The sequence below is a fragment of the Medicago sativa genome, chromosome 1 (genome assembly GCF_051527215.1).
Source record: "Medicago sativa cultivar Bolivia chromosome 1, Bolivia_mono, whole genome shotgun sequence".
Lineage (NCBI taxonomy): Eukaryota > Viridiplantae > Streptophyta > Magnoliopsida > Fabales > Fabaceae > Medicago > Medicago sativa.
In genome coordinates, this window is record NC_140749.1 from 70,936,619 (window position 1) to 70,997,566 (window position 60,948).

Below are 60,948 nucleotides of genomic sequence, written 5' to 3' on the forward strand. Positions count from 1 at the left end.
CTAAGGCAGTAATTGTGAGTGTGAGCAATGTTATATGTAGGTTACATAGCACGAGGGCATAAGTTTTGATTTTCACTGTCAAGTATCAGTTGCTTATTTTATGCTATGAGCGTTTAATTAAACTGTTTACCCAGACAAAGCGCAAGACAGTGAGTGTGAGTGTGAGCAATGTTATATCTAGATTACAGAGAATGAGGGCATAAGTTTTGATTTCACTGTCAAGTATCAGTTGCTTATTTTATTCACTTTGTGGGGTTGTAGGGATGAATATTATGCTTGGGGACTGCATCAGATAGCGAAAGCCGTGAGCTTCTTAAATAATGACTGTAAACTTGTGAGTATTCATGAGCTAAGTCTGGGTTTTCTTCTTGTTAGTTGTTTTTTTTGTATCAGTTTTTCTTGACACACTTTGTTTGTTGCAGATTCATGGTAATGTTTGCTTGGCCAGTGTTGTTGTCACACAGACTTTAGACTGGAAACTCCACGCTTTTGATGTTTTATCAGAGTTTGATGGGAGTAATGAGCCATCCTCTACGCAAATGTTGGTAATTATTTTTAAATTGAAATACCTTGTTTTCTTGTTAGCTTCAGTATTTCACTTTTTTTTTTTTCCTTCCCCTTTATCTAGATTTTAAGATATTAGAAACTCATTGTAGTCAAATAACCACTCTCCACATAAGGTGAAAGTTTATTGTCATGATTTTAGAAAGCCATGGCCTTTTAAGTTTGTCTCTTTCGCAGACTTAAGTTTGATTAGTGTCAGTCATGTGCTGTTTCACTTCATTGGAGTTTATAGCATGTGAGCATCTATCTTTATAAGTAATGTTGAAATAATAATAATTTATAACATTCACGGCAAAATTAACTAATATTATTGATGCTCCCTTAAATGGAGGTTTATGCTGGCTTTGATCTGGATTTTTATTTTTCATTATAATTTTTTTAAGTGAAAGGATATCATGTAGTGAAACCTAATATATATTCCTTCCATTCTTTGATGTTTTCCATTCAGCGATATGCATGGCTTGTTGCAACACAGTACCAATCAATGGAGCTGGCAAAATCTGACTGGGCTGTTATTAAGAAGTCTCCTCCATGGGCCATTGATTCTTGGGGCATGGGTATGTTTTTTATTTTTCTTTCTATTATAAATTTATAATGCATTATGATGGAAATTTGCAATGAAGACTTGGCACAACTGCTGGAGTTGTCCCTTGTGAGTAGTAGGTCCTAGATTAGGGTTGTTGAATCAGTCTTTTTGCTAATGCAAATAGATCCATATTCAGTAGTGGGTTTTACTTTTACCCTTTTGGGGGTTCACCATTGTGGAAGCATTACAACACCAGGTTTCCCTTTTATGACGGCAATTTGGAATATTAGGAGGGATGAATGGAAGTAAACTTGCTGTATTGTTGCATTTTGGCTTGTTTGCTGAAGGTGACATTTTATGTCCTCTTTTTGACTAGCCCATTCAATATTGTTGTATTGCATGGCCATGACTATTATGGAACTTGTGAACGGGCTGCTTCCACGAAGAGGAACTTATGAATTTATACTTGGTTTCACGTAACATATTAAGTTTTCGGGACAATTGACTCTCAAGTCTCAACATGTTATCAAAGCTTATAAGGAAAAGTAGTCATGAATTTGATTCTCTCCCCTTTCCCCAAATTATGCTAGTTAAAAGGGCAACCCGGTGCACTAAAGCTCCCGCATACATAGGGTCTGGGAAGGGGTCCCACCATTTTGGTGTATTGTATGCAGCCTTACCCTGGTTTTTTTACACAAGAGGCTGTTTCCAGGACTTGAACCCGTGACTTTTCAGTCACATGACAACAACTTTACCAGTTGCGTCATGGTTCCCAAATTCTGCCAGTTAAAATTGAATTTCAGCAGAGGAAGGGTGCACCCGCACATGTTCTACTACACTTTAGACCATCTTTTTTTGTGGGACTTATTTCAGTGATATATAGACTTAAAAAAAGTAAAAATCAATAATGAACCATCATCTAATTGACCTACACCCTAACAACTAAAACTTTTGTGAGAGCAAGTCCTTATACTTGTTTTGGTGCAATTAGTGAACTCCCAAGCTCACTTAACCTTTGGGATTGGGTACGTATGTTTCTTCTTGCTCTTTCGTTAGCATTGATTTTATTTGTTTATTTATCATAAATTAAAATATTTAAATATAATTCATGTGTGGTACATATTGATGTTTTCATGTAAAGTTCTTGTACAAGTATATAACATATTTATCTTCCTGATTGAACATATGTACGATTTCATGTGAAACATTCATCATTGTTAGAGGATATGAAAATATCTTATAGTATTTTGATCTTATCTTAAAGTATCTTAGTTTATTTTCTTATCTTAGAGCATCTTTTAGGATTAGTTTCATATTTCCTAGTTATTATGATTTGTAGATTCACAGAATACTTTTATTCCTGTCTTTTCACTTTTTTCCAAGTAGACCCCTCTAAATCATTAAAATTCTAATTTCGTAGGCTGTCTAATCTATGAGCTATTCTCTGGTTTGAAGTTGAGCAAAACAGAGGAGTTAGGCAACACTGCATCCATTCCCAAGGTCAGACTTCTCAGTAACCAACCTTTGTTTTATTTATTTATTTATCGTCGTTTACTTTTATTCCATTCTAATGAAGTATTCATTCTTAATCTCTGTATGTCTTTTTTCTTTGTCTCACAGTCTCTGCTTCCAGATTACCAGTGGTTGCTGAAGTCCATGCCTTCTCATAGATTAAATACATCAAAGCTTATAGAGAACAGTGGTGAGGGCTTTTTGATATATTATAATCATCAATTGTTGAAACTTTCTTTAGCTTAGCATTGTTGTAGCTCTGCTCTTTTGTTTGAAAGATTCATGTGTTTTGTGGTTAGCTAATAAGCTATATAGGATCAACTATATTCATGTATAAGGCTACTTAAAATTTTGACTTGTTATATCTTGGTATTGGAGTTCTTGTTATTAGGCTTTAGGATTGCCATGGACAGTAGCTGAGAGTTTCATGATAATATTTGGTAATTAGGTGTGTTTTGACAGTATGGTATTGGATATTGATTTTATATTAAAGGGTTTCTGAGATGGCTTTTTAGCATAGTATGAAAAGCAATTTTGTGTTTTACTTATTTTATTCAAGACAAGTAAGGACTTAGTTGATCAGAATGTAGTTAATTCTGAAATGTGCTAGTATATGTCTATAACTCTAATTTCATGATGAGATTGCATTTGTACACTAGGGTAATTTGATAGCATTGATCACCAAGTGGAGAGAGAAAGTATTATATGTGTATCTAGGGTTATTGCTCATATATAAGAGTGATCTGGTAGTGTGAGCATATTCTAATGTAAATTGATTTTGGCTTTTCCACATTTTGGAGGGAAATCTTCTGCTTCATAACCAGTTGCAAACGAGCAAAAATAAAAACCACTTGAACAATCATAACCAATTGCAACCCAGTTGCTTTTCTTGTTTTGAAAGTACCCATTTTTGGGGTTAAGATATAATTTTCTGCAATTCTTCCTGTGTTTAGTTTGAGTTTGTTGGTAATTGATGTGCAGAGTATTTTCAAAATAAGTTGGTAGACACAATACATTTCATGGAAATTCTCAGTTTGAAAGATAGTGTCGAGAAGGACACCTTCTTCCGCAAGCTTCCAAATTCAGCAGAGCAGCTTCCTCGTCAGATTGTGTTAAAGAAGGTATGTCTCTGGAAGTTCTAATTCTTAATCTTTGATTTTATCAACATTTTATCCCAATTGATTTTGTCGGTATTTTTTGGTTTTCACAGTTACTTCCTTTATTAGCTTCTTCCCTTGAATTTGGTTCAGCTGCTGCCCCCGCTTTGACTGCATTGTTAAAAATTGGTTCCTGGCTTTCAGCTGAGGAGTTCCGTGTCAAGGTAAATAATTCCAATGCGTAAATGTCTCTCTAATATGGACTCATCTCATGTATTGGATTTCAATTTCAATATATAATATATAGGTTCTTCCAACAATAATTAAACTCTTTGCCTCCAATGATCGAGCTGTGCGTGTCAGCCTTCTCCAACATATTGATCAATATGGAGAGTCATTATCAGCTCAAGCTGTTGATGAACATGTATGTAGTCAAGATAAGATGTCTAAATTTCCTTACTTCCCTACTTTTTTTTTCTTGCTGTAAAATATACCGAGATTCATGTTCTACGTTGTATTTTGCAATACTGTTGACACTTACTATCAGGTTTACCCTCATGTTGCTACTGGTTTCTCTGATGCATCTGCTTTTCTGAGGGAACTTACTCTTAAGTCCATGTTAGTTCTGGCTCCGAAGGTATGTCTGTTTATATTCATGTGATACTGATTATCTTTGCATTGATTCTATTTGAAAAAGGAGAGATGTTATTAGTCTAATGAGAAATTTGGACACAAATTTGTTATCAGTTATATTGCTAGTTACTGATCTTTTAGTGTTTACATTATATTAAAAGTATCTAACAGAGACTAGTCAAAAGTCAAAACACAGTGGAAGCAACTGTAACTAACAAGTGTTAGTTACAGTTGCACAATAATTATCCTAGTCTTGCCGTAGGATAGTACTAGCACTGTGACTAACTCTCAAAGTTAGTTACAATCAGAATAGCTTATATATAGAAATCACAACTCATTGTAACAATTCAACAATTCAGAAATCATATAACTCAAGAAGCTTAGTGTTGTCTTCTCTCTGTTCTAGAATATGAACCCTATTCCAACTTCTAACGCATTAGTATATATGCCCTGGTGATTGTGAAGTTTATTAAGAAGTGATATCTGTTCTATTTAAGCTTTGATGGAAGATATAGTATAGACCTCATTTTTAATTATGTCAATTTAAGGCAGAACTAAATGAATTAAAATTAGTGATGTTTATGTTCAGATTTGATGCCAAGATGTGGTTAGATGCATGATCTTGGGATCTCAGTGGTGTCAATGGGAAGCGAGAGGTAAAGGACAGTGCTTTGATCATGGTTAATGTTTAGTAAGCTACTATCTTATCTAGTTAAGTAGAGGTCTGGGTTGTGTCAAAGCTTGGGAATTAGAATTATAGAGCTATCATTGCTCTTAAAACTATTTGTCTTTTCAATTTGTATGTCATTTTTGGTTTGAGTACCTTCAAATTTTGAAGTCACTTTAGACCTAAAGCTAATCCAAGTTCAGCGGATGGATCCAGTTAAAGGGGAAAAGTTCTCCAAACATCTATTTTCATTCACACGACTCGAACTTGATACCTTATTTAACCAAACTGACTGTCACTTAGACCTATAGCCTATTGGTGTTAGTTTTTCAAATTTTAAACAAAAGAAAAAACAGAAAAGCACCAACCAAGAGAAAAAAACCAATCGGACAAAACTGCCGAATCCCTCAAAATATTTGTTAGTGAACCCCATTAAAAAGGAAATGTTCTTGAAAGTTCAGGTTTTTTATCTTTACTGTTCATTTCCTTTTTAGCCCTCCTAAATTTTCTCTTCTATTGGATGAATCTTTAGCTGGAAATTAATTTCTTTATTTAAACTATTGTTTGTCTCATGATTGCAGCTGTCTCAAAGGACCTTGTCTGTGTCATTATTAAGGCATCTATCAACGTTACAGGTACTGCTTCAACTCTTTAACGATAAATGTGTTGGGAGTAAAGGCTAATTACTTATGCTGACTAAGTGAAGAATAACATATAAGACTTTCATTTAGCTCTCGTGAACACTTATGACTCTTAAAATTTGCCGATAATTTGACTGTCAATTTTGAATTTTTGATTGAAATGGAGTAGTCTTATTAATGTTTTTTTTTTGGGGGGCAGGTCATGCATAAAAACATGTCGTAGTTTGTTTCTTACTTTTTTCTTTTCTAGAACTTACAAGATTGACACTTTGTTTTGTAGCTTGATGAAGAGCCAGCTATTAGAACAAACACTACTATCTTGCTAGGAAATATTGCAAGCTACTTAAAAGAAGGGGTATGCTGAAATGATACCTGCGAGTTCAAATAGTTTGCTATATTTAATTTCATGATAGTATCATATATTCATCGGTGAATTAACTCTTCGGGACTATTTTTGCAGACAAGAAAAAAAGTTTTGATTAATGCATTTGCAGTTCGTGCTTTACATGATACCTTTCCACCTGCTAGAGTAGCAGGTATTAGTTTCATACATATCTATCTATACTATTTTTCTTCAGTTATGCAGTTTGATAAATTCTTCAAACAACATTTCCTCTCATCATTTTGTATCTTGATTGTCAGGCATTATGGCTTTATGTTCCACCAGTTCCAACTATGACATCACTGAAATTGCCACTAGGATTCTTCCTAATGTTGTTGTACTCACAATTGATCCTGACAGGTGATTTATTATTTATGAATTATGATATCGCCCTTTCCTATTTGTAGATCATTCTCTTCATTGTACCTTTGCATATTTCCCATTTTCAATGCTGTGATTATGTTATTCTTGTCATGATTCAAACAGTGATGTTCGATCTAAGGCATTTCAAGCTATTGATCAATTTTTACAGATGACAAAGCAACATTATGAAAAGGTACATATGAGGTTCTTTTTGCCTGTTACTAGATTCATACTATGGTTCTTGAAGTTGTGTGTATATATTTGAGAAGAAATCAGATGTAATTTCAGAAATTACTTTTTAAACCCAACTTCTGGTTTCATGTATTACATCTTTATATATTAAATTAGAATATATTTTCTTGAGCGTGACTTAATCCTTAGTCTACTCTCCATTAAAGAATAACACATGTCATTCTTAATTTCCCCTTTAAATTTCAAAATTCATTCTTTTGAATCAACGTCTTATATACAATTTTAAACATGTTCCTCTTTTAATCAATATTTTTTATATTTCACCTAAATTTGTTGTTCATATCTACCTAATAATTTTAAACATGTCATTTCTTAAAATATTTTCCTTTACTAGCTTTTTATATTGTCACATATTATCAAATTTTAAACCACTGGTGCATATATGGGAGGGAATACTTGCTAGTTCCTATTTATCCTTCACATGTGATCTCCAATCACACAATTTTACCATCTATACCATTTGTTATTTTTTTGTTGTTGAGAAAAAAGCCATTTTATCAGGAGATTTCTTGTGTGATGAAAGCACAATTATTCCACATGTTTTTGTGGGTTCTTCCCCATATCTGAATCACATTATATGAACATAACAAAATAGTGATGATCTTCAGCTCTAAGCTTATTGGTGACAATTTTTCTTTTCCCCTCTATTGGTAATTTTTGTTCCTCATGCTCATACTCTTATCTGTCTCTCTCTTATAGACAAATCTAGAGGCTACTGAGGGTGCAGGCATGGGAAGCTCATCAATTCCAGCAAATGCAAGTTTACTTGGGTAAGTTGGTTTTAGATTGTATAGAATTTTGGAGTTGATTGAAAATTACTATATATACAATATAAATTAGTCAAATGATACTTTTTGATGCATGCCCGCTCTAGGAAAGGTAATTAATCAGGTTTAATATTAAAGAAAGGCAGCAGCTGTAGTTGTGTTGTCTATATAGTCTTAAGGAGATCTGCATCACCTTAGGGTGCCTGATTTTCTAGCGGGGCTTCAGTCCTCTTTATCTGCATCTGTGCTGCTGTTTCTCCATATCTAATCCTTTGGTTCTGACTTAACTCTTGTTGCTGTGTAGATGGGCTATGAGTTCCTTTACCCTGAAGGGCAAACCTGCTGATCATGCTCCAGTTGCTTCTGTGAGTTCTAGTGCCCTTACACCAACATCTTCTATTGCCAGCTCAGGTATTCTTAATCATCACTCTCTTATATTAAATTTAATTTGCTAATTGCATAATCCTCTGAATATCTGATGAGACCTACACCTCTTTTTGGCCTTCTTTGTATCAAAATCTTGTTTCGTGTTTATTTTCATAACTAAATTCATAAGTCATAAAAAGTGTAGCATGACTTCAACCACCCGATCATCTATATAACTTCAGACACTACTAATATTTTCTTACCAAGTTCAGTAATGTGGACTTATTTCACTTGAATAATGCTACCTCCCCGGTGTACAATTAGTGAAGTAAACACAGAATCATTTAGAATGGTAACTCTTTTCCCAAAAATCAAACTTGCTATATCTGGGCATGGTTTTATGTTAATTTTTATATTATTAAATGAAGAAAAGGGGAAGAAAACTGAGAAACTGGGGGAAATGACAACTGAAGATCTCATCCCTGATCTCCTTATCCACCACCCTTGAGGCAAAGATGTTATCTCTACTCCTTCATCTGATCTGTTAATGATGGCATAATTTGTTCTGCAGATTCAGGCAGTTTCCTTGTATGGGTACATTTTTTACTAAACTGTTTATATTCTCTTTTTTGGGTTTTCTAGTTGTAGATACTCCTTCAACAGCACCTATCTGTGTAAATTCCACACCAGATTTCAGTGAGCACCATGCTTCTACATCGACCGGTGACTGGGGGGAACTAGAGAATGGAATTGACGAGGAGCCTGAAAACGACAAGGATGGGTGGGAAGATCTAGAACCACTTGAAGAGACAAAGCCAACTCCAGCTGTTACTAACATTCAAGCAGATCAAAGGCGGCCAGTTTCTCAACCTGTTTCACAGACAAACGGTATTAATTATTCAACTGTTATTTTGGTAGTAATATTTCCACATTTCCATGTCTGCTAGTTACTGTTAATAATTTTCAATGTCATACATTGGAAGTTGCATATGTTTATACCCATGAATAATGACAATATCTTAAGAAAGTGGATGGCGTGAGTGTAACAATTCCTACTTCCTAGTTCATGTTTTCACTTAATTATTGGATAGGCTTTGCCGTTGAGTGAATCAGCACCTTTACCTTTCCCTATGAAATCAACTTTGAATTTTTGCTTTATGCAAGGATGGTTACTAATTTGATAATCATTATTGAAAAATAGTAATGTTTTAGAGATGCTGCTTCCATTTTATATAGGCACCTGATCTGTACTTGAGAATTCAACATTTCCATCAAATGCAAAAGGAATTTTCATCCCCATATCTTAATTCATGTACCTGGTTAATCATCTTTATGTGCACATGTATCAATTGAAGGGTTTTGAATTTTTATTTGTAGTTGCAAGTTTGCGACCCAAAACTACACCAAAGTTGAGCAAGGATGAAGATGATGATTTGTGCGGTGCTAGCGCAGCTCCTGCTCCAAAAACATCAAAATCTTTAAATTTGAAATCAACTGCAGCTGATGATGCTGGTGCTGCCCGGGCTGCCAGTGCAGCTCCTGCACCCACTACAAGGGCCAAACCCTTATTAGCTGGCAGATGTCGGGGAGCCAAACCTGCGGCTCCAAAATTAGGTGCTCAGCGGATAATCCGGACACCATCCGGGGTGTAACCAAATTGCCACTTGCCAGGGCACAAAAGAAACGAGGAAATGTTGAGTTTGTAGGTTTTTTTTCTTCTTGTGGTTGGTGGTAACCATGTTTAAATACAGGAACCCATCTAGTATATCAAATTACTTTTGTGCTTTCTATTAGCGTTTTTGATTTGAAATTTCTTTTTAACGTCGTTTTTGTTTAGAAAAAAATCTCAAGTACATCAATGGTTTAATGTTGTTACTATTTGAGTGATCAACTTGGTCGACTTTTCCTTTTAAATACCGTTTCATGGGATACTTTAGAACGCTTTCAAAGGTTTAAATACTCCTAAACTACAACTAAAATAAGGATTAATGTGAAGGCTGAATTCTCAAACAAATGCTGTTATTTACGTTAAAAGTGCTCACTTTAAAGGAGCTGGATGGACCCTAAAAAATAAATACTTTTGTGTTAACAAAAGACATCAATGTTTTTTTTTTTTTTTTTTTAAAAAAGCAGATATATATATATATATATATATATATATATATATATATATATATATATATATATATATATTAGCCTATTTTTAATAAACTTAAATTATCCCCAAACAATTTTACGCCTAAATCCAATAATTTTGATTCGGTTGCTATAAATGTCTTTTCACCCTTAGCAATTCAATTATATTCAAATTGAAATCTGCACCATAATTTAAGAAACTAAAAAACTAATTATAAATTTTAGTCATTTTTCCAAACTAATTACAAATTTTGGTTACATTAAAACAAGCAACTTAAAATTAAAATCAATATAATATATATTGAAAATGCGGATAGACAGACATATAGTGTAAATCTTTTCCACGAGTATAAAGAAGGAATAATGATTTCAGTGTAGTAATTTTCTCCAAAGTATACCCTTCATTTAAACCATTATCCCCGTAAACAATACTAAGTTCGTGGAACAATGCATTAAAATAAGCAGGAACTGGGGCTGAACCCCGAATCTGTTGCCTATTCATCTTAAAAGTGAAATGCTAGCCGTTAATCTAAAATAAATTATTTTTTTGAAGGAATCTAAAATAAATTATTGTAATTATAGTTTTATCATTTTATTAGGTTATTTAAATCTTTAATTAAAAGAAATTAGTTACTCCCCTTTATATAAGAACTCTTCACTACTTTGTCAAAAAAAAAAAGAACTCTTCACTACAATATGAACAATACAAGTTAAATTTTTATTTGATTATTATGTGTTTCAAAAATTTATAACCAGAGAAGATAAAATAAAAATGCAATTAAGCGCAATAAAAAGCGGAAAGATTTTACGGTAGTTTTTTTAGGGGAGATTTTACGGTAGTTGTTATAATGAATATCAACAACAAAACTTATCTCCTTCAATAAAAAATTATCATTTTGAAAATAATACTATTCTATTAAATTTTATAGCTATATGTTTAAAGGATAGATAAAAATTTGGCAAGTGAGGAAAAAAAGACAATTATAATGGACAAGAAGGGCAATGTCATAAAATCCTGTCAAACAAAAACGACAATGACATAATATCTAAATAAAATAAGAGTTTAATGATGATAAGTTGACAGTTCAAAACAATGTTATCCACAATCAATTAAACCATTCAAAATTGATATATAAATTAAAAATATTAATTGATATGTTGATTCTAAATTTTTTGAATGGTTATATGCGCAAAGTCATAAAATAATATGTTTTGTTTATATAAGCAAATAAAAAAAAATTAGTCAAAATAGATAAATAATTTTTTTGCTAGTGGTGATAATGAATATCAAGAAAAAAAAATCATCATTTAAAAATAACTTTCTCTTAAATTTTACAGCTATATGTTTAAAGGATAGATAGTTTTGGAAAGTGAGATAAAAAAAGACAATTTTTTTAGAGGTAAAAAAGACAATTATATAATAGACAAAAAAGGACAATGCTGCGTAAGTAAATAAAATAACATGTTTTATTTTATATATAAGCAAATAAATAAATAAAATAAAAGATAAAGTTTTTTTTTGTTTTGACAAAAACATAAAAGATTTGCTCAAAAAAAACATAAAAGATAAAGTTGGTGGGTGACTCATCATCAATTCAGCGAATCTGAAGTTGTAAAGTTAAATTAAATGTTTCAAATTTTGCAATTGAAAACTTAGAACCCTAAATCCCTTTCTTCAAAAAAAAAAAAAACCCTAAATCCTTTCACTTTGTTCAATTCTTCTTCAACATGAGTATGACCCAATTTGCTATGGTATGTTTTCTCAATTCTCTTCCTTTCTATCAATTTGCTCTCACGAATTTCAATTTTGCTTCTCTGTTTCTGTATTATGCTCTTTTAATGCTACCCAATTGCATTATTCACTGTAAAGTTACAAACTTTAGAACCCTAATTTAAGTTTCAGCATCAAGTTGGTTCATTTATTTCATGTTAATTGAGGGTAAATGTTTGTGTGATGAAATTCTATGTTTTGTGTTAATTTGATATCATGTTGATTATGATTTGCTTTACTTTTAAGTTATTTGAACTGATATGGCTCTGTGGAGCATCTTCTTAGAATGGCCATATGATACTGAGAGTTTAACGGTGGTCGGTGTTATAGACTATTTTACACCGACATCCAATGAGAACTCGTGATATTGCTACATAAGTCCAATTTGTAGCCGCAATCTGAAAATAATCGCAAAATTCTGAATTTTCATTGGATGTCAGTGTAAAGATAGTTTACTGGTGATAGACTTAGTGCATGTCTCCGTGCAAGTATCTAGTTCTTACTAATGTGTATATATTTCAGGTTGAGGAGTTGGCTTTTCTTGTAAAGGATAATCTTCCTTGCAAGCATCTAGTTCTTACAATGGAAGAACTCTTAGTTAACTTTCTTGAGGCCGAGGATACAAGGTAACCTCTATGAGATGGGTTTTGAGTGGTGTTTATTGTTTAGCTGGCTTGATTATTAATTCAAGCCATCACTCTGTGTAATGGAAGTTAAAGGTTTAGTTAATGAAACCATGATTATCAGTATATTGTAATGCATGTGAGTCATATCTTGATTCGGTACTAAATTAAACCCAATTAATATCAATCTTTAGTATCTATCTGTTTGGATATGATTCCAATCTTAAATCTCTATGATGAATCTCGATTCATTCTAATGATTCCGTACCTGAACTTTTTGTAGCCATTTCCATTTGTCATTTGGTATATGACTTGAATCTTGAATTATTTTGAGGTTCAGGTATGATATATGATATATCACCATATAATTTTGTTGTATTACTTGTTTTTTCACTTAAAAATGACATTTTTAATGGAAATGTATCTTACGGTTCATAATAAGATTCGACTCACTTAAAAAACTGTTAATGTTGTTCTTGTCTCTAACATTGTTATGGACAAATTCGAGCTCTCAATGGATCCTTACAATATATATTTTTTGCTCCGTTGACTCTCTTTCTTTCAATCTTTGTATTTTTATCTTTATGGTTTCAAAGGATATGGGAGGAAAGGTTTTAAACAATGTTGTTATGTTCTTCTTTGTAATCAACCGCACTTATAAATTCTCGTGTGTTGCATGTGTACCTATGGTCCTTAAAAGAAAGTAGTTTAATGTACTGAAAATTATAAAATATAATACTGCAATCTAATATGGTTTTAAATTCAATGCAATGATTTTTGTAATGTAGTTGTATAAATCTTGCAAGTAAACAAAAAGGTTTATTTATATATTCATAAAAATATACTGAAAATTATAAAATGCAACTCTGAAATTTAATATGGTTTTAAATTCAATGCAATGATTTTTTAGATACAGTTGATAAATCTTGTAAGTAAAAAATACGGTTTATTTATACACACACAAAAAACTATGATCAAATGTTTAACATAACAGCTTGGCTATCGATTTTAAAACCTTAAAATACGTCACTTCACATTTTTACTTGTTGTATAAATTGTCTCAAGTGTAAAGGAGGAGCTTTTGAGAGTTACTCTAAGTTTGTTTCGACATTTGTAGCATATGATTTTGTAGCTGCAATTTGTGGCAATTTAGTATATGCATGCTGTGTTAAATAGTTGTTTAAGTTTCCTTGGTAGCATCTATGAATTTTGAACACACACACCAGACACGGATAAACCTAGGAGTGTCGATGCTTCATAGGTTACCATACACGATGTTTCTTAATATCTGTTTTTATTGAACTGCAGTTCAGATGGGATCTTGGAATTGGAGCCCATGAACTCTTATAACCGTCTTCTCTTACATCGCCTTGCAGAGATATTTGGGTATTTTTCTTTATAAATTATATTGTTTGCAAGCCCATTTCAGAGATTCTTTCTGGTTTCATTTTAAATCTGCATATACTTTTCCTTTATTTGATATTTGATATAACTGGTGGCAGGTTTGCACATGAATCTGTTGGTGAAGGAGAAGATCGCCATTTGATTCTGGAGAGATGTCCAGATACATCTATGTAAAAACTACTCTTTTAACTCTCCCGGTCCCTTTTTTTATTTTATTACGTTTTTCCAATAGTATTTTAGGGACTACTGTAAGGTTTCGTTTACAAACTAACATTTATATGTGGGTCGCAGACCTCCAATCCTTGTCAGTGATATCCTAGGGACGTATGATGAACCTCAATCTTTGTTTACATCACACCAAATATTAAGGAGAAAAGAAGCCTCTCCAGGTATGACACACTACTAATTCTTCTCTCTTTCGGTTACAGTAATGCATTACACGCAATACTGATCCTGTCTTTTGGATTCACTGTTAGTGAATTAGATTATGGTTTACTATTTTATTTGAAGAGTTGGAACGGTACTGTTGGAAAGTTTTGCATACTCTGAAGTTAGTTTACTATACAAATTAAATTTCTTGGCCAATCAAGTATAATTTTTGTATCTGAAAATTATTGTTATTGTCCTTGTAGAAGCACATTTTTTACTATTTTTTTTCTTATTTTATTTGCTATTGCATTATATTATAAAATGCATAAGCTATCTAGATAGCACAAAATTATTATTTTTTATTGTCCAGGAAACATGAATACAATACAAACATGAATTTGGTGGTGTAGATGTATGAACAAAGCTAATTCTTGAAAGAAGGAAAAAATATATAAACTATAGGTGGTATGCTAACAGATAACACATATCCATAGAAATGAAAAATTAAATATTAATGCGTATGGATAAAAAGTAAATAAAACCCTTGTATAAACCGCTTTTCGTTTTTAATGAAGTGGATACTCGCACTTTTTTGTGGGCCTTAATCGATGTTGCACTTTTCAGTTTCACAGACAAATACAACATCCATTCAGCAGACACTGGAGGAAAGAAAAGCGGCTTATTTGCTTGCTCGTGAGCGGATTTTTTCTATGAATTTGGAAGATGCAAAAGAGCCTAATGAACAAAAACCACGAAGCGTGCCTGTGGTAGCCCGCCGAATGATTGCGCATGCACTAGGTCAAAGAATCAACACAAAAAATCCGAATGAGTTGGTTAGTGATGGTACTAATAATAGAGGGTTCTTAGATGAATTAAATGCTCAAGATAAGAAGAGTGAAAAATCTGATCTGGCAAAAGATTTTGAAGAGTCTGTATCCCTAAGAAGGAACTCAAACAGCGGAACAAGAAACACTAGTAGTTCTAATGCGGCCCCACTGAATAAAAGGAATGATCAAACACCAGTTGACAAAGGTTCGCCACCATTGTCTCAAGATGGAAAACAAGGGCAAAGTGTGAGCAAAGAGTGCATGAAAAAGGAGCACTTGGGAGCTGCGAAGAGAATGTTTGCTCATGCCTTGGGAGTACACTCAGGGAAGGATGGTTCTGTTCCTAGAAGTAGAAATGGAGAAAAAAATAAGAATTAAAACAGAAGGTTGTAAGATCTTTTAAGCAAAATGGTAATCTATTGCTCCCAATGGACCTTTGGTAGGCACTTCGCGGGTTTCAATCACAATCAAGGAGATGAGTAATGAACATGCTTTTACTCAAAATTGTGATACATTGATTTGAGAAGATTCATGCAAATTGCTTAGTTCTTCCCTGGTTGTGCTGGAGTAACTTAACAAGCAGTCGAGTCAAAAGGTATCGTGAATGAACAATCTCGAGTCATGTTTGATCTGTTTGGTGTTTGAATGAAGCTGAGGGAACAAGTTGTGTTCATTTAAATGTTGATATAAGACATGCAGTACCAGTTACCTTCTCTGTTTTTTTCTTCTTCTTAATTATCGGTGGGGATCGAACTTAGAACCCCAAAGTTTACAAACACTCGCACACCACTTGTGTACCAACCACTTGGGCGGTGGTTGCTGTATCAGTTTTTTTATAGTGTATTTATTTTATTCTGTGAGTGAATATTGGATTTCATTAGGGGGAAGGTAGGGAAAAAAGTACTTGACTTCCCTATCCTATCAAGGATTGTGTTATGTATATATACATATAAGTGTGTTCCTAATTTTTTTCTGCATGTTTCCTTTTACCTTCTGCGATGACAAATGTCATAATCGTTACAATATTTTAGAAGTGAGGACATTATTTGCTTTTCTAAATCAAAAGATGAACAAAATCTTACAAAACAGTTTTGAAGGATGTCTATGAACTTTCGAATTAAATCAATGATCACAGAAAGATAATGTTGAAATTTGCCCCAAAATTAGATGTTGAAGTTCTGAAAATCTTAGCACGAGAGTGTGAGATTGTGGCACGATTTTAGCTCGTTTTTTGAGAGTTTGTCACTATCGTGGCATGATTAACAGATAGAATGCAGTACTCTAGTGGCGTACTAACCGCAATCGTGGCACGATGGGTGGGTGCCTAACGTGGCACAATTATCTTGGGATCTGAGATCTATATAAGGCTTCATTCTTCATGTTGAGAGAGTTTTAAAGAGAGAGAAACTTGAGAAACCAAATGAGTGAACTTTAGGGACTTCATTCTTCATGTTGAGAGAGTTTTAAAGAGAGAGAAACTTGAGAAACCAAATGAGTGAACTTTAGGGTTGGGTGTCTTTGGTGAGTTTTTTCTTGGGTTGAGAAACATTTGTTAACACATTAGGTAGTGAGATCTCATTAGAGGAAGGATAAAAAAGCTTCCTTTAGTATTTTCTCGTAGGATTCATTGTGAGTGTGTGTGACTTGAAAATTGGGTAGAAATTAGGGTTTGTTCTTTGTGAGCTTTTAAGTTATATCATAGTGGATCAGAGAGCTTGTCTCTCCTCAGATTAGGTCATTTTGGACCGAACTGAGTAAACAATATTGGTGTGTTGTTTCTTTCTCTTCTTTCTTCTCTTTGTTTCTTTAATTATGTTTGTGGTGTTGTTTCACACTTAGATCTAGGTCTGTTTGTTGTTGCTTGAGACTACTTTGCTCATTGATTAATACTTCCTTTGCTCCACACATCTAAGTTTTATTGGTGTGATTATTTTGTTCGAATTCGCAACAGATATAATTAAGAGGCAATAACTTTAAACAAGTAAATAGCCAAAAAAAACTCGAAATAGTAAATTCTTGCAAATACCCCCCTCAAATTGGAGAAAAGGTAGAAATCCCTTGAAATTGTTAAACATCTGACAGTTTGGTCCTTCAGTCAGTTTCCTCTGTTGTCAACATGATGTGGTCCTTAATTATCTATGTGACATTGCCACGTTGTCAGGAGGTAATTGTTTTTTTTTTTTAATAATTTTTAAAAAAAATTCAGGATTTTTTTTTGTCTTAGATGAAGTGGCAATCCACTAAAATTAAATTCACACATAACTGTAAGGTCCCGGGTTCGAACCCGGGTCATGACGTCCCGGGTTTGGACCATGATTTTTGTTTTTACTAGAGAAAAGGTAGAAACCTCCTAGAATTGTTAGATGTCTGACTATTTAGTCCTTTAGTCAATTTCCACTGTTAGTCAACAGGACATGACTGTTGATTGTCTATGTGGCACTGCCACGTGGTCTGACATGTAATATCATGTCACGAGGAGGTAATTGCTTTTTCTTTTTAATATTTTTTTAAAAAATTCTAGATTTTTTTAATGGTAGCATTCGCACAAACTCTTACACCTTGTAACTTTATGAGCAAATACTCCCCTCAAATTTTTCTTGGTTGTTTTTTTTTTTAAACAACAATTACCCCACATGTGACCACACAACAGTGTCACATAGACGGTCAATAATCACATCCATCATGTTGACTAACAAGGAAAACTCACGAAATTTTAACAATTTCAACGGTGTTTGTATTTCATTATCCTTTAAAAATTTAATACTTTGGCCTTTTGCAAAATGATCATCAATGATTGAATATTAAAAGTCTCAGCTTGATCGTAATGTTTAGTTTGATGCTTCATTATTTAAACTAGAAAGTTTGAAATAATTTTGATGGACTTTTTTTTTTTTTATCTCAAACAAATTTTTTGTTTCACAAATTAAAATAACAAGAATGAACATTGTCATGGGTTGCTCTGAATGAAAATGAAAAGACCAGACATCATTCTGCAGACTTGAAACAATAACTGATCAATTCTGATCATAGTTTTCTAGAATAAGTACCCCAGAAATTGTATTTTGATCAAATATCAATCCCCCTAAAAATAAATTGTCAGCAAATCTTGTTAAAAAAAAAATATTGTCAGCAAATCAGTCTAATATAGATAAATCATCCTGTTATTTTACTCAGGCCCTTGACAAACAAAGAAAACATTGCAACTTTACACAACCATTCTAGACTGAACTCATCTTGATGGGTCTTACTCCTAAACTCATAGTATCCAATAGATTCCATTAGGTATCCTCGAACTCCCGCTTCTTCTACAACTTCTCTTACAGCCGCCTCCTCAACAGTTTAATTATTCTCCCAACCTCCCTTTGGAAACAGAAGACCTGGTCCACGAGGTGGATTAATCATAAGTACTTCAACAATCTTCTCGGAACTAGAGTCATCGTCACAACTTTTATACCTAAAGGGAACACACCCAGCAACAAGACGATAACCATCTTCATAGCGTTGTTGATGCCGACCCGTACGAGCAACCAAATCAGACATAATAGAAACACTTTTATACCTAAAGGGAACACACCCAGCAACAAGACGATAACCATCTTCATAGCGTTGTTGATGCCGACCCGTACGAGCAACCAAATCAGACATAATAGAAACAATTTAAACAAAAACCCATTTTCCAAATCCGAATTCAATTAAAAAATTTCTCAATCTCAAACAATGTACCAATTTCCTTCGCCATTGAAATGAAACAATTTCGCGCACGCACGCAATTACGATCTCAACAACGAATACATTTTTGGTTTCTAGGTTTGCATCTTTTATCAGAAACAACTTTACATTTCTTTTCAAATAAAAAACTAACTAATGATTTACATTAATGATTTACATATGTCATTATAAAAAGGAGTTACGACGCTCACTTTAAAATAAATTATACTTTTGAATGGCTACTTGAAACCTTTCTTTAAAAGATTGACACTGAGACCGGAGCAATTATATTGACACATACATGAAGTGTGATGTGTAGTTATTCGCGAGACGCGTGGTGAGAGTCATGGTGACGGGCGCAAGAATGCGGCATGATGGTGTGAAGACAAAACCAGTAACCGAAACGGGGACAAGAGCAATAGTGGTACATGGAACAGTGATTGGAGCGGTAATATCGTAAACATCATGCAAATAATTTCACCACTCCGGTCACTGCAACCATTTTCGCTACCCGTCTTTGAGTTTATTATCTCTTACCATCCTGTTTTTTTGGGAAATTTCTAACAATGACTTGTTGTGAGCAGTAATGACCTTAACAAGGTCGAGATGGACGACCGTTCAGAGCCCATATACATATTTAAACGGACACTAATTGAGTAGTGGTAATTTTTTGTACTCCTGTATTGGCAAAAGTTGTCCTATTATGTTTGTGTCCTTGGGCATTGGTTAAGGGAACAAAAATAGATGGGAAGTGATGAAAAGTGATGAATTCAATTTTTTAAAGGGTAGTGTTAACTTGTGCCCTTAGGGCACATGTTAATAAATCCAAAAAAAGAAATATTACCTTAAACTTTGTGCATTCAATTCATTAAATCATTAAAGATTAAATTTAATGCACGAAATTCAATACATTGTTTCTACATTTGGCTTCTAAACTTGTGCCTTAAGGGCACAAATTAACATTTCCCTTTTTTAAAAGGCAATAAATTGTTATTTCCAATGCAAAGCTACTATTTTTGGTTAGCAAGGCCTTGTTAGAAAATACTCCCTCCGGTCCTAAATATAAGCAAATTTGACTTTTTAGATTCATTCAATTAATGATGTATGTGGTCCATAATATGAACCACATACATCATTAATGGACCACATACATCATTAATTGAATGAACCTAAAAAGTTAAATTTGCTTATATTTAGGACCGGAGGGAGTATAAGAATGCATAGTATATTTGCTGTATTAATGTTGTCATTGAAAAAGATAAGAATCTACTTATATTGTTGGTCTCGTTAAACAAGATAAGAATCTATATTATATTTGCTATATTATTAGTGTCATTGAAAAAGATAAGTATAGTTTGTTATAACATGAAAGTGCAAAATATCTATACTTCTGATCAACATCAAAATAATTTTATTAAAATCAAAATTTCATAAAATTTACTTTTCGTAATTTATACGCATTGGCGTAATAAAAAGAGTGGATAAACGAACATTGATTACCCACCTGAACACTATTATATATAAAAGGGATAAGAAATTTTGGATTAACTCCTCTTTAAAAAGGAATTTTATAACTTTTTCATTGTTCTTATTTTAACCATGGCAACTTAATTCTTTTTCTTTTTGAATTTTAAATATAAATTCAAATTTACACCATAATTATAGAGAATTTGAAAACTAACTACCTATTTTAGTTTTAGTAGAAAAGACTACCTATTTCAGTTGAACTTTTTGTTATAGTTTTTACCAAATTCAAATTTAAAAAGATTTAAGTTAATTTAGAAAGTGAAATCTAAATAATTTTAAACAATATACATAATTAATTAAATTATATTATATTAAACAATATACACTGAAATACAATATACAAAATTAATTAAATTATATTATATTATAAAAACATATACACTGAAATACAATCGAATACAAATGGAAAAACGGACACAATGGTCCCATCTGCACGCATATAATAGGATTAAAAATTATAATCACCTTGTATTTCTAACATTTATAAAATTTTTGTATGGTGACATATAATATTCATTCTCATATAACATATATGACTCAAATAGTCATATATAATACATGAAAAATGAGGAAAATAAGTACTCTTTTCAATATATACCGGTGGTATTGTGTGTGATTGCAACACATGACTATAATCATGTTCAATTTATGAGAATGAGAGAAAAACAATCATGTATGATTTATCTAATATTCAAAATTTATTTTTTAATTTTAAATTTACGATATGTTAATTCTTATAAGATGCTCAACAAATACACACAAATACTTATAGGATACTTCACATAAACGTATTTTGGAGAGAGAAAAAATGAAGGGTAAAAAAGTGAGAATGTGTTGTAAAAATTCGATGAAGACGTATATGATTCAATTTAAGATATGAATCACTATAATTATTTTTCGATTAACCAATTAATAATTATGTTTTTGGTGGATGAAAGTAACGAGAGAGAATATTCAATCAATCAACATTAAACAAGTTTTGTTTTGAGTTATTTTATCGATGCATTTGTTGATATCCTAACATAAGAATAAAAATAGAATATGATTTATACGAAAACTTTACATTTTTATTTTAATCACATGTATTATTTTTTTTGTAAATTGTGACTTTTATGATTATATAACATTGAAGAGTAATCAATGTTTTTTTTTTTTAAAGTATTTTACATGCATATAAATTTTAATATTAAATATTTTGTTAACATATCTTAGCCGTATTGTATCCTGAATTTTAAAAATTTCGCGTATCCGCGTACCCGTATCATATCGTACCCGCACCTGTACTACGTATCCGGACTTCATAGAGTAACACAAATTGTAAAAATGAATGTAAAAGTTAAATTTTTAAAGTATAACAAATACATACTTTTAAATAAAAAAAATGATTGAATTCCCAAAGGCTGAAACATAAAATTGCATAAATGAAAAACACTAAATAATATAAGTTGAAAATGATGTCACGAATATAAAATGCAGTGAAATGTAAAGTTGATTGAATGTAAAAGTGCAAGAAATGTGAAAGATGCGAGAAATTAAACATATATGAAAAATCACAATTGCGAAGATTTTAGTGACAAATATTAATCCCATATTTTTTAATATTTATTAGTTATGAAAGTGTCCCCGTGTCTTTTTATATTTATCAGTTACAAAAAATCTAACTGTATTTTTTTAATATTTACTTTTTATATTTACCAGTGACAAATACTTATTCCATATTTTTCTATTTTTATTTATCAATAACAAATATTTTTCCTCTGTTCTTTATTGTATTTATCAACGAAAACAATTATTTGGTTCTTTTTTATATTTATAGGTACCAAATATTTATCCCGTGTTTTTTATATTTATTAGTAATAAATACCGGTCCTTTGTTTTCTATTATAATTATTAACAATATATACTTTTCCCATATTCTTGTTTTAATATTTATCGGTCACAAATACTTGCTACCAAAGCATTTTCCTGTTCGTGAAACATTCGCGATATTTCTCTCATGATATATAGCATTCCCCATATATTTATCAATGATAATCATTGTCAAATACGATTTGGTACCTGATTTTTTCAAACAAATATAAGAGGAATATCTAAAAATAGATATTCCCTTTATATTTATCAATGATAATTATTTTCAAACACCCAAATACGATTTGACAAATACTAATGTCGTATTTTTTTATAGATTTATGAATGACAAATACTAATCACACTTGCACTGGCCGCCGTGACCGCATATGAGAGAGAGTTTAGAACCGAACGTTGCCTAAACCGGGTTCATTATATATCGATTCTTTTGGGCTTCTGGTTTTCCGTGCCTGTCCGGACCAGTGTCAAATCCGGTTGAACCGGCTGGTCCGGATCAGTTTTCACTTTTCTCTTCGAGTTGAATATATAATTCAGAAAAACAGAAGTAAAGGAAGTAGCAGAAAAATCAATAGCTATGAGAATCGTTCGCAAAGACTTTGTGCGCAATGGACCTGGAAGCGTTAAGGTTCAATTCCCAATTCCCACACAGTTATTCAATTCTTCAATTGCAAAATTTGCTGTTAATCTTCGTTTTTTGATATACAGATGGTGCCAGTGGATTCAGATGATCTATGGTATGTATATAATTTGATAGCTCCTGGTGATTCAGTCATGGCTGTTACTATTAGGAAGGTTCTTAGAGAAGCAGCTAATGGTGGAAGAGATGCTGAACGTGTTAAACTCAAATTGGAAATTAAAGTTGAAGATGTATGTACTTGTTTTATTCTGTGTTTTTATTAGGATTTAATTTATTTACACTGTTTCCGTAATGATTGTGAGTTGTGACTTGTGATTTATTGACTGTGTAAAAGTTTTTACACTTATAATGTATACAAATTAATCTCTTATGAAAGTGGCAACACTGACAGTGTAAAGTTATTTTAGACATGCATCCAATGATGTATTGCCTTGTCAATTGATGAACACTACAACTCATATGTTTTCATATTTATTAATTGATGTGGCAACACATCATTTGATGTATGTGTAAAACAATTGTAACCAATTAAATATTTAAGTATAAAGAATATAGGACTGTAAAATAATTGTAACTAATTAAATTCTTCAAGTATAGAGAATATAGGACATCCACTGTTAGTGTAAAATAGTTTTACACTGATATCCAATACGAATCAAGTATGTGGTGGTGGGTATAAAGTGGGGATTTGATGAGTTTTAATTGGACTTAGTTGTAAAACTATTTTACACCAATGGTGTATAACCATTAAACTCTTAATTATATGTGTGCAAAGTCTGTCATGTATAGAAATTAATCTCTGTTTGTTATGTCATAATAATGGGTTTTGAGTTTCTTTTTGAGTTTTGTCTTGTATCTTTTTTTGGTTCCAGGGTGTGGATTACGACAAAGAAGGTTCGGTTTTGCGTGTTCGAGGGAAGAACATTCTAGAGAATGAACATGTCAAGGTAGTAAGTTAACAGGAACGGTTAGTTTCAGTTTCAACTGCTGAATTTGAGTTCTAATATTTGACTACTTGCTGCAGATAGGAGCATTCCATACTTTAGAACTTGAGTTACAGCGGCCTTTTGTGCTCAGGAAGGTAATTGATATGATTCATGTTATTGTTTCTACTGTCTTGTATAATTATATATGTGCTTCACGTGCATTTCAAGTTATCAACTACATCTTTTACTTGGATATATCATTTTGGTTAGAACTACATCAAAGTTTGGGGAGATTTATGACAGTTTCTTTTCGAAAGAAGTCAATATTACTGAAGATTGTGTTTTGTCTTTCGTAGGATGTCTGGGATTCTTATGCTTTGGAGGTACTCCAGCAGGCCTCTGGTATGCTATCGGTTATCTGATAAATCTGCCTATTTTATTATAGACATTTATACTAATATGTGTTCATGGAAACCATGGGAAATGATGGAACTTCTATTTTATGTAATATCTTCAATCCTGCACCCATTTAAGTAGGAAAAATGGTGGAAAAGTGAAGTGCTTCATATAGAATCACATTCATATTTAGTGAGCAAAATTGAATCATAATCCTCATCTGGTCGGCTGGTGAACAAAGTTCCATGTTTATTTTGCAGATCCCGCTGCAAGTGCTGATCTAGCTGTGGTGTTGATGCAAGAAGGATTAGCCCATATCCTCCTTATTGGTAAAAGGTATTAGAAGCTTTCATTAAATATGTTTCATTTATATATTAAGAAGATATTTTTGACTATTGGTTAGCATTTGATAGTGTAGTAGGGTTGTCAGTGTCAGGTGTGTTTGATTTCTGTGGGGAGCCACAAACCCGTGATATTAGTTACTTGTTCTTCTTGTTGATGTTCGAGTTAAATTTTGACATGTAATTCTGTCGTTGCATTTTATTTATTCTTCATATTATGACTGATATAACAGTATGACTGTTACTCGTTCACGGATAGAAGCTTCAATTCCTCGAAAGCATGGGCCTGCTATTGCTGGTTATGAGAGAGTATGTTCTCTGTCTGCCTCTCTTTTACAACGATACATGCATCTGTAAATTAATTCTATAACATGACTGTTCCAATTCTAAAGTATTGTCCTCCTTTTTGTAGGCTTTGAATAAGTTCTTTGAGAATGTTTTACAGGTAAATTCTTCCCAGGGACTTGTATTTCTCATGCTTAGTATTTATTCTCATTTGTGATATATATTCCATCTATAAAATAGAAAATGGGTTTATGAGGATTTGTAGAATTTCTTTTTCAATATGAAGGGATTTATTCAATTTATAGAACTAGTGCTAATGATATGTTGTGAGTCCATATGTACTCCTCAAATCTGAATAACTTGGTTTGTGTTTCTCTAGATCTAAGTTGCCTTCTCATTCTTTATTCGCTAGTGCTAATGATACAATGTGACCTCATATACCCCTTAAATCACTATAAGCTGATTTGGGTGGCTCTAGAGTCTAGATCTAAGTTGGGTGCTCATTTTTTATTCACCACCTTGATATCACTCTCATACCCACGTAGTGTGAGATGTTTATGCTAATATTATACCCATGTACTGAGCATGTGTGTCTAGCTAAAGACATACAATATATCCAGTAACATGATAGGCCTGGATGACGATGTCGTGTCTCAAACATCTTTTTATTATATTGATGGCTTTGAGGAGGGATCCCCCAAAACAGGGTAATGGTAAAGTTGTTGTCACGTGACTGAAAGGTCACGGGTTCAAGTCTTGAAAACAGCCTCTTGTGTAAAACATCAGGGTTAGGTTGTGTACAATACACTGAAAATGATGGGACCCCTTCCTGGACCCTGCGTATGCGGGAGCTTTAGTGCACCGGGCTGCCCTTTGATGGCTTTACTTTTCTATGTTTCTTTGTTCCTCAATTAAGAGGATATCTTATACTCATCTTTTGCTGTATTGTTTTATTCAATCTCTTTAATAATATATTTATTAATTTGTCCAACAAAATTAAGAAAGGGGCATGTACAAGTTTAATGGATTCTGCTGACCTGTTTTAGGCATTCTTGAGGCATATAGATTTCAACGTGGTTCGTTGTGCTGTAATTGCAAGTCCTGGATTTACAAAAGTATGTAATTATTCCCTGTTCTTTCTATTTAGGTTTCTTCATTCTTAGTGAGTATTTACATTTACAAATTTGATACCACACACATTTCTTAATAATAATGATTTACATCAAAACTTAGACAAGATTTGGTATAGTGTGTTTGTTATACTTATTATTTATATTGTATGTCACTATTTCCGTTACAGGATCAGTTTCACCGTCACTTATTTTTGGAGGCAGAAAGAAGACAACTACGACCTATTATTGAAAACAAGTCACGCATCATTCTCACGCACACAAGCTCAGGATACAAGTACGGTTGCTTTCTTCATTACATCTTCTCTTCTCTCTATTCCTACTTTTCTATGAGTTTAAGAAAGCCTTGTAAGGTAACTAGCATTTGAGTAACATGAAAATTATAGTCAATTAGATGTAGGTTGACTTACACAATCTCCCTGATGTGATATGCTGTTGTATGTAACAAGTATTTTTTGAGGTTTGCGAAGTCAGCTGTGATTTTTTATTGTTGTAACCCATAATTATCCAGTATTTTAACACTTGATTCTATTCAAGTTGTCCCTTTTTTAGGCTTGCAATTAAATCATGTTTTGTTGTTGTATCTGCTCCGTATATAAGATTTTAAGTGAATGCCAAATCTCATGCCTTCCTTAAAATGCGGAAAAAATGCCAGCAGTCATAGATTCACTTGCTGTTGTTTTTTGGATGGACTTTGCTGGTGGTTTTAACTTATCTCATTCACATTAGAATTTCTTATCTGTAGGCATAGTTTAAAAGAGGTTCTAGATGCTCCAAATGTCATGAGCATGATAAAAGATACTAAGGCAGCACAAGAGGTACCATCAAAACCAAAGTACTAGACATTTTTTGCTGAGTTATTTCCTTATCCTGTTTAGCTGAGTCTGAAACAAGATTTATTTTTATTTTTCTTCAGGTTCGAATTCTGAAGGATTTTTATGACATGCTTTCAAATGTAAGGTTCTATACTTGAAATGCTCTTCTTTACTTTGCCTGTATTTATGGTTGAAATGTCATTTTCCCTTTTTAAAATTTCTGTTGCCACTAATTTGAGAATTGGTTCAGTTTTAAGATTTGATAAGAGACTCTAAGTTAACTGATTCAATAGGATCTTTGTGTAGCTTTTATTTTCTCGTAGTTGTATCATGTCCGAAAGAAGAGTATTGATCTTTTAGCCAGTTGCATAATGAATTTCTACTATGACTTTAGATGCTTACTTTATTGAAGCTATTTAAGAGTAGTACATCTTTCATGACATTCCATTTTCATATTTTATTCTAATTTGTTGTCCAGTGTTTAGAACCCAAGTTACCCAATGTTTTCTATCAAAGAAAAAAATACAATCATAAAACTGTATTTTCCCCTTCACCAGTGCAAGGGAACTACTTCAAGCTCGTGAATTGTTTATTTTGAATATGTAATATAATTAGTTAGCTATATGATACATGAATACGGATATAAGTATGAGTTAAAGGTATCAGATACAACATCATTGTTATACAACAATAGAAATTTTGTTTAAAATTGGGCTATTTTGATGCTAGGATATGATGACATAGCATATTATCAAAATGTTACTAAAAGGTACATAGAAAGCATCACAAGATCTCATAGGTCATAAATTGATAGAGGATAGAATTAGAGTTAGCTCAACTAACCTTCAGATAGTTGGCATTCAGCTAGCAAACCATGTAACTGTCCAAAACTGAATTCATAACAGTTTTGGCTGCTAATAGAAATCTAGGTAGCTTAGGATTGCTATATAAGCAAGCATTCCTCTAAGATTTTGTAACTAACTTCATTCAGTAAGAATCAGAATTGAACTCATCTTGCGTTCAAGAATCTCTCTCAAACTTTATCTATGAAAGATCAAAACTCTATAGTTTAAGAAATCTAATATAAGTAAAACACTATAGATGGTCTATCCCATTGATTGAAGGCAAATATGGAGACTAAGATTTTTATTTTCAGCTTAGGCATTGGAAATACATCACAAGCTAACATATATCAAGTATTCGAGTATCAAGTACTGTATCAGTATCTACACCGGAATTGGTAGTAAATACGTATATCAAATTAAAACTTCAGCACAAAAGACATTTTGAAGCCATATCCATTCTCCTAGATTTACCTTTATTGTATGCATGAAAACTTGATGTCTGATCCAGATGTTCTTACTAGTTATCTTATCCTGTGTTTCTCCCTTAAACTAAATGTCACGTCAAAGTCGTGAAAATGGCTGATTGAAATCCTGATTGAATATTTTTCGGGTGGGACAGGATTCATCACGTGCTTGTTATGGAACAAAACATGTCGAGGTTGCCCATGAACGCCTAGCTGTGCAAACGCTTCTCATTGCAGATTCTCTTTTCAGGTTTGTAAGATATTCTGAGTCGAATACAGCATGCTTGATTGTTCTATCTAATTTATGAGAAATGATGGCAGCACTCTTCAACACACTTAACAATCTACTCTTTATCAGTTAATGAAATTCATTAGAATCATCAAACAGAGAGTGGGGCCTCCATGATTTAGTGGATCCACATGAATTAGAGTATGTCGAAAATGAAAAGGGTGTCCAACACTATGTTGCTATAGCATTTCTCTAATTCGTATTCACTTTGACAATGATGTACCATGCTTTTTAAAAAATAAAAAAATCAGTCATGTATATTGCTGTGACATCCTTGGAAATGGTTTAGATAAAAAAAAGTTAGTGTATGCCTACTTCCAATATTAACTTCAGAATTTGTTTTATAAAAATATGTTTTAGTCGTGAGCCATTATAGCATGATAACTAGATTCTATCTTTGCGATTGTTTGCCATCCCACTTGTTAGCTTGGTATTTGGGGTGTAATGCAATCCGGAAAATGCTCCTTTTGATGTTGTGATTAATAACTGTGACTTAAATATATCTGCATGCTTTTGGTTATAGGAATGCAGATATACCAACCAGGAAAAAGTTTGTTAACTTGGTCAATTCAGTTAAGGATTCTGGAGGTTCTGTCCATCTATTTTCATCCATGCATGTCTCTGGAGAACGTAAGTTTTATTACTTTCTGATTTCTTTAGAGTGTGGGATTATTTATCTTAGAATCTAATGAACTAAACCGCGAATAATGGTAAAGAAAATACAAGTATTAGGATGGTTAAACTAAAGATTTTCCATTTCTTTTCTTCCTCCCACTTTTCGTTGGGGATGCTGCTATGTGAAAGTAAACGAAGCTTCTATTTAAACATTTACAATTGAGTTTTCTATTTGTTTTATATTTATTTTGCCAATTTTACATTGATGAACAGAACTAGAACAGATAAGTGGCATTGCTGCGATTCTTCGGTTTCCTCTCCCCGATCTTGAAGACATGGAGATGTAATGGACAATGTTGGTCAAGCAAGTCGGCGTTGGCACTCGTGTTATTTATTTTATACAATTCTTATTAAACACACAGCTGATGTTACAACCGTCCCTCAGGACTCCTAGGCAAGTTGGGTGCTGAGTTTGCCAGAAATGATGAACTAATGAACCAGGGGGCTTGTAGTATAAAGTATAAACCAAGCAATGATATGTAATAGTTACTACTTATATTTGATGCCGAGTATCTATATTATAAGGTGGATACTTGTGCTCCTGGGTATTTAAATGTAAAATCTATACTTCGAAATTCACATCACTACTTGGTTAGCACTCCATTCGTTTCTTTTTAGGATACAAATAATGGTATTGTGTATATTACTTTTAATCTTTTTTTTTATTTTTAGAATGTTTATTTTTTGTTATCTTTTTCACTTTCATTTAATTATACAATTTTGAAGTGATCCATCAATTGACCTATGAAGGTAGTCCATAAATAGAGTTCGTTGGCATGGTTTTGAACTTTTGTGGGTTATATAATAGAGTGGAGAGGGAGGGAGCGCCATTGATGTAAGTAGTTTTACTTGTGGAGTGCTAATTGAAGAGTAGTGCCAAGAACACCTCTATTTTTAACATTATAAAATATCACAATAGTGCATAAGAGACAGATTAATCAAAGAAAAATATCACAAGTTCACAACAGATTAAGCCTACAACTAAATTTATTATTTTTGTTGAGATGGAATTACCTAAAAAGTAAACAACTTAAATAAAAGATAAAGAAAGTATATCAATATATGATATGTATCTGATACATATATGTCTCTATTTTAGAATATCTGTGCTTCATAGGTGTTACTGCATTAAACTCCTCATTTGTTCATTACTCATTCATTTGATGTACACACTATTTTGTTTTCTTCCATAAGATGATATGAAAATTGAATGTTTGCATGTACATTAAGCGCGTTGCAACTTTTTATTTTATTTTTAACTTGTTTTAGATTAATTTGTTGATAGATTTTCTATCAAAATTAAAATCAACACTAAAGCTTGTTGTAACTTACTTCTTTGTTTAGAGTAAATGATATTTGAAAAGCTTATTACATCAAGTGCAAATGGATAATTGAATCTAATTGCAAATACATCTAGAAGTGCGATGACAACATGCTTATACATTTATTCTTACATTTTAAGATGAAAATAATTTCCTATTCCTTTATTTGTCGCTCCCTTTTAGGAACAATGAATGGATAAATGGTTTGCCAATCCAATTTATTACTACATTTTAAGATAAAAATAATTTCCTATTCATTTATGTGTCACTCTCCGTTAGGAGCAATGAATGAATGGTTTGCCAATACAATGTGTCAACAACTGGCTACTTTTGTTCTTCTTCTGATCTTGCACTGAAGATTAAATCATTTTAGGTGTGAGAACATACATCTTACAAGCATGTGAATCTAAATGTGCAGATATTTCTCTTGAAACTAGTGATTGTGTCGAGTGCTGCAAAAAAATCATTTAAATATCATCAAAATCTTAAGAATTTAAATTAAGTTGCACAATAAAGAGAGAAATGAGTTTGGCTAAATATCTCACCTCCCATAAATCTCTTGCATCTACTATAGTTTTTGGTTTCAGGCCTATGTCTGACCAGGATGCAGTCACTGTTGCATTTGATGAACTTCTATTCCATAAGACCGCTACTATTTTGTTATTACTTAGAGGACCTGCCCACACCTGCCATTACAAATTTTTATTAAGATGTGTGCAAGAATCGTGTCATAATTCATACATGCATGTGTATGTATAAAATATGCAAATGATATTGACAACAAGGTTGTATTAGTTTGCATTTTTTGTATGTTACATATCAAAGTTTTATATTGAAATATGAAGGAAAAAATAGTATCATTATAAGTTGTGAGAAACGCAAACACCATAAAATATAAAGGGAAAGAGCATAATATCACCTCTAAATCATTATTGCTTTTCACTTTTTTTCCTTGAACTCCAAGTTTATCTGCAATACCACAAGAAACACATGAGTTTCAGATAGTCCTTTATTGAAAAATCAATACATTTATCTTTTAAGAAAGTCAACTTGCCTTGATTTACTACAATAACTTCAGAGTTGCTTATCAATTCATATGTGGTATTATCCATTGCTTGAATATTACAACCAACTAATAAAGGGGCCTGTTTAAACCCAATACAATAGTTAAACAAAAAACTCATGTTATATTACATTGTGTCAACAATAGGTATATAAATTGTTTCATGCACCTTAGCTAGGGCCCAAATGCTGAAATGGGAACGATATTCCTCTGTGGTCATGCCCCCCATTTCCAACTTCGAGCATATCAGGATCTAATATTTCAAATAAGTAATGACACATAAGAAGACCTAGTATTGGAGTTTGATGTAATTGCAATGATCTTAAGTTTAATATGCATAACACTAATAGTAAGATTAACTAATTACCATTCCATCCTCCAGGTCCAGCGTAAGATGGCCATTTGTCGTTTTCATCTATTATAGAAGTCATGCTGGGAATGGAATAAAGTCATTTGATCACAATATAGAAAAAGAAGAAAAATAACTAAACATTACAATATATAAAAATGAATTAATTCTTGAGAACTTATACTTTCTTTAGCTAAGTTATTATGCTAAAAAAGACATTGCAAAATGTCTCAATGCAAGTTATTGTGGGCATTCATTAATTTCTCACCTCTTCCAGTTATCTTCAATATCTCCTGTTGTTCTCCAACTATTTCCCACACTCTTGGCCCATGTTGCCGGATCTTCCCATCCCCTATGTTTTAGAAAGAAATTTAAAAGGGAATAGCAATTTGAATATTATATTATTAATATGTGTGTGTGTGTGTGTGTGAGAGAGAGAGAGAGAGAGAGAGAGAGAGAGAGAGAGAGAGAGAGAGAGAGAGAGAGAGAGAGAGAGAGAGAGAGAATATGAGAAGCACGATCACCAATTCAACTCACCATTCACACATAGAGAAGAAGATTGGTCTTCCAGAGTTTAATAAGGCTTCACTCATTGGTGGGTACCTAATTTACAAAATTTATGAAACTAATAAGTATTGATTTTACAAAACATTAAGTATGTAGATACTTATTTGCATTTGAATACCATTGATTAAAGCACTTATAGTGCATATGTCATTACATGAATTAGAAAACACTAACAATGGCCTAGTTTGAAAAGTGAATCTCATCAATTAGGCTTAGAGGCTTTCATAACCAGTTTTGGTAATCCTCTTAGCACATTCAAACATGTCCCACTTTTTGTCAGAGCATCATCCTCCTGGGTCAAGGTTCCATCTTCAGACTCATCAAGGTCCATAGGGTGGTCAATACTGGAACCAGCACCTGTGATTGCCTTGGTCTTTAATTTCATCAGCCTAGTACTCTTCCTACCATCTCTAGCTTTTACAGATTTCTTCAAACCCAAGGTTTTCCTTTTCTGTTCATTCCCAGTCTTCACACTACTCACATGCTTCAAGTTTCTTCCTGCTGCTTCCAACATTTGATCAGTTATGGCTGCCAAGACATGGTCAGGAAGGCCATCAAATACATCTGGACCTAGGCCACTCTGTGTCTGTGATTCAGGAAGGGCATCATAAAACTCAGCAACAATTTGCTTATCTGCATCACCCTCAATTATTTTCTTTGCAATCTTCCTTGCTCTCCATGCTCTGTCCATGGTGATACCCACAGCAAAATTCATGGCCATTTCATCCAGTACCTCCTTTGCAGTCATGTTTTTGGACACTTGCATTTTAGGCACAATTTTCTTAGCAACCCATCTTGAGTTGGCACTCTTATTTTCTGTGGCCTTACCACAAGTGTGGTCCCCAACATAAGTCTTTAACTGATATGTCCTCCTGTCACCCACTTTTGAACACAAAGCAGTATACCCACAGTGGTCCCTACACACAGCCCTTACCCTATAACCTTCATTTTTTGGAAACTTAATTTGGTAACCATTTAACACGTTTACCTCAATAAGTGCTTCTTTAAACTCTGCTAGAGTATTAAATTCCATACCTATCTTGAACTTATAATCCTTATTTAATTGTTCCATCCTAAACTGCTTATATTTAACTGTTTCATCCTCTGAGTTATCAGGGTCTGAGCTACCCAAATCCTCACTAAGGTAATCTCCATCTACTTGTTCTTCTTCTTCTACAACTTTCTTTCCTTTCCCATCCATCAAAAGAGAAACTGGTGCAACCACAGTCATCCTACCACTACTATTCTTCATAGGTGATTTTTTTTTCTTGGGGGATTTTTTCTTAGGTGTTTTGGACCCACACTTCTTGATCCTTACTGATTTGTTGTTAACTGTGACTCTGTTGGAACCATTAACAGGTGCTTCAACTTCAACCTGTTCAAACCCATCTTCAAGTGCAGTGGTTCTTTCATCCTCACTATCATTAAACCTACAAGCTTTAACACAGACAAAACAAAAGTTTCAATTAAAAAACCCTAAAATTCAAACTTTCCAGCATCGAAAAGTACAGTAATGGAATCTACCATCAGACTTTTGGGACCACAACATACATTTCTTCCTTTCTTTATCATCTATAAATAGTAACAACAAGACACACATGCATAAAGAGAAAGACAGAATCAGTAAACTTACCACAAGTTTCGTCTTCAATATTCGTCTTCAACCTTCTTGGTTTAGTTCGCTTTCTCTTTCTTCGTTCGTTCCCAATTCGCAGAAACCCTAAATCGCAGAAACCCTCTGTTCGCAGATTCCCAGATTTGCAGATATATTAATTCAAATTCGCTTGAACCCAGCAATCTTGCTTCGATTCGCAGAAAACTTGCTTCGATTGTGAACCCAGATCGTGTTCGTCTGTCTCTTGTTCTTCTTCTGATTCTCTGAAATTAGGTTTTCAGTTTTGGGGAAAATGAAATGAAAGGGGGGTATGCCAATAAACCACTAATTGTTGTTTTTATCTAGGTGGAAATTAAAAAAACAAGAAAATATAAAAAATACCATGTCAGCTCGCCACGTCATCGTTTTAATCCAGTCAGATGCTGACATCTTGCTATGGGGGGGTATACCAAGGAATCTTGAAATTACAAGTGGGAATCTGCAAGTTTTTTTATGGCAGGGGGGTATACCAAAATCTCACCAAATGGCAGGGGGGTATAAGCCTATTAACCCTACAATTTAATATGTTGATACCCAGCATCTGAATAAATCCCCAACTTCAAGCCTTTCATGTGAACATAATGAGCTAGAGCCTTGATTCCTGATGGAAACGTTGAAGCCTTGGGAACCATATTTCCCTAACATCTTAAATTTGTTAGAGGTATAGAAACTTTATTTAATGTAGTAATCTCTAAACTGAAATTCACTTTTATATTTTTCAAACAAATAACGAAAAGTATAGGAAGAAAAAAAACACACACACACACACACACACACACACACACAAATCAATAAAAAAAACCAAAATTGAAAGACAATTGATTTTAAATACCTGGGAGTCTCGATTAAGTTCTGCCCAACAATCATCTGAAAAACCATACAAATTTATATTATTAAAATGTTTTTTCATAATTAAAATAGAGTCTATACAATAATTTAAACATAAAATACATCAATCTCAAAAGTTTTTTTTTAAAATAAACTTCAAAAAATATTATATGCATGTATGAATATTTATATTATTAGTAAATATATACTCAATTAAATTTAAATATATATTATTATTCTATATTTTTTTTGTAAATTGGATTACAAACACTAATAATATACTTAAATACGTTTCGTGGTTATTTGTTCATTTTCTTCACTTACATAAAATATAATTAGAAAATTTTATTTTTGTAATTATATTCAATTAAAAAAATGAGATTTGTTAATTTGTCAAAATTTGACTAAATATTTATTTGTTATTATTAATTAAATATACCTTCATCAACAAAATAAAGAGTTTCGTAAAAAAAAAAGTAAAAATAAATAAAGAGTAAGTATTGTAGTATCATTGGTTGTTGTAATTGTCTCTTACCTAAATTAATATTATATTATTAATATGTGAGAGAGAGAGAGAGAGAGAGAGAGAGAGAGAGAGAGAGAGAGAGAGAGAGAGAGAGAGAGAGAGAGAGAGAGAGAGAGTATGAGAAGCACGATCACCAATTCAACTCACCATTCACACATAGAGAAGAAGATTGGTCTTCCAGAGTTTAATAAGGCTTCACTCATTGATGGGTACCTAATTTACAAAATTTATGAAACTAATAAGTATTGATTTTACAAAACATTAAGTATGTAGATACTTATTTGCATTTGAATACCATTGATTAAATACCTTTCTCTAACGCTTATACCATTATTTTCACAATTGTCGTACTTCAAATAGTCTACTCCCTAAAAAAAATATAAATTAGTGTTGGTTAACAACTTATCATTATACATAATATAATTTTGGTGGAAATGAAAAGTGACTTTCAAATAATGAATGCATGTATGATATACTCAAGAAGCAAATGTTTTGGCATCTTGTATTTCATGTCCTAGTGATCCAGGCATGCGTTTGCTACAAGTTAGATTTCTGCATAAAAATTGTAGGTATTATAAATAATGCTTAAAAAATCATTGTTACGATCATCAAATACAATTTAATATTTTTTTTTATAGAAATTTAATATGTTGATACCCAGCATCTGAATAAATCCCCAACTTCAAGCCTTTCATGTGAACATAATGAGCTAGAGCCTTGATTCCTGATGGAAACGTTGAAGCCTTGGGAACCATATTTCCCTAACATCTTAAATTTGTTAGAGGTATAGAAACTTTATTTAATGTAGTAATCTCTAAACTGAAATTCACTTTTATATTTTTCAAACAAATAACGAAAAGTATAGGAAGAAAACACACACACACACACACACAAATCAATAAAAAAAACCAAAATTGAAAGACATTTGATTTTAAATACATGGGAGTCTCGATTAAGTTCTGCCCAACAATCATCTGAAAAACCATACAAATTTATATTATTAAAATGTTTTTTCATAATTAAAGTAGAGTCTATACAATAATTTAAACATAAAATACATCAATCTCAAAAGTTTTTTTTTAAAATAAACTTCAAAAAATATTATATGCATGTATGAATATTTATATTATTAGTAAATATATACTCAATTAAATTTAAATATATATTATTATTCTATATTTTTTTTGTAAATTGGATTACAAACACTAATAATATACTTAAATACGTTTCGTGGTTATTTGTTCATTTTCTTCACTTACATAAAATATAATTAGAAAATTTTATTTTTGTAATTATATTCAATTAAAAAAATGAGATTTGTTAATTTGTCTTTTTTTGTCAAAATTTGACTAAATATTTATTTGTTATTATTAATTAAATATACCTTCATCAACAAAATAAAGAGTTTCGTAAAAAAAAAAAGTAAAAATAAATAAAGAGTAAGTATTGTAGTATCATTGGTTGTTGTAATTGTCTCTTACCTAACTAAATTAATATATGTGTACCCTAAGGCACTAAGGCCAGTGGACACCATTGCATCAGCTGAAATAATAAAGCAATATATAGACCAGATCAACTAAATTATATATAAATTGTAAAACCATAACTTGAACCACATCATAATGAAGATAGAGAACATATATACCTGTATCTCGGATTAAACTTTCATTGATATCACAACCGAAATGGTTCCAGCTATTCCATCTGAACATCATATGTACAATTGATTACCAAATTATGCACTTAATTAGAAAAAATTGTTTGTATTTATTTTGTGTTTGTTATAAAAGAATGATAAATGAAAAAAAAGTGATATATCTCAATTAAAGATATATGTGAATGTATACATAAAGAGGGTATAACATACCCCATTGGAGGTGTCTGACCAAGTCCATTTTGTAACAAATAACTCTTAGCCTTCTTTTCTATAGTAGATATTTTGGTTTTATTGTTGGTTCCTAATAAACGAGCAGCTGAAGATGGTGGAACACTTGCAATATTCACTAGCACAAGGATGTAAAACGCAAGCACCATCACCCTAGCCATTGCTCTAATAATCTTGTTGAATAACTATAGTGCTGTATATATAGGATCAAAGATGCAAACAATTTGATGATTGCTTACATAGGCGAACAAGTAAAAGAGAACAAGTAGAAGAAAAATATAACTAATATTGTTGTTGAAAATGGAAAGGAGTTTTGGTTCGTTCATCAACTTGACCACTAGACCTATACGAGTGAATTGAATATAATAATAATCTCTATCCTCATCATAAAGATACATATATACATCATTCTGTTGTCATCTTTTTATATTATTTTTGCTTTTCTATTTTTCTATGTCTGCCATTTTGTTGCATTACAATATATATATATATATATATATATATATATATATATATATATATATATATAAATTCACTTGCTGAGAAAATACATATTTATATATAATTTTTCAATTATATAAAATTTAACATATATTAAGAAAAATTACTACCACAAATGTAAAATATAAGAAACCGACTCAGGAATATGTAATATTAATTAAAATATACGATTGATCAAAATAATAATTACTATTACATTAAAAAATTTAAATTGATACTTATGTTAGAACAATATTTTACAAATTGCTGGGAATGAGGGAGTATGGCTCTCTCTTCGGTTCATGTATTTTCTAACATTTTTTAAATAAAATATTCAGAGGATATTGAGTTTGATGTAATTGTATAACAAATCAATTGTTTTTTTAATTTCTCGTGCGTGTTCCATCAATCTGTATGGGAATATTTCCTTTCTTACACTCTATGGAATATTCTATCATATTTTTTTAAGGTAAAGAAACAAAATCGTCATTGAGAGGTAAATTTCTCCCCCTCATCACACAAAGGCTATGTAAAAGTATAACCGTAAAAAAAATTACAATGAGTTAAAGAATTTTATAAATGTAAATTAACAATATCAATTAATGGTATGAAAAATTTCACAAACAAAACTATTTTTTCTTTGAATACGATAATTTCTTTCTTCTCATAATAACATCACATTATTAGCAAGAAAAGAAAAGTCTCAAAATAATTATTGCTTTCAATTTTTAATAGAATGTTAACTATATTTTTTTAATTGCGTCTTATAATTGATATTGTGTGCATCACTCTCAAGTCAACACCTTCTATCTTGCATTTACGATAGTAGTCAAATCTAGGGGTGTTCAAAACCGAACCAACCCAATAGAAAAACCGCAAACCAAACCAATCCAAACCAAAACCGCAAAAAACCGCACTTGATTCGGATGAATTCGGATGACTTTTGCACTAAACCGCGCGGTTCGGTTTGGTTTGCGGTTTGCATCTCATCAACCGAACCAAACCAAACCAAACCAAATCAAACCGCAAGAATAATGAATATTACTTAAAAATATACTAGCCAATTACATAGCTAAAGAATAATCTCTTTTAATTCGATTTTTCCGTTGTTGCACTATCACGTTCGATTCCAATTCCTTTCCATCTCTTTCAATTCATTTCACGTGATGAATTTGTTTCCTTTACTTCCCAACAATTTGTTTCATGCTTATGTTTCTTCTTAACTTTACCTATTTTGATATAAGTTTTTCCTAATATTTTATCATATAAACAACAAAATAAAATGTCCTATGTTTATTTTGTAACAAGTTGGCAATATTAGAGTTAATATAATATTTTTTTATCTCGCGATAAACCGCACAAACTGAACCAATCCAAACCGCATTGGTTTGGTTTGGTTTGGTTTGGATGACTTTTTAAAAATCAACCGAACCAAACCAAACCGCATGCTTTTTTATCTCGCGGTTTGGATGACTTTTATGCTCAAAACCGAACCAAACCGCACCGCGAACACCCCTAGTCAAATCCACTAATATTATTCTATTTTTTTATTTACTACAATCTTTTTTTAATCAGTGTGAAACAAATAAACATGATCATTAACTGATGGATATGATTTAGATCGTTATTTGATTACAATATGAAAAATTCTAGGTTCCAGTCTCCAAAACGACGATTTTGTTTTATCTTGAAAAAAATACGTAAAACGATTTTTCAAATTTTCTTTTGAAAACTAAGAAACAGATTAAATAAGGTCAATTATATATTTTTTATATTAAAATCATTTTTTAAAATTATTTTAACTAAATAGATATGATTTTTTTTGAACAAGAACTAAATACATAGGAATTATGTATTTGACTAAAATATTTATAATAAATCTAAATCTAATAAAAAGAATTTATTTCAGTATCATAAATTTTAACTAAATAGATATGATTTTTTTTGAACAAGAACTAAATACATAGGAATTATGTATTTGACTAAAATATTTATAATAAATCTAAATCTAATAAAAAGAATTTATTTCAGTATCATAATAAATAAATCTTTTTTTTTTGTGGTGTCCAGGGTTCGAACCCCAAACCTTGCATATATTATGCATTGTCCTTACCAACTGAGCTAAGCTCACAAGGACAGTATCATAATAAATCTAATAAAAAGAATTTATTTCAAAAACCACATAAAATATAATTATTGTTATTTTAGTCTATTCGTAGTTTTTCACAAGAAAAAGATTTAAAATGGTATTAAACGTTTTAAAAAGAAAAAGAGAATACTTAGGTCACGATTTTCTTCACCGGATAGTAGGACATAATGTCGAAATATTGACAATTAATCTTCCCAATAACCATTACCAATTTAGATAGAATAATTTAGTTTTTTTTTAATCAATAACCATTACCAATTTAGATAGAATAATTTAGTTTTTTTTTTTAATCAATAGTAGATCTTTACAATTGATTAGATGAAGATAAATCATCTCCTCATTTTTTTTTAACGGAGAGATGAAGCCCCTATAGTATTTGCATGCAAAACAGGTGGCACGTTCCTTCCCCAGCACCTGTCATCACTGTCTTCCTAGCACGTGTCTAAGACAAGAACAAATTATTAATGATGAATCAAAGTTCACACACTTTCTTTTCCCTAGCTAGTGAATTTGGCCATAGCACCAACGGTAGAACATAGCTATCTCTTTGAAGTTTAGAAGCTTATTATTTATCCCACATTCAGTTCAGGTAATTTTTTTTTTTCTTCCTCTCATTCGTATTATTCTTTTTTCAAACAAATTTTGATCCTATAAACTGTAAAATAGCTATGCTGTTGTGAGTTATATTAACATGCATATATAATTAAGTTGGTTGTTCAAATAGGGCAGAATAGGATGGATTTGGAAGAAGCAGAAGATGAAGAGAGGGATACTATGATTACTAGTACAAGTCAAAACTGGTCTGAACCTAATACCAATAATGGTAGCAAAGTGAACTATGTGTTCAAGAAGGGACTCACTGTAGGAAAGAAAATATTAGTTTTTGGTTTTGTAGCCTCTTCTGTTCCTATTGTTCTTCCAGGTTTTGTAGTTGCTTCTGCTATTGGTCTTGTAGTTTCCATGCCTTGTGCTTTGTTCTTAGTTAGCCATAGTTGTACTCAGAATTTAATGAGTAAGTTGCTCCCTAAGCCTAATCCTACTCATCAAGGACAGGGTCCACTGCTACTTGAAGACGTGTGTTTTAAGCAAGATAGTGATATTACTGATTTGAATGAAGAGGATGAAGCAAAGAGAGACAATGAAATGGTTGATGTTAATGGTTATGGGCAAAGGGTTGTGAACGAGGAGTTTGAGCCAGAATTGTCACATTCAACTGATGCTAACAATGTCATCCAGCACAATGGTTCTGAGAGAGACAGCACTGATTATTTCTCTGAGGAGGAAGAGAAGGAGGAGGAACCTTCACTACAGAAGCTTGATGATGAGAAGCCGACGAGTGGAGGCACAATTATGGAAGGGTTTGATGAAACTGAAGAATTTAAAGAACCCTTTGAGTTTGGTGTCACAAATGTTGCTTTAGAGGAATGTGGAGATGAGGTGAAAGAGGGTGATATAGAGGAGGAAGAGATGCATAAAGAAACAAAAGGACTATTAGAAAAAATTAGAGATGAGGGTAGAAATGATATGAGAGGAGAATATGCAAAAGGAATTTATAGTGGAACAAGTGAAAGTCATCAAGATATTGGTTCAGTTGTTGAAAATGTGGAAGCAGGACAGGAAGACAGACATGATTTGTGGACTGAAGGAGAAATGAGGAGTCAAGAAGATTCAAAAATATGCGAGGATCCAGTTCAATCAAGAAATTATGATAATAAGGATAATGTTTGCAATGAGGTAGAATTAGGTGAATCTGCAAGAGGTAATTTAGAGTTAGAGGTTGATGGTTCAAATGATTCACAGCAGCCGGTCACTGAAACTTCTGGACTGATTGATGGAAGAAGTTTTCAAGATGAACCAATTGGCGAGTCAATGATAGAAACACAGGTTCTCAATATATTGGTAACTGAGGACTTGTCTGAGGTTACCGATGACAAAATGGATACAAATGAAAATGTGGAAGCAGGACAGGAAGACAAACAGAATTTGTGGACTGAGGGAGAAATGAGGAATCAAGACGATTCAAAAGTATGCGAGGAGACGGTTCAATCAAGAAATGATGATGATGTCAAGGGTAGTGTTTTCAATGAGGTAGAATCAGGTGAACCTTCAAGAGGTAATTTAGAGTTAGAGGTTGATGGTTCAAATGATTCACAGAAGCCGGTCTCTGAAACTTCTGAACTGATTGATGCAAGAGGTTTTCAAGATGAACCAATTGGTGATTTGCGGATAGAAATGCAGGTTATTGATATATTGGTATCTGAGGACTCGTCTGAGGTTACCGATGACAAAATTGATACACATGAAAATGTTGAAGAGGAACTTGAGCCTACTATACTGCAGAAAGTGGAGTTGGATGATAACATTTCTGACCTTGTGAATCAAGAAATGCAGTTGCATGAATATAATAAAATAATGGACTCATCAGATGCTACAGAAATTGCTGATGAAAGTGAGCTTCACTTGTGTGACGATAACAGAATAGATCCTGGCGGGTACTCATATACAATTGATTTGCAAGGTTAGGCCTGTATATGTATGGCATTTCCATTCTGAATTCCATTTATTTTTTTAGGCCAATGTCTGAATTAATTTATTTGCTTTCAGAATCTTCAAGTGTTACGGTCGACATGCATACAGATTCAATGGAGGTTTTTGTTTCCTCTATAGAACTGGAGTCCAGGTCTTCTGAATGTTCCGCTGAAAAAAACATTGCTTGCCCTTCTGAAGAGGTAAATGTCTAATTTATGTGTATTTTTCAGACAGTCGTCATGTTATCATATGATGAATATACCTTGGGGACTTGATGAAATTATTTTTATTTTATTAAGAACTAGTTCAGTAGGATTTGTCTTGGAATTCTGAGTAAGTGCATGCTTTTTGATCTTTGTTTCCATGTTGAAAAAGTTACACAAAATGCATGGTAACAAGGTAGGCCCATCATATATCATCAAGTAGGGTTGACGGAATAGTATATTGAATCTCATTCATAAAACTTGAATACAAAGGAGAGATGATGATTATATATACTGCTGAAGCTATGCACAACAGAATAACCAACTAGCTGAATATAAAAACTAACCAACAAACTGAGGAGAAACAGTAAGATACATCAGCTTGCGTATCATTCTCCTATATTGAGTAGGATTTTCTAGAAGGTTACTGGTGTCTTCAGATAAGGGCAGATTAGGATCTATAATGATAGGTTTCATTCTTCAAGGGCTGCAAGGTATAGTTTCTTTGTAGGTGGAATCCCTTGGATGACTTGGCTATTTCCAATACAAGGAAATACTTTATGTTTCCAATAACTTTAAGCTTGAACTGTTTTTCCAACTGTTGTTCTGTTTGATGTAGCAAAGTTTGATTAGGTCCTGCCAAGATTATGTTATCTACATAAACAAGTGGAATAACTAAAGAATCATTAGAGCCTTTGGTGAGGAGAGAACTAAAGGACAGCGATGGTTGAGGAGAACTTAGAGAATCACTGTCTAGACGATTGTCTCAAACTATATAAAGACTTATTTAATCTTCCCAACAAAACTAAAGTCAAGGTTTTGGCCATAGGGAGTGTGAATCTTAATTCTCACATATAGCTTATAGATGTCCTCTAAATTCCGTAATTTTGTTTCAATTCAATCTCGGTAAGTGCTTTAACCAAACGCTCAAAATTATCTCTGATTATTTCTGCACATCACAATATATATATATATATATATATATATATATATATATATATATATATATATATATATATATATATATATATATAAACATAATTCAGCTATTGTATACAATATGAAACTAGATCATAATAGAAACCCGCCATTCAAAAAAAAAAATAATATAATAGATACCCGACATGCATAAGTGCATTCAACACATTTGTAGGCCTAAAGCAAAAATTTAAGGGAGGCTTATTTTAGTTAGAGTTTGGGCGAAAAAAATTAATAAATTATGTAATGCAGGTTTCAAACCCTTGTCTCCAACTTACAATAACAACTAATGAATGTATGTCATTCACTTATACTAAACTACCTCGTCTCAATTATAAGCAAAATTAACTAACTTCACACTTACTAAGAGTTCCCATGAGCATAGCTCAGTTGGTAGGGACATTGCGATATGCAAGGGCCGGGATTTGAACCCCGGATTTTCCACTTATTCACCACCTTGAGGGATGAATTTCTAACCACTAGCTACTTGACAAAAAAAATACTTACTAAGAAATTTAGTTGAATGCAATTAATTTTCTTAGTTTAAAAAAAAAAAATATAAGGGCATTCTCAAAAGTGCCCTTGATTGGAACTTGCTCCATGAGAATAAAATGATTATGGAAAATAAAACGTTTAATTATTGACGGGTATTTTAGGATAAACAACATTATTGAAGGGTATTTATACTTGAAACCAAAAATTAAGATTATTTTTTGGTTACATTTGAGACCATAGACTATATTTTTATTTGGAGGTCCCATGTCTTATGGAAAAAAATTATTGTTTTGGGAGGCCTCAAGTGAGGGATGCTCCGCTTGACAAGTAATATGTGCAAGGTCATGTTTATAGTGTTTGGCGCTTATCTGAATATTATCATGTGAATTAGTACACATTTTTGTCACTGTCAAGCTATTTACTCTAGCCTTTTCTAGGTTTCTTTCAATGAGGAGAACATATGGAAACAGATTTACATCATCCGAAAGATAATAGGATATGAAGGTACAACCCAAGCATCATGTGCAGATGAATTGAAGGCTCTCTACATCTTCACTGGAGTTGAACCCCCTACTTTTGTCAATGAGAACCCCTTCGACTCTGTCGAAATCAATGAAAAGCTCCACTTTCTCATGTCCATAGTCGGAGTCAAGACAACGAATGAGCCTTAGAGTGCTAGTGTGTGACACATTCGTATGTTGTTTTATGATTTCTATAAGCTTCATTTTGTGTTTTCTTTTTTAAATATGTCTTTGAAGGTTTCTTTATGTTTAGAAATTAATGCAAGTGGAAGAGTTTATGTTGACTATGCTTTTCATTTTTATTCATGCTTCAATGTTGACCATGTTTGGAGAAATAAAATTCAAGTACACATTGGAAAAGTGAATGCTTGTTGGTGAGAGTACAAAATCATAATTTTATTTTTTTCCATCTCTCTAATCTCCATGTTCATGATTCTCTTCAGCAACAAAATTTCCATAGCTGAAAGTATTAGACATTTCTTCTGGGGGGTGAGACTAAAACAGTTTTTTCCATCTGTTCAATTATAATTATGATATGATTAAAATGAAGTTATACAAAATTGTTTCTTGCTCTACATATGCATCCTCTTCCATAATTTTCCCCTCCAAGAATTTAACAATTTCTTACCTTTATCTTGCTTATTGAATCTAGTTTTGTATTTTATTATTTCCTATGATTTTTCTATTATTTAGACTCTTTTTTTAAGCAATATTATTTAAACTCTAACTCAAACTTCTTTAATATTTGAGAAAAATACAGTTACTCTAACTCATAAACTTTAATATTTGAGAAAAATACACTTACCTCCCCTGAGTTTATTTAAATGTCACAGACACCCTTTCTATTTTTATAATAGACAATAACCTTCCGGAGGTCTCTTAAAATCTATAAAAACCTCCTCAATGAACTTAACACCGTTAACTAAACTAAACTGTTAAACATCCCTTTAGTTTTACATTTGATAACGTCCCTACGGTCTCTTAAAATAGATAAAAACCAACCTTACTAGCTTATCATCATCATCATCATTATTATTATTATTATTATTATTATTATTATTATTATTATTATTATTATTATTATTATTATTATTATTATTATTATTATTATTATTATTATTTAGACAAAAGCATAAAATTATTATTGTTACCTAAAAAAAAATTGATAATGTCCCTTCTGAACGAGGGGTTATCAATTTATGATATTTTATCATGTCCATTACCAATCCATGAGTAGAATGAATTTAATCCATTTTTATTTTCCAGTCTCTTATAACTTATGTTTTCAGTATAATAATTGAGAGTCCTTCTCGGCAGTTCAATATATATATATATATATATATATATATATATATATATATATATATATATATATATATATATATATATATATATATATATATATATATATATATATTCATGTTCTATCACATACAATTATTATTTGAAGCTAAAATGGAATTATATTAACAAACAATTTTACTTTCTCTGAGTACATAGAGAGAAGCAAGAGAAAATTGTTTTTTTTTTTTTGACGTTAAAGACAATTTCAAAAACCAAAGTTACGTCATATAAATTGTTTTATTTTCCAGTCTTGGCATTTGATTTATTGCAAGAGAAAATTGTTGTTACATTTTACAAAAAATTACAAGCATAATAAAGGATCAAGCAACCACGTGTGTTTGACTTTATATTATCTTTATCTTTTAAGCATAAAAAATTACTAGATTGACTTTATCTTTTTTAATTTTTTTTGTACCATATCTATCTTTTTAATTTTTTTGAATAATATCTATTTTTTAGGTGTATAATACTTTAAATTTTCCATTTTTTCTTAAATGTTTTCAATTTTTTTTTATATTTTAAAAAAGAGATGTTGTTTTAAATTTATCTTGGAGAAAAATAAGTGTATTAAAAAGGTAGTAACAATTTGTTTTATTAGACTTAAAAAATTATTATTTTTTAATTAAACTTATGATCTATTAACAACCGTTCTTTAGAGGATTTGAATATTCTACCTTGAAGTTACAAGCTTAAGCTTTTACCACTAAGCTAGAACCTCAAGACAACAATTATTTAAGCAGTGTTTTGTATTTTTTATTTATCATATGTGTTATTTGTTCTTTTTTTTGTTTGAATTATTGATTTAGAAAAAGGTGTTTTGAATTTTGTTTTAAAATTGAATTATCTTTTTTAGAAAATTATCTTTTAATTACTTTTTGACCATAGAATTATTTTTTTAGGAAAACGTTTTTTATTACATAAATTTTTTAGCTTATTGAATTTTTCCTTTTTTTCTATTATCTTCTTTACATTTTTATTAGGTACATCTGTTTTTTTTTTTATTTGGTTTGGAAAAGGAAGAACTTTTTTTATAGCCTTTTTGAAAATAGAATTTTGTTTCGAAAATTTTTCTTTGCAAAAGGGAAAAAGTTATATATTTTTAATATATTCTTAATTATTTTTTTTCCAAAAAGTAATAATTTATTTTTCAAGCTAAATATATATGAAGAAAAAAAAAGAGAAAAGAAAAATAAACGAACATAAATCAAACTCAAGAAAAGAAAAATACTAAAAAGAAAAGTAAAAATTAAAATATAAAAATCTTCATATTAAGCATGTTTGTGTCAAAAAGGGTACGTTGAAATTTGGATTAACAAAAGTTGATGTACCTGGTTCAAAATTTGGATCAAATACATAAACTTTTATTGACGAAAATATCTTATTAGATAGAACCGGAATGAGTATATTTTACATGATTTTTTTTTTTTTTGAATATTTGTTTTGAAAAAGTGATATTTGACCATGTTATTTTATAAATAATTTTGTTTTGAATTTATCCTTTTTTGTAAAAGTGATATTTTAAAATGTTATCCTTAAAAAAATTCCATAAAAAAACGGTAGTATGTATAATAAACAAACAACGTATAACCTTTGTATATATATATATATATATATATATATATATATATATATATATATATATATATATATATATATATATATATATATATATATATATACTAATACTAGTTCACATATCAAAGATTAGCGAGGAGCCTTTAAAAAAAATATTAGTGAGGAAAAGAACTTATACATTGTTTGCAGACCAGGTTTTTGCCCTCTCTCTTTCACTACTTTTCGATTCTATGTTCATTCATAATACATATGGTTTAGTATTATTATTCTTATAACTGATTTTTGTTTCTCTCCTGTGCAGGTAATGGACAAATTCTCACTCATTTAAAAGTTTTGTTTTCTAGTGCAAAGGTTATAAGGTCATCAGTTATGTTTTTTTTTTTTTTTTTTTTTTTTATATATATTTCAGTTTGCTCTTTATATATTTTGTAGGGGACAATATATTTGACTCTACTTTAAATTATTAAGAATTTATTACTTTATATTCCTGCTTGTGACACATCTTTAGGATTTGAAATTTCTTGTAGATCGATTTTGTCATTCTACTAGTATTAATAATATTCGATGAAACTGATGTTTTACTTGATTTCAAATGTGGTTTTATTTTTGGTTGATTTAAGTACCATGGTTAAGTTTTGGACAAGCCTTATTGTTTGGGCAGGTGTTTTGGGTACTATAAGTATGGATCCTGATTCGGTGCGGTCGGCACCAAAGATTTCAGTCAATGAGATCATAATTGTCCATTCAAAATTAGATGGTTCAAATTTTAAAGTCAAAATTTTTATATCTTAAAAAATCAAAACTGCTTTAAAATTTGTGTCGTTTGATTTTAATCAAAGAATCTTGACCACATTTAGGACGACTTCACTCATAGAAAAAAAAAATTAAATGATAAAAATTGACGTGATTATATTATTTTTGTTTTACTTTTTTCATTTATGTGTATATTGAAATATTTTTTATTTGAGGTCGTGACTAAACAAGACTTACTATTGCATAGTAATTGAGATTTTCTTCTCTGATTAATATGAGGTGTTTAGATGACTTGGTACACCATTATCCCAAGTGATAATTTAAGCAAACTATTTATAGTTTGTGTCACGTACATAGGTGCGGGAAAAAAGTTGGAAATGGTTGACACTGATCAAGATTTAATGCATCATGAGCATATTAAACATTATGATCTATTTTGTGACGATGTTGTATATCTCTGGTTTGAGTATTCTTACGCTCTAATTATTACATTGTGCTTTATTTTCCACTCCAAAAAAATAATAATAATTTTGTCAAGAAAATAAACAATAATAATTGCTATCTTGATTTTGCACAATTAATAATAATTTTGTCAAGAAAATAAACAATAATAATTGCTATCTTGATTTTGCACAATAAAACTGCATATTTCATTCATCATTTTCTTTTTAATTAGGAATTCTCAGCTTCTTCATCATGTCAAAAGAAGGAACTAACGCATCTTCTCTAACTGCTCAGTAAGTTCTAACTTCATTATTTGAATTAATTATAACATATGTATATGAATTTTTTTTTTCCTTCTGAATTGGAGTATATTTTGTCCCCTTTTAATATATCTTCTTTGGCTATTAAAAGAAAATTATAATTGATTTATGATCGATAAATAAAGGGAATTCAATTAACTTATTATGTTTCTACTTGTCCCCAATCTATCTATAGATTAGATTATGTAGTTTACACTCTCACATATTAAATAATGTATAACACATGCACACAATTAAATTCAGGTTGAATGACATGGAGATAGGAACAAACCAGAAAGGTTCCTATCCTGTTGTTCCAGAGGCTGCAAAAGACAAGACGGTCACTATTTTGGAAAATAACAATATGTCAGTATCAGATGTAACATATCCACAAGAATTTCCATTTCTACATAAACCATATCCACAAGTACGTATTATACATCCTTTAACTAGTTGTTTGCTTGTTTCTTTATAAGTTATCAATCAAAGTTAGCAAAATTAAAATGGTGTCTTAGGGCTAGTTTGTTGAAAAGAGGTTAGAAACTTTGGTTCTCTACTCTTTCATTTATTTTGGTTGGTGTATAGTATTCTATTTTAATGGTTCTAGAGAATTTAATTTGTTTATGATTGAGTCTTAGAAGGAGTCTTTAATATAATGGTACGTAGAGCAAGGCTAACCACCCTAGTTTTAACTTAATCTTTCTAACTTTTACTTTTTTTATTGGATGAAATATGTGTTAGTCTCACCATATTAGAAATTGGTCCCACATAAAATTGTGGCATCCTTATCTATTTCATTTAATAAAATAGTGAACGTTTAAAATATTGTGTTAAAATGAATGTTGTTAGCATGATAGTAAGAATTATTCTTACAACATGGATCATTCTTTTAGTTGTCGAAAAAACCATATCATTTTTTTTATAGAGATTGAATGTTTGAAATATTGTGTTAAAATATTGATGTCTTTCAATATAGACGGAGACTGATTTCATCAACGAACAACTAGTTAAGCATGGTATGAGCGAAATGCTTGGACTTGGAGACGACAACAACAACAAAAGTCGGCCTTCCCAACGAATGTAATGATATTTAATTATAAATTTATAATAACAACATGGTCACATTTTGATAATAATTTCATTATATTAAAGACGATTTTATTTTTCTTCCGTAGAATGAATTCACTGTATGACCCCAAATACGAGGAAATGGGTTTACCAATTGATCCTCATATTAGGGCAATGCGTCTTCAAGGTACGCTTTGATTCTAGTTTGAATATATGCTTAGAGATACATTTTTAGTAAAAGCTAATTAAGTTCACGGGTTTAATTAATTTTTATCTATATTTATTTTTCTATGCAGAGCAAGGCAAGGATTTCTTTTAATTGAATGCAATGGCCTGTTCATCATATCCGATATGCACCGATGATGATAATTAAATGCTAATATTTTAGCATAGAAATCTTGGCCTTCAGCTTTGAATTTGTTACTCGTGTTTTTTTATTTTCTTTTGGTTCTTAAACTTTAAAACCTATAATAAAAAAGCTTTGAAGACTTAATTTGTTGCTTGTTTTCGTTTGGTTTTAATATTTCTTTAACACTGTCAATTTTGCTCACAACTTTTATGAATTCCATCACCACAATCACAAGTGGGTGTGAATTAATTTGTTGTGGCATTCAAAATTCAAATTCATCCAAAGAGGAAGTAGAAATTGTGAGCCAGTGTTGGTCATATATTGATCACTATATATGTTGATGCTTCTATGCTTCAAATCCTTAATATTTCATATTATAACAATTTTTTGGGGTTGTTTTATGCTTAAGGGTAAACAATTTTTCTCCTAATTAATACTTAAATTCAATGGGTTGTTTGAACTTTGAAAGCTTGTTAATTTTTATATCTGTTATGAGTTGGAATATCGTGAATAAATTTTTGCTTATAAAGGAAAACTACACATGAAAGTTACAATATCGGTAACAATATTTTCTCTCCACTCTTAAGGTGGGGGAGTTGTGGTGTATGAATGAAGAGGGTGGAGCTTGGGACTTCTCTTGGCGTAGGAATCTCTTTGTGTGGGAAAGGGAAGGTTTGCATAATTTGGTTGAGTTGTTGGAAGGAGCGACCATAGGTGAAGGAAGAGATGTGTGGAGGTGGCGTCCGGGGGAAGATTGTGATTTCACGGTTAAGTCTTGCTATAAATTGCTAGAGGGGTTGTGGTTGGTAGAAGGGGATTTGAATTTTGATGAAGAGATTGTGTTCGGCTATCTTTGGAAGTGTAGGGCACCAACAAAGGTGTTGGCTTTTGTTTGGGCTACTCTTCTCAACCGGATTCCAACAAGAGTAAACTTAGTGGCAAGATGGGTTTTGGGGGTGGAAGACTTGAGTAGTTGTGTTTTTTGTGGGTTGAGGGAGGAAACGGCGTTGCACCTTTTTTCGCATTGTGATGAGGTACAAAGCGTGTGGAAAAAGCTTATGTGTTGGCTTCAATGTTATTTCATTATTCCTAATAATCTTTTTGTGCATTTGGAATGTTGGTCGAAGGAGGTGTCCTCTAAGAAACTTAGAAATGGTTTTTGGATAATTTGGTTTGCATCCTTGTGGGTGATTTGGAAGGAGAGGAACGAGATTATTTTTAATAATGGGACTTTTGAGGTAGATGATGTGGTGGAGAAGATTAAGGTTCAAGCTTGGATTTGGAGTTTGCATAGGCTCAAAATCGGTCCAAGTTTATTTTATGAATGATGTTGGAACCCTCGCGATTGTCTTCTAAGATAGGTAGGGTGTGGAATGCTTGACTGTGTGGCCTTTGTGTAGGTTGTTTTTCGGTAGCCTTTTGTTTCAAGCTGTGTCTGTGATGCATGCTGCTATTTTTCTGGCTTCTGTTTTTTGCCTGTTCCTGTGTTGGCTTGCGCAGTAAGTGTCCTAGTGTGTGGGTTGGTTGGTTGTTTATTTTGGGATTGCCACTCTATGCCTTAGCGCTGGTGGGCTTGTATTGTTTCTTTCCAACAGCAATTTCCTTTTCTCAAAGGATTGTTAGTTTTATATATTGGCTGTTCAAAATATATATATATATATATATATATATAGGGTTTTGCTACAAGACACCTTTTGTGAAGGTGTCTTTTAGCAAGTTACTCTATGAGCATTTGCGAAAAGACACCTACTTACTTTTATGAAGGTGTCTTTTAGCAAAGTTATAACTAAAAAGTGAAAATCACACCTTGAGGTGTGACTTGCTAAAAGACACCACCAAAGGGTGGCTTGTAGCAAGACCCATATATATATATATATATATATATATATATATATATATATATATATATATATATATATAGGGTTATGTTACAAGACACCTTCATAAAAAGTAGTGTGGTGTCTTTTATCAAGTCACACCTCAAGGTGTGATTTTCACTTTTTTAGTTATAACTTTGATAAAAGACACCTTCATAAAAAGTAGTTGGTGTCTTTTAACAAATGCTCATAGAGTAACTTGATAAAAGACACCTTCACAAAAGGTGTCTTCTATCATAACCCATATATATATATATATATATATATATATATTTTCTCTCCACTCCAACATATGTCAAAAAAAAATTCTTGTTTGTATATGATCCTTCTTGTATGCACCCTTGATTTCAAATTTTCTAGATATGTTGAATTATAATTTAATTAGTGTATATGTAAAATCATTTCACATGCATATAATGATGAATTGTCACGTCAATTAATAAATATAAAACATTTGAATTATTATTTTTATTAATTGATGTGCAACACATATACGTAAAATAACTTTACACAATCGATGTATAATTATTAAACTTTTTGAACTAATGACATTTGTGTTTTTGTTTTTGGCATCAAAATTAAACATGGTGGGTCTGGAAACGAGGTTATCATAGAGGACTTCTTTAACGTATTTCTCTTATGGGATAGGTGTGGTTTTCTTTACCATGAGTTGGATTTAATTTGGGTAATGAAGATCTAAGGTGAGTTCGGTAATTTTTCAGGGGTTTATTGTTATGTGCGTTGTCGATTTGATTTTCGGTTTTGGATGCACTAAAGCAACCTATTGAAAATTGTTCTTTAGACACCAATGATTGGCTCTCAGACACACCAAAATTGCCATTTTATCCCTACAAGAAGTTAACTACAATTCGCTCGCTAGTGAACGCTAATAATATATGATAATTTAAGCCCTAACCCACTTGCAGTTGTATAACAGAAACTCAAACTAACTGGCTGGCGTGCAAAACATGCTAAGAGATCATGTGTGCAAAACAGTATACTACACAGGCTACACAGAAACATAAACCATACAGTACAAAATATGTACTCTAACATGCAATGTCCATGTGTATATATTTTTATGTTAGTGAGCAGCACCATCTCAACCACACACACTAAATGGAGAGACGCACACTAATCATGTTATGTGTATGGCTCTCCACTAAGAATACAACAAAATATGATCAAATCTTGACTTCATTTCCGAAAAGGTTTACTAGAGATCAAGACTAAACAAAAAAGAGATTCAACGACAATTGATTACCGGTTTCAACATGAATGTGTTATGGGTTTCTGTCTGTAACGATAGTTAACTATCGTTCACCAACGAACAGGTCAGTTATCGTTAGAGATAAAATGATCATTTTGGGATGCTTGTGAGCAAACCACAATATAAAACTAACATATAAAACTCATAATGTGTATGCTAAGGGATTATAAACACTTGTTATTTGATTGATTAGTTGATTGACTTTGTAGAAAATCATGGATGTTGATTTGTTGGAGTTGGACGGAGACTGTTTTTGGAGTTGCTATTTTTTTTTTGGTATATTACAAGCACGTAATGACAGTTAACTACTATTCACCAGCGAACAGTACGTACTTAACTGTCGCTGAGGGTAAAAATGTCATTTTGAGGTGCTTGAGAGCAAACCATCGGTGCCTAAAGAGAAATTTCCAAAGTTAGGTCACGATCTTCATTTCCGATCAAATCTTGCTATAAAATGCTATTATTTATTACTAATATTATTAATTATATTACAATTTTTTAGTTTGAATTAAATTATAAATGAGTTAACCATTTTAGTACTTTAAATTTATTAGAATACATATTTTTGCATATTTAAATGTATTATTATAAACTAGAATTGAAATATGACATAATAAATAGTCAAATTCTCTAAAAATTCATGTTAAATATCAAAAAAGAGTTTAATCTCATTGATCTATTAGTTCACTAGTCTATTTAAATTTAGATCATATTGATTATTTAAAGATTTTGATATGAAATAGGCTTTTAAACAAGCTAGTATGTTCAACATGCTTTCAAAATTAAAGATTTTGATATGAAATAGGCTTTTAAACAAGCTAGTATGTTCAACATGCTTTCAAAATGTCAGGTTCATACATAAAAATTAAGCTTATGACAATCCACTGGTCAGACTTATGCCTCAAAATCTTTTACCGGCCAGACTTAGGCCTTACAAAGCCTAACTCGGCCTAACCTATTCTAATCCCTAATTATATCTTATATTTGTTCTTTTTCATTTTATTTTAATTATCAATTAAGCAATGGCCTTGTTTCCAAAATTTGTTATTTTGATATTTGAAATAATTTTTTAAATAGAATTTAAATTTTTGTAAAGTTATTTTTTATTTAAAATTTATCTTATATAGTTAGAATTTTACTTTAAAAAAAGAATTAATGATATTTTTTGTTGGTACAATTTGAACTTTTCTTTGTGACAAGTTTTGAAGAATTGTCCGAAGGGTGTATTGCCACCATACTCTCTCGCACGACTCCGATTGACGTTGGCGGATTCTCCGTCCTTTCTAAGACTTTTCGATCTGCCGCCGATTCTGATGATGGCTGGAATCGTTTTCTCCCTTCTGACATATCATCTATCCTATCACGATCTCCTTCACTTGCCAACATTCCAACCAAAAAGGCTCTCTATCTCGCTCTCTCTGATTGTCCTATCATCATCGATCATGGTCAAAGGGTATTATTCTTCATAAATCACCGATTTCTTGAATATTAGGGTTTATCATCATATCTGACTTGACCGTAAATAACTAACAATTTTGTTTAATTTGTTTGTGCTTTTAAATTGTACCATGTAAATGTAGATAATTAGGTAAATAAGATGCAATATTAGTTATGCATTAAAATGTCCTTAATTCGTATTAGCATAAAATATCTTTAAGATTTCATAAATCTTAAATCTTAGCCCATCATAAATCTTAACTTGTTTTTTTTTTTTTTTTTTCATTTGGAGCTATCTAATCATTCTCATTCCCCCCCTTTTTTTTTTTTAAATATTATTGAATTGAAATTTTAAATCTCCTTATCTCTCAATTTTTTTATGGAGTTTTTCATATGGAGTTTGTCTTATATTTTCACTCTCAATAGTTTAGCAATATGTAATTACTTTTTGGGTCCTGCTAACCGGTGCCCCCAAGGCACTGGTTAAGCATACCATAAAAGGGAATTATTACCATAAAAGGAAACTGTTTTTGACTTTATTATAAATTAATTACACAATTTCAATGCATTAACTACTATATAATTTCGTTTTTAATATCTTTAACCAGTACCCCAGGGACACCGGTTAGCATTTCCCTTACTTTTTTTTATATATGAAAATCAATTTGTATCGTTATTGACAAATGTTGATGTATTTTCACATTTAATTCAATTAAATTATCATCTGTCAATCAAAAGCAATTTAAAAATAAGTCAAACCATATACATTTTTAATATCATTAAAATTTCATTTGTGTTGTTTTTACAACATAAGAACATGTGTCATTGTTTTAGACAGAAGAAAGGAGAATGCCATGTGGATTGGTTATTTCAACCATGCTCAAATGCATGTGTGTGTGTGTGTGTGTGTGTGTGTGTGTGTGTGTATATGAGATAGGAGATAAGAGATGTATAGGAGATATGTTTCATGGGCACACCTTTTACAAAAGTATAGTTAATCCAATTGAATAGATATTTAATTTAATTTACATTGAAAATTGTGGTTAAATTTCATGTAGATTAGTTAACCACAATTTTAAATGTGAGTTGAATTTACTGTCTATTCTAGTTAACTAACCACTTTTTTAGCGTGATTAACAAGGTGTATTGAGTGGGTGTAAATATAATGGGTGTCCATTTTATAATATAATTATTGTTTGTATAAGAAATAGGCTTTTTTTTTTTTTTTTTGTCTTCCTAAGAAGAATATTCTACTTTTATTTGTTTGTACTCCCTCCGTCCCTATATCTAAGCATCCTTTTATTAGATCCAAAGGGTGCTTAGATATAGGGACGTAGGGAGTATAAGAAATAGGAACTTTTTTTTTTTGTCTTCCTAAGAAGATTTTACTTTGTTTTGTCTTCCTAAGAAGAAGATTCTACTTTTATTTGTTTGTACTCCCTCCATCCCTATATCTAAGCATCCTTTTATTAGATGCAAAGTGTGCGTACATATAGGGACGTAGGGAGTATAAGAAATAGTATTTTTTTTTGTCTTCCTAAGAAGATTTTACTTTTATTACTTTGGCTATTAATGATTTGGTCCCTTAAGTTATTTGTTGGTTACATTTTGGTCTCATAAGTTATTAACGTTACAATTTGGTCCGTTAAGTTAGTATATGTTAGCCAAATAAATCCTCACCGTCAGTCTTTTACGAAAACGTTAAATAGGCACATGTAAACGGTGACTTGACTACTCGCAATGTGTATCCACCTTAGACATTGGCTTAACGGTTTTGACGGTGGGAGTTTTTTTGGTTGACGGAAGATGACTTAAAGAGACCAAATTGTAACGTTAATAATTTATAGGACTAAAATGTAACCAACAAATAACTTAAGGGACCACATCATTAATTAAGCCTATTACTTTATAGGTGCAAAGTTATGTGCTTGAGTTTTGTTACCTAACTCGTTAATTTTGGTGGTACCTCTTTTGCTATTGTTATGGTTTTAAACTTTTAATTGGTTGTTAATAATTTTAATTTCTATCCTTGCACTCCTTTTATTGGTTAGGATTTTTTTTTTTTTGGTTTTTAATATACGGCATTTTGGGTTTTTCAAAAAAAAAAAAAAAAACTATTGATTAAAGGACCAACCGTAACAGTGCATGTTGATTTTACATTTGTAATTGTATGGTAGAATTTTACTTGTTTCGGTTTCAATTCCTTCATTTTACGTGCTCAGCTTACTGTGCATGAGTAGAATTTTACTTGTTTCGGTTTCAATTCCTTCATTTTTTTTTTGAGGGAATTCAATTCCTTCATTTTACGTGCTCAGCTTACTGTGCATGAGCAACAGTATTGATTAAAATAAGCATAGAACAAATGCCTAAAATAGACCAGTATTTAAATCACTCGAATAAATTCAGTCCCGAACGTTCAGAGTTGAGGGTTCCAAATCAATAAATGGCAGCAAATTCGTATTGCATCACAATATGTTTATATAGTTCAGACAATCAACAGTTAGCGGATATCCAACATATCTCAGCATCTCGAACCATGACAAGTAATAAAACCTATATATATATATATTACGAAGAAACAGTTTGGAACAAAAATATGTGTAAGATAGTAGATTGAAAATTCTCAAACATGTTCTGCCACCAAACACAAGACCCCTTGCATAGTTCATGGAATGTTGCTTAATGGTCTTCTTACTTAGGCCTAACTTCTATTCCTTCAACAAAGAGACCACTCTTCCAAAGATGTAGCTCCTTAACATTCATCAGGACGTCTCCATCTTCTAAGCCTGAATTGAACTCCCCCATTTCAATCTCCAACCACCCATCGCTTCTCACACTAGGACGTTGCAATCCTACTGCTCTGTCATGCTGCCTACCTTCCACTTCCACTTCCACATTTGGATCCAAACAGACAATTTTAGTACTACTCTGGCCACCTTCGACACCAACTGATAACTCTATAGGACAGTTCTGAAATCCTTTGGCATCAATCATCTTGAACACAAGATAAGCTGCATATTGAGTATTTGGGGACAAGCTAAGGGTGTTTATCGTCCCACTAATATCAAGCCACCACACTTCAAGAAGTTGAGCAACTTCAGGGAACCTGCTCAAAAGTAGCACTGCAATGATTAGAATATACTAAGAACTAAGAGAAAAGCTGAAAGTGATTCATTACATGTCTACTTTCTTATTATGATAAGTCAATGTTAGTATTTTCTCCTTTAACTCTTTCAACCCTTAGTGACCTACCCAGTTAATAAGTTATAAACGCTGTTATAGGAAAAGATATAACAGCTAAGGTAATTCACTAGCCACGGCTGCCAGAGACGGTACTCAGCCTCCACAATGGCACAAATCAACATCTAACAGTAGATTGCTTGGATTCAATGACAAAAGTGAATTCCTAAGAAAACATGGCTTTGGTAAGATGTAGTGCATCTGCAGGTGTGTGTGTGTCCAGTGTCTACACATGTGGCCTAGTCAGCTTTTGCATAGGACTCTGCAGCTGCAAGTGTAAGGATGGAGTAGCAGAAAATAGAAGATCATAGCCATGTGTGCCTTTCAAATATCTGAGCAGATAACAGACTATATCAAGATGAGGACTACAAAGTCTGAACATCATCCGTCTTCAAAGTCTTCCTCAAAGACTAACTGATGTCCAAAGTAATGAAGTACTGAGTAAATAAAATAATGGAATGGGTATATGTTTATAGCAATGAGTTTATATAAACCAATATGAACTTGAACGAAGGAACTAAAAACAAATTGAGCAAAGTCGGTTCATCAAGAACATGTGTAACAATACTGAGGCTTAAAATAGGAACTGTGTCTTTAGTTGTAAGGTAACAAACAACAAATTGGACGCAAATTTTAAAAATTTGGTGAAATGATGCAATGAAAAATATATAGGATTGGTTGTCGCAGCAATTAGGACCAAAAAAGAAACTATGATTACGAAGCATTACGGATGAAGGATCTTGGTGCTTCAAGCCCAACTTGGATGGAAAATAGATGGGTGAAGACTGAATAGCCTGAATCCTGATGCTTAGCTGAAGTGGTGGTGACTGAAAGCAAAAAATCCGCCATTCTAAGTTGCCTTAAAACACCATGGCGCCATCATTCTAAGCAAAAAATCTTAACTAACTTGGTTCATAAAGGCGTATATAAGTGTTAATTTAGATTTAATTAATTAAGTTAATCAAGACATATTGGCTGGTAATTATAGTCTTATTAACACGAAAAAAATTAAAATAGAAAACTTAAGATCTAAGCTAACCTGGAGTCAGGCATATTAATCCAGTTCCAATAGCGCTTATCATCACCCCAAGCAATGCTGAGAGATCTAGCAGAAAGCACGCAAGACTTTTTCTTTTTCTCTCTCTTTCGCTGCATTTCAAGATATCCAAGGCTTTATTAGCATTCTAAACTAAACATTTAACAAAATCAATAGCCTTCTCTACAACAATTAATATGAGAGAAATCAGCAGTTTAGGAAGAATTATAATTACCTTTTGATGCTCGGAACTGTCTCCTTTGAAAAATCCACACATCCTTAGGTATCCCAAGATGAAGATGCCAGCCTGGTACAATAGATAAGATCCAGTCTTTTAAATATTGACCTGACTAACTAATGCTTGAGAAATTATATTGACTATAGTCCGTACACGCGTAGTACGGGTGATATTTTGCTTTTGGATCAACTTTTTTACGAATACTCCCTCCACGTTAGTTAACATCCTCTCCTGTTCACAACGAGTGTCGTTTAGGGTCCGTTTGATGGTCAGGATGTGATAGAGATATGATATTTTTTTTGAAGAGGTGATAGAGATAGGATATGATATGAAACAGGATAAAAACATGATATGATATAGACAGAATAAATACTTATCCTATCATGTGTTTGATACACACATGATAATAAACACGATAACATATATATTAGAATTAAATGACAAAAATACCATTATAATTAATTCTCCTTAAATACAATTAAACTGATATTAATTATATAAAATTATAATTTCCTTTATTAATCATCTTCTTACTTTGTCGGTTACAGCACTTCTTGTCCATTACACACCATTTTCATAGATTACAATAGTAAATGGGAAAGCAACATTGCACACCTTATAGCTACAACCAACAATTAAATAAAACCTCCACCTGCATATGTTATAATTGATAAACAATAAACTCAAAATTTTCTTCTTAATCGAACACCAATTGATATCTTAAAACAATTTGTTTCAATTGTTTTTTTGGCGTTAACAAAAGAACAATTATTTTCAATTTGATTCATTGCAATATAGATAACCAAAAAAGAGGAAAAATTGAGAATTAAGCATGTTGAGGAAAAGGGAATTATATTGATGAATTGAGATTAGATTTGTAACACATAGAAGAAATGGTGTTGAAGAGTTATGGAGGAAGAGGTAGAGCAACATAGAGAAGAGACAATAGATAGAGAGGGGAGTGGGGCTGAGGGCAAAATAAAGATTTTAGTTGTTACCTTTGATAGGATAATTCTAACCCAGCCTAAACTTAGGATATAAATTACAAAGAAGTGATAGGATATGATAAATAAATGGAATAAATTATCATATCCTATCGGTGCATCAAACAAAAGATTGCAACAGGATATGATATGCTTATCATATCCTGACTCTCTATCATGACCATCAAACATACCCATAAGGTTTTGTCACACAGATAAAGAAATGGAAAGATATAATTATTTGATATAATACTTTTACTAAACTACCCTTATTTTATAAGACAAACTTAAAGTTGCATTGAAAATTGTGTGAGAAAAAAGTTGGAGTATTTATTGATGGTAAAGTAGGAAGAAAAATATTAAAGTTGTATTAAAAATATAAAGTGACATTCATTTTAAAAGAATTTTTTTTAAAACAACACTTATTGTGAAACGGAAGGAGTATGTAATACAAACTTAAAAGCAATTTTGATCTATTTACTTTTAAATTTGTTAACTTTTGATAGGACATCAAAATCCCATTTAATCATATAATATAATTATATTTCTTTAGGAGCTGCATTCAACCTTTAAATACTTGTGAGTTTTTGTTTTTGGGTACATAAATATTTGTGATTTAAATTATGAATGTTGACATGAGAAATACTTGTACATTATAATACTCCCCCATTTTAAATTA

General features: G+C 31.7%; 7 protein-coding genes and 1 pseudogene across 14 annotated transcripts in view; 5 read left to right on the top strand and 3 right to left on the bottom strand.

The window, feature by feature from the left end:
• LOC146956953 (uncharacterized) overlaps nt 1-9,684 on the top strand; it is an 11,033-nt gene extending 1,349 nt beyond the window's left edge. Inside the window, exons 4-22 of one of the 3 annotated variants that reach the window (XR_015021588.1) lie at nt 262-334; nt 423-545; nt 1,013-1,121; nt 2,511-2,590; nt 2,711-2,792; nt 3,584-3,723; nt 3,813-3,923; nt 4,007-4,123; nt 4,247-4,336; nt 5,581-5,634; nt 5,921-5,995; nt 6,101-6,176; nt 6,283-6,382; nt 6,509-6,578; nt 7,337-7,407; nt 7,709-7,815; nt 8,199-8,364; nt 8,461-8,658; nt 9,148-9,684. Coding sequence is in view for 1 of the 3 variants with exons in the window: in XM_085732947.1 (XP_085589073.1) it covers nt 262-334; nt 423-545; nt 1,013-1,121; nt 2,511-2,590; nt 2,711-2,792; nt 3,584-3,723; nt 3,813-3,923; nt 4,007-4,123; nt 4,247-4,336; nt 5,581-5,634; nt 5,921-5,995; nt 6,101-6,176; nt 6,283-6,382; nt 6,509-6,578; nt 7,337-7,407; nt 7,709-7,815; nt 8,413-8,658; nt 9,148-9,422 (1,999 nt within the window). In the remaining 2 variants the exon portion in view is untranslated. Of the gene's footprint in view, nt 1-261; nt 335-422; nt 546-1,012; nt 1,122-2,510; nt 2,591-2,710; nt 2,793-3,583; nt 3,724-3,812; nt 3,924-4,006; nt 4,124-4,246; nt 4,337-5,580; nt 5,635-5,920; nt 5,996-6,100; nt 6,177-6,282; nt 6,383-6,508; nt 6,579-7,336; nt 7,408-7,708; nt 7,816-8,198; nt 8,365-8,412; nt 8,659-9,147 lie in introns of all 3 variants that reach the window. The other 2 variants (XR_015021590.1, XM_085732947.1) reach the window with 2 other exon arrangements.
• Nucleotides 9,685-11,495: 1,811 nt separating this feature from the next.
• On the top strand, nt 11,496-15,865 carry LOC146956954 (uncharacterized). Of its 2 annotated transcripts, none has more exons than XM_085732972.1 (6): nt 11,496-11,658; nt 12,200-12,303; nt 13,609-13,686; nt 13,803-13,874; nt 13,996-14,093; nt 14,698-15,865. In XM_085732972.1, exons 1-6 carry the CDS (start codon nt 11,635-11,637, stop codon nt 15,276-15,278), a joined length of 957 nt encoding a protein of 318 aa, XP_085589098.1. In that variant the 5' UTR covers nt 11,496-11,634; the 3' UTR covers nt 15,279-15,865. The 2 variants fall into 2 exon arrangements, with proteins under 2 accessions (XP_085589098.1, XP_085589105.1); XM_085732979.1 differs by having other exon boundaries at nt 13,614-13,686.
• A 6,694-nt stretch (nt 15,866-22,559) lies between these two features.
• PEL1 (Eukaryotic release factor 1 (eRF1) family protein) lies at nt 22,560-29,460 on the top strand. The gene is made up of 15 exons (XM_085732965.1): nt 22,560-22,629; nt 22,710-22,871; nt 23,514-23,588; nt 23,666-23,722; nt 23,924-23,969; nt 24,224-24,299; nt 24,538-24,613; nt 24,717-24,749; nt 25,636-25,704; nt 25,890-25,996; nt 26,465-26,537; nt 26,636-26,674; nt 27,999-28,093; nt 28,656-28,762; nt 29,021-29,460. The coding sequence occupies exons 1-15, from the start codon at nt 22,579-22,581 to the stop codon at nt 29,092-29,094; spliced, it is 1,140 nt and encodes a 379-aa protein (XP_085589091.1). The 5' UTR covers nt 22,560-22,578; the 3' UTR covers nt 29,095-29,460.
• A 767-nt stretch (nt 29,461-30,227) lies between these two features.
• On the bottom strand, nt 30,228-37,168 carry LOC146956956 (alpha-galactosidase-like; annotated as a pseudogene). Its single transcript, XR_015021605.1, has 15 exons — nt 36,984-37,168; nt 36,762-36,820; nt 36,602-36,658; nt 36,056-36,090; nt 35,774-35,877; nt 35,593-35,668; nt 35,426-35,484; nt 32,079-32,144; nt 31,810-31,893; nt 31,560-31,624; nt 31,362-31,445; nt 31,184-31,274; nt 31,049-31,098; nt 30,675-30,815; nt 30,228-30,581 (listed from the first exon to the last, which is right to left on the bottom strand). The product of XR_015021605.1 is annotated as an alpha-galactosidase-like (transcript).
• Nucleotides 32,200-34,261, bottom strand: LOC146956957 (uncharacterized). 2 transcript variants are annotated; one of them, XM_085732990.1, is made up of 3 exons: nt 34,105-34,261; nt 33,742-33,986; nt 32,200-33,545 (listed from the first exon to the last, which is right to left on the bottom strand). In XM_085732990.1, exon 3 carries the CDS (start codon nt 33,358-33,360, stop codon nt 32,311-32,313), a length of 1,050 nt encoding a protein of 349 aa, XP_085589116.1. In that variant the 5' UTR covers nt 33,361-33,545; nt 33,742-33,986; nt 34,105-34,261; the 3' UTR covers nt 32,200-32,310. The 2 variants fall into 2 exon arrangements, with proteins under 2 accessions (XP_085589116.1, XP_085589120.1); XM_085732994.1 differs by having other exon boundaries at nt 33,742-34,261.
• Nucleotides 37,169-39,936: 2,768 nt separating the features above from the next.
• On the top strand, nt 39,937-44,721 carry LOC146956958 (uncharacterized). The gene is made up of 4 exons (XM_085733015.1): nt 39,937-40,219; nt 40,355-42,148; nt 42,235-42,359; nt 44,273-44,721. The coding sequence occupies exons 2-4, from the start codon at nt 40,366-40,368 to the stop codon at nt 44,504-44,506; spliced, it is 2,142 nt and encodes a 713-aa protein (XP_085589141.1). The 5' UTR covers nt 39,937-40,219; nt 40,355-40,365; the 3' UTR covers nt 44,507-44,721.
• A 3,947-nt stretch (nt 44,722-48,668) lies between these two features.
• LOC146956959 (uncharacterized) lies at nt 48,669-51,834 on the top strand. 3 transcript variants are annotated; one of them, XM_085722293.1, is made up of 5 exons: nt 48,669-48,765; nt 49,036-49,198; nt 49,748-49,851; nt 49,947-50,026; nt 50,136-51,834. In XM_085722293.1, the coding sequence occupies exons 1-5, from the start codon at nt 48,725-48,727 to the stop codon at nt 50,156-50,158; spliced, it is 411 nt and encodes a 136-aa protein (XP_085578419.1). In that variant the 5' UTR covers nt 48,669-48,724; the 3' UTR covers nt 50,159-51,834. The 3 variants fall into 3 exon arrangements, 1 of the variants encoding a protein (XP_085578419.1); XR_015017001.1 differs by lacking the exon at nt 48,669-48,765 and having other exon boundaries at nt 49,196-49,306; XR_015017053.1 differs by lacking the exons at nt 48,669-48,765; nt 49,036-49,198 and adding an exon at nt 49,365-49,429.
• Nucleotides 51,835-57,201: 5,367 nt separating this feature from the next.
• On the bottom strand, nt 57,202-59,497 carry LOC146956960 (F-box protein PP2-B10-like). The gene is made up of 3 exons (XM_085733059.1): nt 59,284-59,497; nt 59,052-59,161; nt 57,202-57,878 (listed from the first exon to the last, which is right to left on the bottom strand). The coding sequence occupies exons 1-3, from the start codon at nt 59,323-59,325 to the stop codon at nt 57,464-57,466; spliced, it is 567 nt and encodes a 188-aa protein (XP_085589185.1). The 5' UTR covers nt 59,326-59,497; the 3' UTR covers nt 57,202-57,463.
• Nucleotides 59,498-60,948: the final 1,451 nt, after the last annotated feature.

Coding starts and splice junctions, on each gene's coding strand:
- LOC146956954 (XM_085732972.1), top strand. CDS start 11,635: ATGAGTATGACCCAATTTGCTATG. Junction 13,687..13,802: donor CGCCTTGCAGAGATATTTGG/GTATTTTTCTTT, acceptor AACTGGTGGCAG/GTTTGCACATGAATCTGTTG. Junction 13,875..13,995: donor AGATGTCCAGATACATCTAT/GTAAAAACTACT, acceptor TGTGGGTCGCAG/ACCTCCAATCCTTGTCAGTG.
- PEL1 (XM_085732965.1), top strand. CDS start 22,579: ATGAGAATCGTTCGCAAAGACTTTGTGCGCAATGGACCTGGAAGCGTT. Junction 23,589..23,665: donor TAGAGAATGAACATGTCAAG/GTAGTAAGTTAA, acceptor TACTTGCTGCAG/ATAGGAGCATTCCATACTTT. Junction 28,094..28,655: donor ATTGCAGATTCTCTTTTCAG/GTTTGTAAGATA, acceptor TTTTGGTTATAG/GAATGCAGATATACCAACCA.
- LOC146956957 (XM_085732990.1), bottom strand. CDS start 33,360: ATGAAGAATAGTAGTGGTAGGATGACTGTGGTTGCACCAGTTTCTCTT.
- LOC146956958 (XM_085733015.1), top strand. CDS start 40,366: ATGGATTTGGAAGAAGCAGAAGATGAAGAGAGGGATACTATGATTACT. Junction 42,149..42,234: donor ATATACAATTGATTTGCAAG/GTTAGGCCTGTA, acceptor ATTTGCTTTCAG/AATCTTCAAGTGTTACGGTC. Junction 42,360..44,272: donor TTGCTTGCCCTTCTGAAGAG/GTAAATGTCTAA, acceptor AGCCTTTTCTAG/GTTTCTTTCAATGAGGAGAA.
- LOC146956959 (XM_085722293.1), top strand. CDS start 48,725: ATGTCAAAAGAAGGAACTAACGCATCTTCTCTAACTGCTCA. Junction 49,199..49,747: donor TACATAAACCATATCCACAA/GTACGTATTATA, acceptor CTTTCAATATAG/ACGGAGACTGATTTCATCAA. Junction 50,027..50,135: donor TAGGGCAATGCGTCTTCAAG/GTACGCTTTGAT, acceptor TTTTCTATGCAG/AGCAAGGCAAGGATTTCTTT.
- LOC146956960 (XM_085733059.1), bottom strand. CDS start 59,325: ATGTGTGGATTTTTCAAAGGAGACAGTTCCGAGCATCAAAAG. Junction 59,162..59,283: donor ACAGTTCCGAGCATCAAAAG/GTAATTATAATT, acceptor CTTGAAATGCAG/CGAAAGAGAGAGAAAAAGAA. Junction 57,879..59,051: donor ATTAATATGCCTGACTCCAG/GTTAGCTTAGAT, acceptor ACTTTTGAGCAG/GTTCCCTGAAGTTGCTCAAC.